This window comes from Panthera uncia (assembly GCF_023721935.1).
Source record: "Panthera uncia isolate 11264 chromosome C1 unlocalized genomic scaffold, Puncia_PCG_1.0 HiC_scaffold_4, whole genome shotgun sequence".
Lineage (NCBI taxonomy): Eukaryota > Metazoa > Chordata > Mammalia > Carnivora > Felidae > Panthera > Panthera uncia.
Window position 1 is genome coordinate 86,687,622 of NW_026057585.1, and position 72,089 is coordinate 86,759,710.

Genomic DNA, 72,089 nt, shown 5'->3' on the forward strand with positions numbered 1-72,089 from the left:
TGTCCAGCTGATGGAGGGACAAACAAAATGTGATATAACCACATAAGGGAATACTATTTGGGAATTAAAGAAATGAAGTCCTGGGGTGCCTGGGTGGCTCCGTTGATTGAACGTCCGACTCTTGATTTTGGTCATGATCTCACAGTTTGTGGAATCGAGCCCCGCGTCCGGCTCTGCGTACTGACAATGCAAAGCCTGTTTGGAGTTCTCGCTCTCTCGAAATAAATAAATAAACTTAAAAAAAAAAAAAAAAAAAAAAGGAAAAGTACCACCATGGTTGAACCTTAAAACATTATGCTAAATTAAAGAAGCCAGATACAAAAGGCCACATCTCGTGTGATTCCAATGAAAGGTCCAGAATAGATGGATCTACAGACGGGGAAGTAGTTGTCAGGGGCTGGGGCTGAGGGGACTGTCAAGAGAATGAGAAGTGAATGCTACTGGGCAGCAGGTTTCTTTTTAGGACAACGAAAATGTTCTGGAATAGACAGTGGCGGTAGCTGCACAACCTCGTGAATATACTAAATACCAATGAGTTGTACACTTTAAAACAGGAAATTTTAGGCTGAGTTACAACAAAAAAGAAGAAAACTGCATTGAATAGGGCTGTGATTGGTTCAAATCTTTTGTAGACGTGTAAACTAAAATTTGCATTACTAAAATGGATCCATGTCCTTAGCTAAAAAGTTGGGAACCTTTCTTCGTGCTATCAGTGGATTATACGTATCAACTAACACATTAAAAAAACCCTGAAACCACTCTGAGGTAGATTCCACCATTATTTCCCTTATAGAAGAGGAAATGGCAGGACTTAGGTCAAGTACAACTTGATCGAGGTTACACAGAAGGCTACGGTAGAAACCTTGGTCTACCAGAGTCTGTACGACGTTCTGTCCACTACGAAGTGTCTGCATGGTTACAGCCCCAGCGGGCAAATACTCCTTGGTGGCAGCAATCGCGGTCTTTTCATTTTCTTTGCCTCAAACCCTAGTTGCACCTGGCAAGTGCAGAGACAAGTCAGTTAAATGCATTCATCCATTTGTCAGATACTTGTGCTTCTACTGCGTAGCAGGCACTGGGAACACGGTCACGAACAAGACCAGAGCTCCTAGGGACCAAAAACCCGATCATTTCAGGTACTAATAATTGCTATATATGAAGACAAAGAAGGGGAGTTCAGGAAGACTGTCTGAGGAGAGCCAAGGAAGGAAATGAGCCACAAGGTCAGGAGCAGTGTCTCCCAGGATGAAGGAACAGTGGGTGTGAAGGTCCTGAAAGAGCAATCGACTTTGATGGGTCACAGGGAGAGCAAGGTAGCAGGTTCGGCGCGAGACTGAAGGATGGAGGAGGTTGCCAAAGCAGATTCAACCCGGTGTGTCGGGTCTGGGAGGCCACGGTAAAAAATGTGGATTTTCCTCAGGGGCAGGAAGCTATCAGAGGGTTTTGAGCAGTACTGTGATCTGACTTAGGACTTGGGAACGGGATGGCCTCTGTGCCTAAGGACTGGAGCGTAGACGACACCGCTCCTAACAGTACTCACTCTGACTCTGAGTAAATGAAGTCGACGTGGACCGAAAGAAGAAGATGGGGAGAAGACCAGAGGGCGGCATCAAAAATACTCTACTTTGGAGACGTTCAGTATCTCTTTTAGACCCCTGAAGCGAGGTAACAAGTAGGTGGCTGGACAGGGTCTAGGTGAGGGGGAAGTTCAGACTAGAAAGTAACTGACAAACTAACAGAAAGAGGACATTTAAAGTCAAGGGATGAGGAATTAAATGTAGGGAAATCCACCAAGGACTAAGACAAACTTCCATCACGTTATGTTTGCGAGAAGCCATTAGACATAAAAGGACCAACTAATGAGACAGGAGGGAAACTAGGGTTGAAACCAGTGGCATCTCCTAGCACCCAAGTGCAGTGTTTCAAAGGAGGCATGAGCGACTGAGCCAAATCCAGCCAAGGGCCAGTAAAGGATCAAGAACCGATCGTTCAGTTTGGCAGAATGGAGGCTACTGCTAACCCTACCGAGCAATCTCAAGTGGAGAATGAAGGCATAACGAATGAACGGGAAAAGTAAATAAATGGACCGACCGAATGAATGACTGGCTAGATAGGTCCAAGTACCCAGTGATGCTCACTGGTTAGCTCACACTGGAAGAGATTAAGTCATCAACGACCATTTTAGAAACTGCACATTCTGCGCTTTCCTTAAATAACAGAATTATAAAATCGAAAGGAAGTCACGTGAAAGATGCTCAGACTTAAGTTACAGCACACACATAAGATTCTGTTATCGATCATAGATTCTAGGTCACTACAGAAGCAGCTTCATTAACCGAGCTTCTGCCTTTTTACAAATTACTCTAAAAACCCACGGTAAAAACAGCCCCTTTATGACCATGTCCTTCAGGTAAAAACCATCCCACCGAGGTTTCCTGAAGTTAAGATGTGTGGGCATTTTCTATGTGTAGGCATATACACAGATACTGCTCCGCTTGAGGTGCCGAGTCGACTCTGCCCTGTCCATTACATATTACCATACACTCGCCCTTCATAGCACGTACCACATCAATTAAAGACGGCAGAATAATTTCACCACCTTTTACTTTCCTTGCTCAATCTTTACTGTGTCAAAGGTGCCAAGAGGGTAAAAATATAGGCTTAACTGTAACATTTTTTTAAAAAAGGTGGGTTCCCACAGTATTGAGACGATTAAGTAAAAGTGAGTGGCAAACGTTTTTAAATTTAGAAATTTATTCTGTTTAATCCACAAGCTTTATATAGCTTTAGTTTAAAAAAAAAAAAAAACAAAAAAACAAAACAAAAACAGTGAAAACAAGACACTATTTCAAAGTCTGGGCCCTTCCAGCCTTCCAAATATGAGAGAGCTCTGAAAGTTGTATATACCAGTTGGAAGAACAAGACAAAATTATGAATGGAGCCGTGACATTTCATAAAACAAACTTTTATGTAACTGAAGGATCCTTCCTGGGACTAGTTAATTGCCTTTACAAAAAAAACACAACAGAATAGAATGAAATTCCAGTGTTCCAAATCAACTTGTTACACATCCATATAAACCCACAGTGTCCTGGCAAACAACATGCTTTCATTTTCCGTCTCATCCTAGAGCTCGAATCTGGATTCATTTCAGCAGAGACTCCACAGGCAACAGGAAAGATTGTGGCATCAAAATGTTCATTTATACTTTTGTGGTAGTTCAACAGTGGTCTTATTTCTGGGCTAGCTTGCAAACCATACGAGGTTGAAAGCATCATAACTTAAATGGGTGCTAAGACTCAAATGAGAAAAAATAAAGGGGAAAAAAAAAAAACAAAAACGAAAAGAAAGGAAAACCTCTGGGAATAGCCAAGGCCTTTAAAGAAACCATAAGAATGCCAACAATATTGAAACCCCCTTTTTTAAAAAGGGGATTTTTTTTGGCTTAAAATATTTCACTCTAAATGAAATTTATGTCAGCTGTCAATGAAAGAATGTCACTAATACACTGTGGACACCTTTTGCAATGTAAATCCATGCCCTTTTTTTTTTTACATGGTGAACTTCAACCTAGCAATTATTACAACAAATGTTATAGTCTAAAGCTCAAACACATTTTAGCAATTTTGAAATTGAATTGCGTACAAACCAAATAAAATGTACATCGTAACACACATTCCCACCTAAGACTGTGGGGACACTTGAGCCTTCCGCATCGACCTCAGCGCCTTTTCACGCAGGTGCTTTTCTAAGTCATCGAGGTTGTCTTCGGGCTCGCTTTCGGTCTCCTAAAACCAGAGGAGTCACACTGGTGAGTCTTGAGAAACTGGCGAAAAGGTGTGGGGTGCAGGGCAGAGCCACATCGTGGCAGCAGCTGCACAACTCTATGAATACACTAAAAACCCCCGAATCATATAGTTTCTTTTTTTTTTTTTTTTTTAAGTTTTATTTTTGGGGCGCCGGGGTGGGTCAGTCGGTTGAGCATCCAACTTCTGCTCGGGTCATGGTCTCGTGGTGAGTTCAAGCCCCGCCTCGGGTTTGCTGCTGTTGGCACGGAACCCACTTCGCATCCTCTCTTCCCCCTTCTCTGTCCCTCCCCTGCTCGCGCTCTCCCTCTCAAAACTAAACTAAAAAAATGTTAAAAGCTTTATTTTTAAGTAATCTCCACCCACAACATGGGGGTCAAACTCATGACCCTCAAGATCAAGAGTTGCATACTCTACCAACTAAGCCAACCAGGTGCTTCTGAATCACGCACTGTCAATGGGTAGATGGCATGTTAATTATACCTTAAAGTTATTTTTTAAATACACATTAAGCTTTTGGTAGCCATTCTACTCTTTTCCTTAGTCTTGGCAAATTCCTGTTCTTGGTAGATCATCAAGGAATAGACCAGAAGACAGCTAACAGCCGAGGAGTCAATTACTGTAAAAAATTACTTAGGACGCCTGGGTGGCTCAGTCAGTTAAGCATCTGACTTCGGCTCAGGTCGTGATCTCACGGTTCGTGAGCTTGAGCCCCACTTCTCTCTCTGTCCCTCGCCCACTTGTGCCCTCTCTCAAAATCAAATATCTGGCCATCCGTATAAACGGCAAGACAGCATCCATACACACCTTCTTAGGCTCGGGCTCCGCTTCTGGTTCCTCCTGTGCTGATGTGGTTGTGGGAGCAGCAATGGCTGCAGGGGTTACAGCAGCCGCAGCGGCTGCAGCCACGGCCTTTTCCTTCTTGTGTTTTTTGTGCTTCTTGTGCTTCTTATCCTTTTTGTGTTTCTTGTCCTTCTTTTTCTTCTTTTTCTTTCCACCTCCTTCGGGGTCTGAGTTCTAAAAATCCAGAAAAGTAACAAAAATAAAATCAACCTAAAATTTTGGCCAACTTAACATTTTATTCCTTCAAGATAATAACTAAATGGACAAATCTCAGGATTTCTTAAGGCCTCGGGGAGTGGAAAAGCCCAAGGCCAATTCCTACCAAGAAAACGATTTCTGGAGAGGAGAACCACAATGAAAGCAAAGATGCTCTTCGTGGATTTTAAGAGTCAGAATGGACCCCGAAGGAACGGATTCTTTATGATTTTCCCCAGCTAACTTCACATTACACCAGGTCTCCAAGCCACAAGCTGCAAGTCAGGGCTCCAGGATCCGGGGGCCACCTCCACATGTAAGGAAAAACAGCACGTGCAAAGGAAAAGATGTCTCTGAACTCAACTGGGTCTGAGGTGAATTCTGGCTCCCGAACCTGTTAATCATCTGACCTCAGACAAATCCCCTTTTTCTGAGCCCCTTTTGTCAACCTAAAATTGGTTCAGCAATCCCTGATAAAGCTGTTAGAAGAATCAAATGGGTATATCTGTAAACCATCCACAATAAGAGCCCAAAAGGTAGCAGGATTTGAAGAAATACAGCTATTATTCTAAACATATGCTTGTATGAATGCCAGGTCTCTAGCCACCGTATGACTTCTCTTATCTCTAGAATGGAGGTAGCGTGCTTGTCAATGCATACGGTTGACCCTTGAACAATGTGGGGGATAAGAGGTAAATCCCCCACATAGTTTTGAAAATCTGCACATAACTTTGGACTCCCCGTCCCCAAACTTAACTACTAACAGCCTATGTAGACCAGACGCCTTACTGGTAAGTTGATTGACACGTATTTTGTATATTAAACATATACCGTATTCTTACAATATAGTGAACTAGAGAAAAATAAATGTTATTAAGAAAAGCCTAAGGAAGAGGAAACACATGCACAGTGCTGTTCTGTACTGATCAAAAAGACTCCACAGAGAAGTGGCCCTGCCCCACGTTGCTCAAGGGTCAGCTGTTTCCCACTTCAGCCAGTAATTCACAGGCTTTAAGACTCATTTTTTGTTAAAGAAGTAAATGTATTTCCTATTGAAGAAAAAAGAAGAGCACTACACGTAAAGAAAAATTAAGATCACTCATCGTTTCTCTTTCTAACATATAACCACTGTTAACATTAGAATTTTTTCCTTTATGACAAAGGAGCCATACTAATACACACGATCTAATTTTGAAAGTTTTACTGATTCTGTGATCTTAAGAGTCCACAAATGTGTCGAACAGCAGAAACACAGTCCAATTTTAACCACCAAGATTACACAATTTAACAGTATTAGACATAATGTCAATCAGTGGGTGGCTAGAATATTAAGCGTGGACTATGATGCAACCACCACCACTTAATCTGTGCTTCCTTGAAGTCCATCGGAACTAAAGAAAATGCTGCTGCTCTGAGCCACAAAAAACAAAAAAAACCTGTCTTTGCTTCCAAGTGACCACATAAAATTATAAAGATACAACAGGGCAGACACATACCCTTGCCGGAGATGGGCTTGGTGTTGGGCTTTTAGCCTTTTTGACCGGTACCGCTGGTGACCAGTTGGTAGAGGGTGACTGAGACTGGACAGGAGACTGAGGTGCTGGGGGTTTTTTAACTGCCGGCTCAGGAGATCCTGAGACAGATCGGGAGGATGAAACCCTCCTTACAGACTGAGGGCTTGGTGAGGCAGCCCTAGAAATAGAGGGGAAGAACAAAACATTTAATATCCAAGAACAAAGGTCTTTCCCAAGAGAAAATAACCCACTTCCATTATATAACCAAGTCACACACTTTTAAATATTTTAGAGTACTTAGTTTGCTAGCTGATTCTACTAACACATATCATCTAAGTCTCCTGGAGAGTAGTTTAAGTCCCATAATCCTCTATCCATTGTTAATACTTCCTATATGAAATTAAGAATGCCCAATTCCTTGTAATCAAGACTGCTTTTATCAGTCATACACAGACGTGTAAGAAATGTTCTATGCATTACTTCAGAGTTCAGTTTTGGAAACACACATCCCTCAATAAACCAGACAACCCCTAAGAACCCAGTAAAATCCTATGGCATTTAGTGTGTGCCAAAAGGAACTATCCTGAAAACAGAAAATGAATCTGCAAATAGTACCTTTAACCTGCCTCACAAGCCTGTATTCCCACCAGCTTATTTTCTGTAATTTCTCAGTAAAGGGAAAAAAGGCTTCCAAACATAAAAGGCTATGCAAATCAGTGTTCCCAACCAAAAAAGCATAAAATATTTTTACTTCTTTGTCTTTTTGGGTTCCGGAGTCCTGGAGACTCTCCTAATGGGCCTAGTACTTGGAGATGGGGACTGCCTTCTTTGGGGTGACGATGATGCTCCTCTTCGAACAGGTGGAGGACTTGAGGAGGTCTGAGGAGCTCGAGGCCGTGGTGAGGGCGAATGCCGTTTGTTTGGTTGTGGCGACCGGGGCTCCCGGGTAGATCGGCTCGGGGAAGACCCTTTCCTATGCTTTGATGATAACGAAGGCGAACGTCTCTTGGTGACCGGGGAGCTTCTCTGTTTGGGAGGTGGAGAATGGGAGACCCGGCGCTTTGGTGGTGGAGATGGCGATGCCCTACGTTTAGGAGGGGGAGGTGGAGAAGCCGTTCTTCTCTTTGGAGGCGGAGAAGGAGAGTATCTCCTCTGTATTGGAGGAGAGTATCTTCTTGGGGAAGGTGAGCGGCGCCGGGGGGGGAGGAGAAGGAGTCCTAGGAAAAACACACCATTAAGTCGGAAGGTCCAGCAGAATAAGGCAACAGAATGCACAGAAAACTAACCAGCAGTTATGGCGCCACTGTAGTTAGCGCCAGGCAGAAAGTGTTTCCAATTAAAAATTGGAATTAAAAATTAATTAATTTAAAAAATATTTAATTGGAAACGCTATGCCTTTATCCTCATTTAAAGGAAAAGAAATCACTTAGTGGGTTTATCCTAGATGACTATAAAAGAGGACATTCTGCTTAATGGAGAAATCTGAAGTTTTTGGAATTAAAGTTTATTATGTCATTTAACGTAATCCATATGGAATCTGAATGTTTTTTTGAGAAGAGAATCTTGCATAAACTGAACATCCTTATCATCATGCAATAGCTAGCCAACTACATTAGCAGGACTCTACTATGGGCAACTTAGGATATCTGTACTTTATTTATTTTATTTTATTTTTTAGTGTTTACTTATTTTTAAGAGAGAGAGAGAGCGAGCGCACGCACGCGGGGGAGGGGCAGAGGGCAGAGACACACAATCCGAAGCAGGCTCCAGGCTCTGAGCTGTCAGCACAGAGCCCAACGCGGGGCTTGAACTCATGAGCTGTGAGAACATGACCTGAGCCAAAGTCAGCCGCCCAACCGACTGAGCCACCTAGGAGCCCCAGGAAATCTGTACTTTAAAGAGCTCTTCTATGTGGTGCTCTCTTGAGCTGGCATTTAGACTTAGTATTAATAACAAGAGTTCACTTGCACAAGTTTTAAAAGATATCTCTACACCCACCCCACCCTGCCAAGGACAGACTTGCATTTTATGTCTCAAAAACCACTTTTCACTGTAAGTCTACCTACTAGAACAATGCATCGCTGAGGAAGTCCAAGCTGGACTTCCTCTTAATGCTTATTTCCTACATAGTCCTCACACGCCGCTTTAAAAATTAGACCTGAATAGAACATTCAGTTCCAACTGCTTAATTTGCTCCTGAAATGTTCAGACCTTGAGCTAAAAATATCTTCAGCTTTACAATAGACCACTTTTCGTTCAACGTGGTAATGGGCACCTCCATTTCCTCACCTGAAAAATGGGAACAATACCACCTAGCAAGCAAGTTCACCTCAAGGACTAGAGATGAAGTATATAAAACACCTACAGCACTTTACCTGGCATATAACGGGCACTCATATTGCTTGGTAACGTATTTGAGTAATATCATTACACATCTTTTCCCCCCTTTATTTTGAAATCATTTCGATTTACGGAAGAGTTACAAAAATAATGGAGAGTTGCCACTTAACCGCTCACGTAACCACAAAAAAATTATCCAAATTATGAAATTAATCCTAGCACTGACTTGGTATTAACTAAAATACAACTCCACAGTTTCCCACTAATGCCTCTTTTCTGTTCCAGGTTCTAAAAATCAGAATTCTACATTATATTTAGTTATCATGCGTCCTTAGTTTCTGCCAATACATAACTATTCCTGTCTTACGTGACTGGTGTTTTTAAAGAGTACTAGTCAGTTACCTTGTAGAATATCCTTCAATTGGGTTTGTCTGATATATCCTAATAAATTTGACTGAGGTTCTGTAGAATTGGTAAGGCTGCTACAGAGGTATCTGGGAATTATATAATACCGCTATGTGTTACCGCTAACTTTGAATCCTTACTTAAGGAGGTATCTGACAGAATTCCAAACTGTAAACTTAGTATTTTTCCCTTTATAATCACTAAATAGAGTGACTTCACCTTTTAATTTAACATCTTTGTTGACATGTGATTCACACACCTTAAAATAGAACCATTTTAGGGGCGCCTGGGTGGCTCAGTCAGGTAAGCATCTGACTTTAGCTCAGGTCATGATGTCATGGCTCATTTGAGCCCTGCGTCAGGCTCTGTGCTGACAGCTCGGAGCCTGGAGCCTGCTTCCGATTCTGTGTCTCCCTCTCTCTGCCCCTCCCCTGCTTGTAGTCTGTCTCTCTTTCTCAAAAATAAACATTAAAAAAAAAAAAAAAAAAAGTTAAGTTGTTCCAATCAGCTACAACTAGCAAATCCGATAAAATACCTTCGTCGAGGTGGTGGTGTGGGAGACCTGCGCCTTCGAGGAGGAGGGGCAGGAGAAGGAGAACGGCGCCTTCTGGTGGGTGGCGGGGAGGGGGTCCTCCTCCGTCTACCACTAAAAAAAAAAAAAAAAAAAAAAAAAAATTACAAGTTATTTGGAGTCAGCATTTACAATTAAGTGATCCAGATGATATAGTTTTAATCATTGTTAACCAAAAGTGCAGTCAACTGTTCCTCTATCCCTCAGAGCAATGTTTTTCATACTAAACAGGATCATTAGCAAGGCTCTGTCTGAGACCCAGCATTTTAGAAAATCATCATTTTACTTGTTAACGGTAAATTTTGTTTTGTAAAATTTTTGTTTCAGTATATACATATGCAGAGTCTGGGTCATGATATAGAAATTCTCAACATGACACAGGGTAAAAAAAAAGTTCGAAAACACTGGCTGAAAGCATTGGAATGCACCTCAGTTACCTAGGAGACTAATCTGAGTCTGTGCTCACCAGGCCCAGACTACGTATGGTCTAGCCAGTATGTGCTAAAAAGGCTCTCTAGGTGATTGTTTCCTTATCAGAAACAGAACAACTGCTTTAAAACCCAGAAAAGTTCAATGTTCTAACTCAGAAATTTTAAATTTGGGGACTTATGGCCCCAGATTTATATGTCACTGTTCCAAGTTCTCGATTTTTAAAAATGTATTTCCACTATTCAAGAGTTGGCTTACTATTAACTAAAAACACTATCTCAAAAACAAAGGATTAAAAATTGAGCACTAAAGCTATCACTGGGAGCAGTGTGGTTGAAACACAATCTTAGGAACCTTAATTCTGAGCTGTTACACACTTAACAAACACAAATGCACACATGAAAAATAAAATTGTATCAACTGGACTAACTCATAGCAATCTCCCCAGATTTATATTAAAATATACACCAAGCCAGTTTGCCATAATCACATAATGTAGTTTTCAACTTCTTGCCCAGCATAGGACTGAGGTTTCCTGTGAATCTGGAAATATTTTCTACAGTTTACTAGTCTTGATCTCCCTTTAAAACTAAAGAGTGCTCTGTTACTAACAGAACAGAAAAAATTCTGAAATTCATTTAAATTTTATTTTCACAATTTAATTTTCAATTTCAATTTGTTTATGCCTCGTGGGGACTAAGACTTCACTTGGAACAGATTTATAATAATAAACTACAAAAGGCAATCTATCTAGACAGAAAAGCTTTGGATGAATGAAATGAAATGAACTACTAATTATACGAAAATACAGTAAAGGAGAAACCACTTTACTAGCGGGGTTAACCTGAGAATTACAGGACCTGGGGAGACAAGATGACCACAGTACTGATTCAACAGGTAAGCAAGATTTCAAATAGGAGAAGACATTTGGGTTTTAACTTAAAAAGAAGAAAGAAAAGTTTACAGGTACAAACTTAGAAAATGAAGTGATATAAAGAACTCCCAGTGTTATCAGTAAATATAATAACCTAAGAGGCTATTACTGTTGATTATGTGACTTCTCTTTAAATCTAACCAGGAACTCTCATTAAAAAATTGGGACTCAGATTAGAATCTATTATGATACACGAATGGCCTGAGATACTTATTTTGTGCCTCATGTTCACTTGTAAAATGAAAGGCTCAGAGGAACCAAAAGGTCCCTTCCAGTGAGGACCTTCAATGTCCTGTTTCTATGTAGGAAAATACCCAAAAAGAACAAATAACACCATAACCAAACTAGCATAACTTAAGGAATGCCAGAAAAATCTAATAATCGCTTAAGACTGGAGTCTTGACACCACACGGCTCTATGATCCGAAGGCTACAGAGTTCTACCTGAGCTGGTAAGGCACACATTTTAAGAGTTAAAACAAAAAGCTGATTTCTTTGAGATCAATCTATTTCAATTTTTCCGTATATGCTAAAAAAAAAAAAAAAGAAAAAAGAAAGAAAATGACATAAATGCCAGGTTTAATATATTTCCAAGATTTGGTCAAGCTTGTTCACTGTATTATTCGAAATTCTGAATCCTTAATAGATTTCATCCACTTAATCTAACAACAGAAAGCTAAGCGTTTTCTAGTGTTACTCTGAATGACGCCAAGCTAAGCTTTCAACTGCATGCAGAAATTGAGTAGGAAAGTGTGCCCTCAAATTGCGTGAGAACCGGTTTCAGTAAGTCTCAGTATGTGATGTCACTAACCCTCAAGTATGCAGGAAGACAGGTTTTATCAGAAGGGGCCAGCATGCTCTCAGAACAACCTCACTTCACTAGCCATGCTGGTAATGAAGACAAGAAATAGAGATGTGATGCCAACCTTTTAACACTAGGATCAATGTACCTCGTTATCCTTTAAGTTGAGGAGTGTTCGATCCCAGAGACACGTGTTTCAAACATGGAAAATGTTACTTTGTCAAAATTTAAACTTAACATAGGAAATAATAAAAAAAAAAAACCAGGCTGTATGTCCCCTCTTAAAAATACAGTAACTACTGAGATGCCTGGCTGGCTCAGTCAGTGGAGCGTGTGACTCTTGATCAAGGGGTTGTGATCAAGCCCCGTGTTGAGTGTAGAGATTACTTAAAAAAATAAAATCTTAAAAATAAACAGAATAAATACTGAAGCATGATTCCAAAGAATTCTTCCTCCATCTTTAAATCCTGGACACCTGATAGCCAATTTCTAACATCACTAAAACTCGAGGCCTTTTTAAAGAGGAAAACCAAAACACCCTGGAGCAGGATAATGAACATCAGTGTTGCGGAGAAATTGCTTTCCAATATAGAAAGTAGTTCCCGAACAGGTGGAAAAAAGAAATCTTACCACTAACCTGACTTTGTAAAGCAACTTTTTAGCTGCTGTACTAGACTTTTCACAGAAGTCAGAGGTAATTATGGCTGGAAACAGAATACCTTAGCATCTAAGTTTATCTTTCTCTTAAAGGTTTTTTATTTTTTATTGTCAAGTATTCTGCAGCACAAATACACTAGTTTGTTCCATCGCAAACATTGCTGACTAGTTCCAAAGAATCTTTCCAAGAGAACTCTTACTAATTGAGACTACCTAAAACAAAACAGTTTCAAAAAGTGAGCCATAAAGAGGACAATGTGATCATTTCAGGAAAGATACTCAGAAATTCAGTGGCAGCTAAGACCCCCCCCCTTCCCCCCAAGCAGAAGACCAGTGAAGACAGTATAATGGTATAATGCCAATAGCACAGGTCGAAGATCTGGCTTTGTCACTTTACTTACTACCCTAACAAACTCATTTTACCACTTCTAGGCCTGTTTTCTTTTTCTCACCTAATGGGATAAGCTACAATTAGAGATTTCTATTTCTATTTATTAAGCTCTAAAAGGTTACGTTTTACAATCCCACAGATACCTGATCAAAAAGGTTCAATAAAAATATGCAACCTACTTTCCTACTGTGGGAAACACTCAACAGAGCCAGAGCCTCACTTTCATCTTTAGTCTTTCTAATCTTTCCCAAATTTTTCTTGTCTACCCTAAAGTCATCACAAAGTCCCTCCCCACTAAATCTAAGGAGCTATTATTATTATCCTATCTCTTGGAAAATATCCAAGTACTGTAACTGCACAAAAATCTAAGCTCAAATGGTACTCTAAAATGAACACTGTGTGTAAGTCTATCATTCATTTGACATGTAAAGAAATATACTTTTAATAAACTTAAACATCTGAGGAACTTCTCCACAACCATACCCACTGTATACCTAGGAATGGCATCAGGTTACCTAAACAGCAAATTAAGTCACTAAAACTTTGACATGTAACCCTAATTTACAAAGTAGCGTCTAACCAACCTTTTAGTCATTGGCGATTGCCATCGCTTTCCCATTTGCATCCTGAGAGCAGTGGAGAAAAACAAAGGTCAAGAATTCCATTCACCAAATTATTTACTTCAATGGAGTTAAGTATCACTAATGAAGATTCATTTTTTTTTTTTTACATGTTCAAAGATATTCAGAAGTTAATGTTATGATTTAACTGATCTAGTCATGCAGACATATGACATGGTGGTACAAAACTTAACATCTCATTACTAGTAGTAACCACCAAATAAAGCAAAGAAAAATTCCAAAACCTCCCAAATCTGACCACCTCCTTCTAGGAGCCCTTGAAATGAAGGAATTAACCAATTTCTAAAATAAACCTGTAGCCCATCCCATAAGTTACAAAGTTTCATCACAACTACACAGAACACCAGTGAAGACTACTGAAGAAAAGACATTACCGAGGGGAAGTCTCTTTCTGGCGCTTTCGAGGTGATGGAGAGGCACTCCGGGAAGGGGAATGTCTCCGCCGCCTGCCTACCTCACCATTCTTCACATGGGACCTTTTGGGTCGCTCATCTTCTGAGGAAGAAGAGGAGCCAGAATCTATAATTACACAATAAAGAAAAAATCACATTACACCTATGCTTAAGAGTCTGCCCACATTTTCTGAATCTAAGTAGACAGGAATGTCCAAATTAGCAAGTTAAGTCCCTAATGTGGCGAGCACGTATATAAGCCATCAGTTCTAAACAAAGGTGACTATCAATATATGGTCAATGACTTGAAAGCCAAGTATAAACATATATTATTATACAGTTATATAAATCATTCCCATAGCACACTCCAACAAGACATAAGCGTCCCTTAAGAATCTAGTGATCTGCCAAATAACTAAGCTTAAAAAGCATTTCAAGTGGGGCACCTGGGTGGCTCAGTCAGTTGAGCATCTGATTCTTGATTTCGGCTCAGGTCATGATCTCATGGTTTGTGGGTTCGGGTTCAAGTCCTGCCATCGGGGATCTCTCTGCTTGGGATTCTCTCTCTCCCTCTCTCTCTGCCCCTTCCCCACTCATGTGCTCTCTCAAAATTGACAAACATTAAAAAAAGCACTTCAAGCAATTACTTGATTCTTTTACTTTAAGCACTTATTTTTAATTTTTAATGTTTATTCATTTTTGAGAGAGAGAGACATAGTGTGAGTGGGGGAGGGGCAGAGAGAGAGGGAGACACAGAATCTGAAACAGGCTCCGGGCTCTGAGTTGTCAGCACAGAACCTGACGCGGGGCTCGAACCCATGAACTGTGAGATCATGACCTGAGCTGATGTCGGCAGCTTAACCGACTGAGCCACCCAGGTGCCCTGAGCACTTATTAAAAAAAAAAAAAAAAAAAAAATTTTTTTAAGGCACTTTTAAAGCTACTGAAAGTCATCTTAGGGTCTGAAGAACTTATTTCCACATCCCTAGCACTTATCATACAAACAAACAAACAAACAAAAAAAATGTATGTAACAAGCCTTTCCTTACAGGCCTGGTAGCAAACGTCCAGGACTGCAAAGAGAAAAACTTCCAACTGTTTGCACAGGGTTTCCTGAACTTAAAATAACAATTATTCCCAAATATCAAAACTTACATTTAAAGTAAAGTCCCAAGCACCAAAAAACACCCAAGGCCTACATGCATTTTAAAACCTTTCTATGATTAACTTCATGTTAAAAGAACTGCAAAAGCTCTATGGCTTTTAACAGACCCAATGCCGCTGTGGGGTGTTTTTGTCTCTATCTTATAATTGAAAAGCAAAAATAGCACATCTAGACTTGGTCACAAAGACCCACTGAGCTAATATAATTTTTATTAATTAAATAATATTATTTACTCAATTATTTACAAAATACACACACACAGAAAAACCCAGAAACAACCTAAATGTCTAAGTAGGTGACTGACTCAATAAATCATAGTATGTTATTACAATAAAAAAAGTTTTGGTGATTTAAAAAATTAGATCTAAGAACAGGGAAAAATATCTCTATTAAGTTAAAAAGGGAGACAACATAATCTGAAGTTTGAGCTTACGTAATTTTTTTGTTGTTTTGCTTTTTGCCTATTTTTTTAAATGTTTATTTATTTTTGAAGAGAGACAGAGTGTGAGTGGGGGAGGGGCAGAGAGAGAGAGGGAGATGCAGAATCCTAAGCAGGCTCTGGGCTCTGACCTGTCAGCCCAGAGCTGATGTGGGGCTTGAACCCACAAACTGTGAGATCATGACCCGAGCTGAAGTTGGGTCGCTTAACCGATTGAGCCACCCAGGTGCCCGTTTTTTGCCAATTTAAACCACAGATCCGCATACGTGGCGCAGAAAATTTCTGAACAAAGACTTTAGGGAGGGGAACCTGGGTGGCTCAGTCAGTTGAGCGTCTGACTCTTAATTTCAGCTCAGGTCGTGATCTCGAGGTTCATGGGTTCGAGCCCTGCCTCACCCTCTGTGCTGACAACGTAGAGCCTACTTTGGATCTTCTGTTGCCCCTCTCTCTGCCCCATTTACGCATGCAGGCGTACTCTCTCTCTCAAAAATAAACAAACATTAAAAAAGAAAAAAAGCTTTAAGGAGTAACACTCACTAGAGATTGGGAAAAGAAATCCACTTTTCCTGGGCACCTGGGTGGCTCAGTTGGTCAAGCATCTGACTTCAGCTCAGGTCATGATCTTACAGTTTGTGGATATGAGCCCCACACTGGGCTCTGTGCTGACAGCTTAAAGCCTGAAGCCTGCTTTGAATTCTGTGTCTCCCTCTCTCTCTGCCCCTTCCTTGCTCATGCTCTGTCTCTCTCAAAAATAAATAAAAATGTTTAAAAACATTAAAAAAAAAATCTACTTTCCCAAATTTTATACCTCTGTTTTTACTTTTGTACTATAAAGGTCTACTATGTTCATAACAACTTAAAAGAAAATTAAACTTTAAGACTGAAAACTAAAAACCAAAAACTAATACTTCCTCCCCTTAAAGAGATCTCCATGTAAGCACATATTTTTCCTAAGTACACTCACTACACTAATGGATATTTCTATTTTAAGTAGTTTTCATCAGGAAATACAGGTAGAAAACAGATGAATCCATGTCCATACCAGATGAAGACTGCTGGTTCTGTCGTCTGTACTGACGTCTCTGCTGCACAGAATCTGCTGCAGCCATTTTGCCACCTTTATCTTCTTCTGAAAGATGGATGCATTTAGAAAAGTGTTTCTTTAGTTACACATACAGAACACGTAACATACTTGAAATGGAAAATGGTCTCTTCAACTTTTATCCGATTGGGTCAAGCAATACAACCACACACACACACACACACACACACACACACACACACACACATTTTTTAACAACAACAACAAAAAGCTTAAAATCCCAATTTAAAATGCTGACTTTAGGGGTGCCTGGGTGGTTGAACATCCAACTTTGGCTCAGGTCATGATCTCATGGCCTGTGGGTTCGAGCCTGTCTGGCTTTGTGCTGACAGCTCAGAGCCTGGAGACTGCTTCGAATTCTGTGTCTCCCCGTCTCTGTCCCTCCCCCACTCACACTCTCTGTCTCTCTCTCTCTCTCTCAAAAATAAACATTAAAAATACAAACAAGTAAGTAAAAATAAATAAAAAGCTGACTTTAGACTATGTTCACTAAATATAATAAAAATAAACTTATTTACTATAGGTCAAGTTAAGCACTAAGAACTTTATAAGCATTATTTCAGTTAATTGTCAAAAGCCTAAAGGATGGTACTGTTACCTGCATTTCAGATTTAAGAAATGAGACTCAAATAAATTAAGTAATTAAACAAAAAAAGTAGTTAAGTAGTGGGGCACCTGGGTGGCTCTGTGGGTTAAGCCTCCGACTTTGGTTCAGGTCATGATCTCACGGTTTGTGAGTTCAAGCCCCACGTCAGGCTCTGTGCTGACAGCTCAGAGCCTGGAGCCTGCTTCGGACTGTGTCTCCTCTCTCTGCCCCTCCCCAACTTGTGCTCTTTCTCTCTCTATCTCTCAAAAAATAAAATAAATGTAAAAAAAAAAAAAAATTAAAAAAAAAAAGTAGTTAAGTAGTGAAGCTGGGGATTCAACCCAGGTTGGTCTGACTTCAGAACCATAGCTCTTAACCACTAAGTCATATTCTATAATTAATCTTTAACCAGAGGGGCTGACCAAATGTGCAAAAAATATAATTCGGCTTAAACAAAAAAACACACGAAAACTTACCCGATTCAGATAACTCTACTTTTCTAGGCTTAGGTGCTGGTGAAGGGGACTCTCTTTTCTCAGTACCTTTGTGTTTTGTCACTAAAAACAATGAGAAAAAAAACCACCTTACATATGAGGAATAGCAAAACAACAAAAAACAAAGCTACCTCACAAGACACTGTCTTAATGGCAGAAAGACTATTCTTATAAAGAATTTATTGCTAATTACATAATTCCACGAGACCTTGTCATTATCTCAACATTACCTGAAGGGAAGCAAGCATTTTTAGACGTTTGGTGAAAAGCTTAAAAGGTTCCATAATGATTTTTGAATCTTAAGATTCTCCCAAGAGAAATGCCAGTTAAGAGAAATCAGGAGTTGCTGTTTCGCAGCAACAAAAGCTCTGCATAGAAGATCTGTGTAACCTTCAACTCAATAAACCTCTGGGTTCCACCCCACAACCTAAATCACATGTGCTCAACTACACAGGCCCCATCAGCACAAGAGCTTTCAAGCATCTGCTATAGGTGGGTTCAGAAAAGTAGTAAAAAATGATACATGGTTAAGAAATAAGATTTGATGAAATCTTCAGAGAAAGAAATTTGTTCCGGAGAAGAGGTAGGAGTTGGCCACCAAGAGACTAAAGACTATGTAGAAATACAACCTTCATAATAGCATGAGGGATTTAAACTACCTATAAAAAAAGTAAGCCCTCACAATAACAAAAATAACTAAACACTATGGCTGAAGGATTCTTGCCAAAGCTTAAAAAGGGGGGAGGGGGCAGGGGCTCTGAAATATACCTAAGGTAGTAAGAGAGCTGTGAGCACCTTATAAGTAACCCAACCTCTCTTTTCCAAGTTGCATGGAAAATTATTATGCAACAATCTTTTGTATGCTTGCTGTATTAGGTAGTTGTTGCTGTTGCTAGTAATACCACCTCCCCCCAACCCCCTGCCCAATTTACAAGAGGAGAAATGTGAGGCTTAAAAAGCAGTAACTTCAACCAGTCACATAGATAATTAAATTAAAGTGAACTAGGATCTGAACCCAAGACTCTATTTCTAGAGCATAGGCTTTAATTTCCACCAATTTATAATTTCCGCCCTATTTATAATATCCATCCACGCCTTCAACTAAAATCAAAAGTATACACAAATATAACCATTAAGCGTACCACAGATGAACCTGAAATATCATTTGAGAGCATCCTGCTAAAAACTAAATTTGAAGACAGATATGATCCCCTAAGGACCCTCATATCTGTTTTGTTTGATTAAAGCAATTACCATGGGATGTTGACCTAGAATGCAAATACATTTCATTTAACACTCTTCTTCAGAATGCTGTAAAGGCTTAGTCTAAGGGGCAGTAACTTAGAGAGCTAGTGATCTAAAACAGAAAGCTCATCTTTGCTAAAGTACTGAAACTGAAGAATTTACCACAATACTTTAAAAATGATCTGCATTTTATTAATTATTCTAACTAGTGTTTTGGACAAACTACTGGATTGGGTAAAAAATGGTTAATATCTAATCAGTTACCATGAAATATAGCAGCAAGGGGTGCTTAGGTGGCTCAGTCAAGGCATCTGACTCTTGATTTCAGTTCATGATCTCATGGTTCGAGGGTTCGAGACCCATGGTCAGGCTCTGTGCTGGCAATGTGGAGCCTGCTTGAGATTCTCTCTCTCCTTCTCTCTCTGCCCCTCCCTGCTCACTCGCTCTCCATCTAAATAAATAAACTTAAAAAAATATTTAAAAAGGGGGTGCCTGGGTGGCTCAGTTGGTTAAGTGTCCCGACTTTGGCTCAGGTCACGATCCTGCCGTTCACAAGTTCGAGCCCCATGTTGGGCTTTGTGATGACAGCTTGGAACCTGGAGCCTGCTCCAAATTCTGTGTCTCTCACTATCTCTGCCCTTCCCCTGCTCGCGCGTGTGTGCATGTGTGCGTGCGTGCTCTCTTGCAAAAATAAACATAAAAAAACTATTAAAAAACACTTTAAAAACCACAGCAGCAAAAGTGCACTCAAAACGTGTATTTTAACAAATTCAAAGACATAAAATACACATGCTTTTAAATAAAACTTTTAAGGACTTGAGGCTATTTTTCTGGTCTGTATTCTCCACTTCAAAGTGTCAGTTAATCTTTAATTCTTGAAAAATTATTAGAGGCATCCAGTTACTTATACCCCCCCCCCCCATGTCTAAGTTACTACCTAAAAGAACTGGGTTCTAAAATGTGTTTAGAAGCTGTCTAAATGTCAGAATGCATTTTCCCCTATGATACACTAAAAATGTGGTTATATCTGCAAGATAGTTGGCAAATGCCAACTGAATAAACACCACTGAACTAGAACATACACATTTTTCCCCCATAGAAATACACATTTGGAGTTTTATCTTGATCCAATCTCTTTAGCTAATGGTTTAAAGTCTATTACCAATATATTCATACCATTAAAATAAGTATCTATTATATATGCCTGCTCTGGCTTAATATGACTGAATCATTGCATTATTAACAATGTTAATGTTTCATCAGAGTTTGTTGATCTAAAGAAGATCTGATAGTTTATTATGTTAATGTTTTATTTTTAGTATTCAAGGGGCAAAATCATTCTAGCATAAAGTCAGAAATCTTCTAAGTCAACTGTAAAACCAGAACTTTAAGTTTACTTCAATAGTCCTATTAATTATTAATCTCCCAGACTTGTCCAAAAGATCACTTGTAAAGTTACTGTTACTAGAACTGGTAAAATAATTTTGTCTGCAGAATACAGTTTATATGGCTAAATGGATCTCATCCTAAAATCACAATAGATATAGAGCCTCTGTAAACAGATTTCGTTAAATATCTCACTGATTTCAACACACTGCTTTATACACTAAGATAATGCCAGTTTAACTAACATGCCACTGATTACAAAATGCTTCCTGAAGACCCTTTCGGATGAGAATGTACAACGTACTCCACAAATTATTCACCTTTAAATTCCCCAAAATACTTTCCCTGCCTCCCTCCCACTCCATTTGCTCAATATTAAAAGTCCCGATTGGTAACTACTACAGTAAAATCTATTATATTTCAATGGTGTCACTGATCTTATAAGGAGTGGAGTGTTGCAAGAAAGGAATTTCTGAAATCATCCTACCAGGTACAGAATCTAAAGTTAAAGTTGCACCTTGCCCTCCATCTCCCCACTCCAGACATCAAAACAAGCTTTTTGAGATAGGAAAGCTGGGCAAAGCATACATTTTTCAACTGGGAACTGAGAACCCAAATTTTAGACCTGGCTGGTTGACTTTGACCAAATCACTTAACCTGAGAACCTGTTTCTTGATGACAATCTCAAAAATCTGTTCTACCTCTGAAATTTCATCACAGGGGACTGGGATCATTTTACCATAAAAAGTTACCTCCAAGTAGTCAGAGCCAAATTCAGCTTAAGGACACGAGGCAGTCTCTGACTCTACTGCCCACAGTGCCTTTCTATGGTTGTGTTTTGTTTGCACATGGAAGACCTGCCCCAGAATCCATAGGAACATAACTAGCTCTTCGTCTTCACCAGGACTCATTTTATTTCTCTCCAACGTGCATATCTACCATGAATTTTTTTTTTTTTTTTTTAAAGTACTGGCCCACTCCCTTGACAAAGTATTAGGACACAAGAGGTTAGTGCCTACGCCCTCTGCAAAAAGTGAACTCTTATCTACTTTAACAAAGACTCGATCCTCCCGTTCAGATACTTTTATTACTCTTTGGCTATATCATACCTTGGTATGTTTTTTGCAAAGGAACAGGTGGGAACTTGTATAATACTTTTTCACTAGAGAGCTTTCTGGCTCCAAAGGAAAGACAAAAAAATATGCAGAAGTACAAATACTTAAACATACTGGACACAGTTGCTAGAAACCACTGAAATTTTCCTATTTGTCATACTTGTCAAAAAGGTACGAACTGAAGGTAATACGGGACATGAGGTTATGAAAATAAGTGATCCTAAGGCCCCCTCCCATACTTAAATTAGGTCTAAACCTGGAAGACTCAAATGTTTTTCTGTTCTTATCCAGGTGTCTGTCTAGGTCTATAGAGCCAAAGCACCAAAACTGACCATAGAATAATTAATTACCCAATTAAGATTCGGAAAATAATCTACACATTACTTGTTACAGGTGACAGCATTACCTGCCAGTCCCCGTCACTCTGCTAGCTTGTCTATACCTCAAAGTCAAAATTTTGCCCATCCCCATTTTCTTTGTTCTAACCTGAAAATTTAGATGTGATCAGAGCGAGCCCAGTATATATTAACCTACGGGCTGCTTCTTAAAAATCAATTACTACAGCAGCTTTTAGGATTTCCCCTGCCCCACTACTCACCCTTCAGGCTATCATCTCAGCCCTCAGCACCAGAGGCCCAATTCAAATAGATCCTACCGCCTTTCTCCATGTGTATTTAACCCAAAGGAACAAACCCCAGTACACCACAACCTTCACTCAGACTAATACGGCATTCTACTTGCCTGGCCAGATCACAGATCATAAATTCCTCAGAAATCAATCTGCAGAATAAAGCAAGGACAACACTCAGAAGAACCCTGCCTGGAGCCTAAATTAAAAAACAAACAGGCTTTTAAGGGGACACCATGTTCTTCCCTAGCGAGCATAATGTGGCCAAGAAAGAACTCAAACAGAATATGGAGTCCTCAAATAAGATATCAAACAAAAAAATCTTCAGGGGAAAAAAATTGACTGGTCTCATAGTAATAAAATGATCCCTTATCACGACAACAGGGACTTTGATAAGCTCCCCCAACTCAGCCCACAGCTGGTAATGAATGTATTTCTCCACCTACTCGATGCCAAAGGCAACTGCTAAAAACAAGTTTACACATAAACTGTTTCAACAGACCCCAAGAACTTAAAGAGGAAAGGGTGAAAAGCAAATTTACAAAGAATATCACATGCAAATATTGGGGCTGGTAATGTATTTCTCCACTTACTCAATGCCAGAGGGCAGCTGCTAAAAACAAGTTTACGCGTAAACTCTGCTTCAACAAACCCCAAGAACTCAAGGGGGAAAGAAAAGGTGAAAAGCAAATTTACCAAGACTATCACCCACAAATATCACCCAGCTCCTTCTTACCGTGAAGGGGGAAGGGGCAGGAGCGACGACTGACTAGGCACTTTGTAGCCAAACAGAGAAAGAACGAGCATACGCTGTTTTTGTGTGTTTGATTTTTACCTTTACCTGAAGTTCTCCCTGGAGAGACAGAAAGCCGACTTTTTCTTGTACGGTTTGACTGCTGGGGTGTTGGGGAACGACGAGTTTTTGGCGGTGGAGTTGCCGGAGGCGATGGCCTATGCCTTCGCCTCGGAGGACTTGCTGAAGGAGATAACCTACGAGTCTTCCGAGGGGGGCTGGATGTCCTCTTAGGAGGCTTCTTTGGCGGTGACCGGGAACGAGACGAAGAAGACGACGAACTACTTCCAGACAAGGACGCTGATGAACGCCTTCTTCTGTGGGATAAAGGATTCACGTTCGTTAACTGCATACTTGTCAAAAACGACCTCGCAGGTATGTACAGTTTACACAACAACAGCTATTTTTATCCAACTTTTGAGTTTATGTAGCTAAGCACATAATTAAGTTTAAAAAAAAACACACGGGAAACAAAACCATGACCTAGGACAGGAAACAGCTAGTTCTGAGACTAAATATGAATAACTTATTCTGATGAATGCTTCTGTTCGAGTTGTCTGTCCAGTCATAAAATATGTCATGTTGAAAGCTATAATACGGTAACTAGCCAGTCTCTTTCTTCCTTAGGAGTGATACCATTGTTTGGAGTTTGCATACAAAATTTGGGTGGCGAAGTAGTTTCCGTTTAAGAGCACAAAGTCAAACGACCTTTAGGCTGCGTTTTTTAAAAAAGATGTGCAGCAGTTAGGAATTCATTTAGCTACATAAACTTAGAAGCAGGGGCCTCTCGAATTCTGCGGCAAAAACTGTGGTAAGTTCTGTTGCAATTATGTGTACCTGCAGAATTCACCTTTGGCAGAAGAATTCCTGAGAACCTGAAAAAAAGAAACCCTACCTTAAGTGTGAGATAAAAGCTGGCTGAAAGGGAATCTTACACAATCTGCAAAATATTTTGACTGCTAAATGGCTCAGTAAGCACAATTAAAACACGCTGTTTGCAAAACTCCAATATAAGAAATAGCTGTTTCCGCTAATCTCGTACTAGAGAGCACCGGCATTAATTTTCTCCTAGAAAAGAATATAACCAATTTTAGAAAAGTGGGATGCCTAATCAACTGACCATTTACATCATCAGTCTCATTTATCAGCAGTAACATCAAGTCTATCATTTTTAGCAGTAGTCATCAAGAGTTCACAACAACCACCTCCTCCCCCCAAATCCTTTCTTTTAAAACAATATGGGACTCTGAAAAACCCGACTACAGAAACAAACAACTGTGGACCTTATCATTTCCCCTTCTTCTCCAAGTGGATTCATTTTCCCGCAAATAACTTAAAGACTCAAACACAAAAAACTTCTGTGCTAACTACGATCTGAAACGCAATCATCATAGCTCTTTCCAAGGAGGTCGAGAAGGCAGAAAACTCTATCGGTGCGCCAAACCTCTACTTTGGGCAGATTCAGCAACAATCTTTTTGTTAAAAGGGATAGACCCAAATGTTCTGCCTTATGCCAATTTTAAAATGACTCTTTAAAAAAGAACATTGGTACTGACAGGGTTAGTTTTCTGACTGATCTCTTCAAAAATGACTAGATGCCAAACTGCTAAAAATGGCTATATCCATGGAATAGGATTATGGGTAATTTTCAACTTATTTGTTTGAAATTTTATAAGCACTCATCTCTGTAATGGGAAAAAAACACTTCAAACAAAAATGTAATGCAAATAGGTTATTCTAATATTGGTGAAAGTAGCTTACTGGCTCTGTAGTTACCTGCTTTTTAGAAGCCAGTGATAATTTAAATCCAAAGAAAGTGGGAGGGCTGCAGATTCCCTCATTGCTAGGAGATCTGGGTGGGGTCTCAAAGGGTAAAAGTTAACGTCAAGTATCAGTAAAATGTGAATTTCTTGTTTCCCACCCCAGCACTGCACTAGCGTGGTTTTTGTGACATAATTAAACCTCAAATGAGAGGCTCTTTAGGCATCACCTCATAACACTCCTGAGCTTTCTTCAGGGGAACACAAATACAAACATGAGCCTAAAACTAACACGTGCTACATTTTCATATACTGACACTTCCAAATAAAAAAAAAAAAAAAAAAAAAAAAGAGGAGGAGAAGGAGGAAAAGAAAATAAAGGAAAAAGTATAAGAAAAAAGAAAACCCTCACCGTCTCACTGGAGATCTACTTCTTCTATGCCTGGGTGGAGGTGGCATTCGTCTTGGTGGAGTTCTTCTTCGAGGAGATGGCCGCCTTCTCGGGCTTGGCCGCCTTCTCGGGGAGTATGATCTGCCATAACAAACAGAATTAGGGCCTGAATAAACAAGAACAAGGAACGAAGTCCCTGAGACAGCTTTCTGAACACCTACATTTTAAAAAACCGACTTCAAAGGATTCGATTTTCCATTTATGTAGAGATTTTTATGGCACAGAGTGTGCACACAAATTTCTACAGCACACAAAAGTGACCTCAAATTCTCTCTGTAGGTCCAAAGAATAACATTTGTACTAATTAAATGCTTTCTACTGCTCTGAAATTATCTACCTAATTCTACTCAGCAGAGGAGCACATAAAACCTAAGATCTATGTCACTCCTACAGCCCTAACTCACCTTGATCGGGATCTATGACGCCGTCTAGGTCGAGTATGAGAAGGAGAGCGAGACCGTGTCCGGGATCTTGATTTGGAACGTGACCGAGATCTTGGTCGGGTCTTCTCCTTCTCCTTTTCTTTTTTGGAATTTTTCTCCGGAGAAGGTTCTTTAGGCTCTGGTACAGGTTCAGGTTTGGGAACTTTCAGGATGTCACTGTAGAAACAAAATGTTGATGCAATATGGTTATTTCTCTTTTTAAGATGGTGCCAAAATCCATGAGGACTTCTCCCTAGCTCCAAAAGATATATACACATCAGTGAAAGCCAAAATGCAACTAACAATTCTAACCACATACATTCTTAAGAGTACAAAGTTGTCCACAATACTGGTGAAAAAAGCAAGTTACGGGATATAAGATATCTGAAACAATACAACCAACCAATAGCAGTGGTCACCTTTGGGGCATTTCACTTTTTAACATTTTTTTGGTGTTTTTATCTTCGAGACACAGAGCTGAGAGCATGAACTGGGGAGGGGCAGACACAGGAAGAAAAGCAGGCTCGGCGATGACAGCACAGAGCCCCAAACGGGGCTCGAACTCACAAACCCTCAAACTGTGAGATCATGACCTGAGCTGAAGTCAGACGCTTAGCCAACTGAGCCACCCAGGTGCCCTTGGGGCATTTTATTTACACTCTCCTACAGAATCTGAATCTGTCAACAAGCTGATCTTATGATTTAAAAAATACAAAAGGGAAATAACCAAGTAATTTTATGTTTGTAACTCAGAATTATACTGGCAGTTAGCAACAGCCTAAAATTGTCTTATTTATAAATAAATTTTTATCTACTTGCCTAGTAGAAGTGGCCTCTTGTACTGAAGGTTCTTTTACTTTCACTGATGGTTCTGGGAGCTCTGGAGTTTTTTCCTTCTTTTCTGGAGCAGGGGAAGGACTCCGGCTCTTGGTTCTGTGGCGGGGAGACCGAGAATGACTGCGCTTTCTCTCTCTCCTGACAGGGGAAGATCGTCTTCTAGGGGAAGGAGATCTGGATTTGCGTCTAGGATAAAAGCAATTTTTTTCAGGTTTGTGTCTAGGATAAAAGCAATTTTTTTCAGGTTTTTGAATAATGTTGGTTGGGGGAGAGGGTCAAGGGCAAAGTGAGAAATTAATCTTTTTAATTATACCACTGGTCTTTACAGGTGAGAGATTCCTTATGAAAATAAGATATCCTGTCATATTTACTTAATATGGGAAGGGCCAAAAGAAAACCAGAAAGGTAAGCAAACAAAAGGTAACAACACTGTCTGGTATACCAGTTACAAGAGGAAAGCATTGACCTGGAACTCTAGATTTAGATTCTTTTTTTTTTTTTTAAATGTTTTTTTATTTATTTTTGAGAGAGAGAGAGACAGAGCACGAATGGGGGAGGGGCAGAGAGAGAGGGAGACACAGAATCGGAAGCAGGCTCCAGGCTCTGAGCCAGCATCAGCACAGAGCCCGACGCGGGGCTCGAACTCACGGACCGTGAGATCGTGACCTGAGCTGAAGTTGGACGCTTAACCGACTGAGCCACCCAGGCGCCCCTAGATTTAGATTCTTAATCATTCCCAGAGATGAAGAGACCAAAGACCAACTTTTCAGAGGAAGAGAATGCTTAAAAGTAAAGAGATATTCCCTAATAACAAATCCAAAAAAACCCAACAAAACAAGAGTTGGGGTGCAGACAGATGCCACCAGAGTTTGTCAGGTAATCTAGGTATTCCAGAAAAATGACTAGTGCAATTAAAGTGCTCTTTGGAAGAAAAAAGAAACATGTCATATTTGCATAGCCTTTTAGGAAAAGGAGAAGTCCCCTTTCCTTTTCAATAATAGTTTCCCTAACGTAAAAGTAAAACAGCAGACCTGGTTCATCAATAGCCTAGTTACCACTGTGATGCGCTTAGCACCAGAAATAAGACTGCTTCCCTAGTAAGGAGGTTTTAATACCAAATACACAAATTAAAATGGATAAAGAAATTACCTCTGCCCTTTAATTCCAGAAGATTTGTGAAAAAATTAGCAGAACTCTAAAAATGAAAACCCTAGTAGAATTCTCACCTTTCACCACAAATACAGTAGAAGCTGAGTCATGGGTTTAAAAATGGAAACCTAACCATAGTCTCATTGGAAGGAAGAAGAAAACAAATAAATGATCTGTTTTGGGTTCAATACAACCATCTAAGAAAAGCAGAACAGGGCATTAGAGAAGTATAACATGAGTGGCTAATGGGTACAGGATTTCTAATTAAAAGGAAAGAAAAAGAACTGGAGAAGATTAAAATAATTAAATGCTACATTTAAAGAAAAGCAATATGGCAAGTCTAGATTCTGATTTAGAAATTGAGAGTTGTACAATTCACCAAGATTTAAGAGACAATTATTATAGTCCAATGATCTGCCTCAAACAAAACTTTAATATTTTGGGCCAGAGACCAGCCTTAGTTCATCATGAAAACTACATGATGGAAGAAATTCTGAAGAGTGCTAGTAGCTTCCTTTTTAACTGTGTAACTTTCTACACACAGAACACTATCTGAAGTATTTGTAAAACATATGCATCCATTGTATTATACCTTCTTGGGCTCCGAGACCTCTCCCTTTTTTCTCTGCTGCTTTCTTTTTCTTCCTTATCCCTCTTATCCTTGTCTTCATCTTGCTTTTTCATAGATGCCAACTTTTCTTGTTCAATCTGCAAAGATCAAGTTTTCAAAGAAACATAGCTGAACATCTGAGATCACTAAACAAATTGAGGAAGACTTTGCACCTCTGATAAACACCAATCCTATATAAATCATCAGCCTCCTGCTTTTCAACAAGACTATTCTCGCTGAAAATTAATCCCTAACAGCTGAATGAAAGAGAATAGTTATTTTCAAGTTTGCTTAAAAAAATAATTTTCATGTTCAACTTATTCTTTTGTGATTTAACATACACTGCCCATATGAAGAAGCCATGCTTACACTTTTACACTGTTACTAAAGTTCAATTTTCTTAAGCTAGAAGTACTCACATTAAAAAAAATGTACACACACACACACACACACACGCGCACACGCGCGCGCGCGCGCACACACACACACACCTGACTCTGGGAAAATGACTTCTTCAACTTCAGTGTTTGGATTAGGGTTGGGGAGAAGGAGTGGAGAACCAAAACTGAATGTCCAAATATATTACAGCAAAGCAAAACAACATGCTAATCCTAGCCAGGTCACATAAGATTTAAAGTGTGTTAGCAGTCTGGATACCATGCCCTCAAATCAACATTACAAAACAGAAAGGCTATTACTTGTCTTTGTTTTATTTCTTCTTTCTTCAGTTCTAGAAAAGCAGAAGGGATTCCAGCGATGTTTTCTTGTGCACTTAAGAGCAGGGGCCACAGTTCTCCCATAAATTCTCTAGCATTTTTTCCATTCAAAAACCCAGTCAGGTTGATTTGCATCATTTTGGAGTCTGGATTCTGCAAAAAGACATGACAGGAAGAGAAACAGGTTACTTCAAAACAGGCCAACCAACCAACCTAAAACTCATATAAATTAGTATTTTTTAAGTCTACCATAGGGGCTTAAATACATATATATATATATTCTTTACTACTTAAAAAATAGTTTTCTCTAATAGCTTCTCAGCAATATAATCTCTAGCACAGATTACCAAATTCTCTCTCACTCTACCAAAAGCATCAGAGCAGCCTGTTAATCCTTTGTGGATTTCGTAAGTATTTTTAGACTATGTGGCTGTTAGTGGGCCTTACATTTATTAACTTTAAAAACCATCATGAACATCCACAAATTCCTGCATTTACTAACAAGGAAAGTGTTTGCTTGCCTGGAAATTTTCCCCCAATGAGAAACTGAAAAAGTACATAAACTATTCACTTCTCTACCACTATAAGATAGCTTTCTATAAAGTATCTACCGTCCAGTTATGAAAACTAACAAGTTATGCATGCACTCTGTAACTTTTGAAGACTAAGCTGAAAGCCTGACTTCTACATAAGGAAAATCTACTATAACAATGCCTCGAATTCTCAACTGTCCACAAAGGGCTAAGAGGTCAAGTTTTCTCAAAAATAACTAGGTTTTTAAATGCTAAATCTGTTGGTCAAGCAACAAGGTCCATATAACAAGCACAGCTCAATAGCACAAAGCAAGTACAGATTCCAGGTGTCTTCAGTTTCTTCTTGGAACCTTGGGGGTTTGGAATCGCCAAGTCCCCTGTAGAGAAAGATGTTCCCTTGGCTTGCTTCCGACTCCCTACTGCAACTCAACCACCTTGAGTTTAATGTTATATCATTTATCTAAATTGCAAAAGACGAACAAGCAATAATGAGTACACAACCACAAAAAAAGAAAAGATTGTTTAAAAAAGTTCTAAACTTTAATCTCATGCTCACTACAAGGGGAATACTACCAGATACTTAGGTTTTAAAAATGCACTAAAATACAAATCAGTAAAGCATTTCTCCAATAAAATCTATCTTTAATCATCATTTTAAAAACGTTTTCCCATGTTCCTGGTTTTCTAAGTAAAATGTATACATTTTAAAAGAAGTGCTTTCTTAACATTAATCTTTAAAAATATTCACAACAAAATGTAATTACCAAATTATTTTTAAAATAGAAATACCTTATCAGCTGAAATGCCAACTGTTCTGTCAAAACACAAGGGCGAACTCTTTGGGAAAAGGATTAATGTAAAGGTAAATTCACATTGGTATATTTGCCAAAAGGTCATATGGTACATCTTACTATCCTTTGGGTTGTTGTGGCAAAATAACAAACTATCTTATGATAAAATCGTTTTTAAACATCAGTTCTATCATCATCTCATATTATCTCACGTATGAAGAAAGGAATGATTATATCAACTCGTTCTAATAATGCTGCCAATTTATTTCAGTCTGAAGTTTAAGCATAATGTAAACAAAAAGTCTGTGCCTAAAATGTTAATCGATGACTAGCTGACATGCAGCTACAACTAAAGACTTCAGTTACTTGATTATTTTAAAAACAATATCCAATCAAATCAGAATTGCCCCTCATGCTTCACATAAACGTCCATCTCATAATAGTATTTTTAAAGAGCAGTGTATAGATTTACCCAATTGCTCTTTCCTGTTTGTGTTTTTGTTGTTGTTGTTGATGTTCGGCCACTTTACACAACTCACCTCCAAACACACACTGCATCATCAAGGGAGTTGGGTCAGAGCGACATTGGGACACTCACTCTGCTGTGACCTAATAAGGTGATGGTGCTATACTTCAGACGCAAGGAATAACTTCCATTTTGGTTCAGGCCTTTTAAATCATAAATCACATTATCATTAGAAAATTGCTGTCAAAGTAACTTAACATGTAACAGCAAAATTACAAACAATAAGTTTGATTTTTCACCTGTGTAGCTTTCAAAACTATGTACCTTCACTAAACTTCCAGCCTTAATAGTTGTTTACAAAGTGAATTCTTTTCACAACAAACATTGTAAAACAACCCTCCTATATTTGCACTCCATAGAAAAATTCAGTTTCCACAGATTCACAAAATTATGTCACATATTCAGAAATAAGAGCCATTTGTGTATTATTACCTTCACTTCCAGCTGGTTGAATATAAACTCAATCACAACATCATCTTCAAACCCAAGGATTTCCGTTACTCGTTTTGTTATCCAAGGCTTTATAACCTCCAAATTTACTTTGCTCATATCCACCTGATAAAGCATACAAGAAATGACTGAGTACAGGGTTCACAATCCTAAAAGAAAGCTCACTGAAGAGTCTTGCCCAACAAAATTCCTTTTAACCGATGAAATTTTTTTGGTGTAACACGCTACAATATGGCTCATTCTTATGTGGCTGTGCTACTCTGTGTCGTTGTTGCTAAAAGGTGGAAAATGTTTAACAGTCCCAAAATGAACCAACTGTGCTATAAAGGTGCAAAAGCAGTTTTATCTAGAAGAATACCTTTTTTTCTAGGCATTCTGCAAATTTCAGCTGCTTCAGTAACTTCTTCTGTTTGTTGCTGAACCGATTATCCTGTTCTGCACTTGTTCCCTGTGGGAAGAGAAACACATTTTAATTAAGAGTTCAAAGTTAAATTCCTGATTTTTGTCAGTTAATCATGGCCATGACCTTTACAGTAGAAATAGGGTAATCAAGTAAATAGAAAACACCACAGCTAATACTCATAGGTGTAGAATGCATACTTTTTTCCCAATGAAGCTGACATTTTAAAAATTTGACTGTATTTAAAAATTACAAAACATAAACTTGTTGTAACAGGTCAATATGGCAATATTGCATAAAGCTAGCACCTCCCCCACAACCAAGTTAAGTTTGATGTGTATCTTTTTACACCTTTTTCTATGTTAAAAGACATTTAAGGCTTTTTTGTGTAAATAAGAACACACTGAAATATTTACTATACTTAATATACTTCCAAACAACACCATTAAATTTCATCCTCTTCTGAAAACCAGTAGCATGCTTGCAAATTACGGTCATGCCTATGAACAAGCGGAAAAGGAAAAAGAAAACACCCTGGGACTGTATGTTGGTTTTCATAACTTTGAGAACATGGAATCTGTTACAGGTCTACCCTAATAATTAACTTAATTTCAGCAATAAATTTGGAAAAATGAGAGCTTACAAATACTACAGGAGATTATCAAGTGATCACTAGTTAATCTGCATTTTCTCATTCCAAGTGGACCAAATAAAAAAATAACTGGCTATGTGATGTGAAATCTACTGATGGGTTCACGGAGTTGGCCACCGTCCCTTGGAAAGTGATTGGGAAAATTTTGTCTAGGAAGGTAAAGAACCTGGATTAGAATCCCAATTCTGCCACTACTTAAGCCACATGACTCAAAGCCCATTACTTAACCTTTTTTACAATGCTTTCTTACTTGCTAAAATCTACTTTGCAGGGCCGAAAAACTCAAAATAATATATGTAAAGTAACTGGCATGTGCCAGAAGTTCAACAAATGAAAGCCATCCTTTTGATCTTAAATGAAAAATTCAGTTTACTATCTTGTTGGCAGTGTACTAAAAAGTAATTGCCCTAAATTCTTGCAACTCAGTTTAAATCCAGTCAACTCCTTGAAGAAATTATAGGTAGTATATAACTCCCCCTCCTTTCGTCCAGGTTTTTAGTAACACCAAAAGCAAACTTTGTTTTAAAATTTATCAACCACTGGGGTGCCTGGGTGGTTAAGCGTCCGACTTTGGCTCAGGTAGTGACGGTCCATGAGCTCAAGCCTGGGGGGGGGGGGGGGGGGGGGGGGGGGGCTGTGCTGTCAGTTTGGAGCCTGGAGGCTGCTTTGGATTGTGTCTCCCTCTCTCTTTGCCCCTCCCCCACTCAGGCTCGCTCTCTCAAAAAACGGGCAAACGTTAAAAAATTTTTTTTTTGATTTATGAACCACCTTGTTCTTTTTCTGTTGTAACTCCTTTCCACTAAAGGTCATAACAACAAGAAAAGAAAAATCAAAATAGGCTTTTGTGTCAAAATATTACACTGGATCACAGGAAATACTGAGTACTTACTACAAAATACTTTTATGAAAATTAGAAAATAGAGTTCATTAACAGCATGAAAATGTGGTAAGTACTCTCAATTCAAACTATCATTATGGAAATAACTACAGTTATCCTTCGCACAACCTAAGAAATCGAATAACTGGCTGGGAATAATACTGCAACTTTTGATGAAAAACTCATTGGCACATTTAAAGCCAATTCAAGAATTTCAACGTCGGCTTCAGAGTGTCCAGAGTGACGTTCTCTCAAGTCCTGGTCCTCCCCCTCTTTCAACTTTCCTTTTAAAAACATGCAAACTGCATTATTAATACGCCCCAGGGAGCAGAGAGGCGCAACGTATGTTACACCAAGTATGGATTTTGACCCAAACCACCGGTCTCTATAGGGTCGGTTCTGCACTGAAAGCATTTGCAAACTCTAGTCCTATCAGTGTCACTTCCCATCCATCTAGATCTCTCCTAGGTACCCGTTTCCTACAGAAGCGGAATACGGGGCAAACGGGCCCTGCAGTACCAGCCGGATAAAGTCTGGGCCCCGAGCACCAACTTCGACGAGGTGGCTCCCCCGCCCGCAGGTGCTGGGAGTGTGGCCCCGGGACAATCTAGGTAGGTAAGGGGCCCCTTTTCTCCAGCGGACTTCAAAAGAAAGAAACAAACGGGGGTGGGGGGTGGGGGGTGGGGAGCGGCGTGCGGGAGGGAGAGGGGCTCTACCCCGTGCCCCTGCCTCCATACACGTGCACACTTTTTGTTGCACCCGCTGCCCTCAGAGTCTCAGATTCAAACGTTCCAACGACGTATTATCTGAGTTCCCCTCCCTAAAGGGATATCAAATTGGGCGGGAGTTCCCGCGAACTCTGACCCCGCGCCTTCGCGAAGACTTAGGACCAGGAGGGACGACGGGGGAGGGGGTGGTTGGCGCCGCTCTCGAGGGAGAAGCCGCTGAACGCCGTTTCCTGTGCTCTCCTCTCCCTAACACGCTCTCCTGGGGCGGTACCCCTAGCCCGTACTCTCCAGAATCCTCCCGCCGCCAGTCACCTCAGGGCTTCCCTCCGGCCTCCCCCCAGGGACTTCCTCCTCGCGGCCCAACTAGGCCCCAGGACCCGGCGGCGCGCGCGGCTCGGCCTGCAGGCCCCACTAGGCAGGCGAGCGCCGAGGTACGGCTCTGGCCCATTCCCGCCGCCATTTTCCGGCGACCGTCGCTGCCGCGTAGGGGGGACGATCCCGGAGGAGGAGACTGCGCAGGGGCGCACCGGTCTCCGCCGCAGGGCAGGGGGGAGCGTCCGCCGGCACGGAGGGCCGCCAGGATCTTCGAAGCCTCCCCTCGGTGGCCACACCGTCCCGAGCTTAGGCCTCCTGTCGGGCCTCACCGATGAGGCCCTCACCTCACCCCAGATCCCCGCGCTTCTACTTACGCGGAAGAATCCCGCGTCCATCTTGCTGCCTCGCTCGGAGATCGCTCCCTATCCCAAGATACACCGCGCCGCCGCGACGGAGGGCGGGACCGGCAGGGAAAGCCGAGCGCCGGGACGCAGCGCGCGCCGTTCCACCCGCCCCTTCGGCCGACACGAGGCCGCGCCTGCTCAGTGCGGGGAGCACCCGCCACGCGTGCGCATGCGCGCCCAAGGGGGCGAGCCGCTGCCGGACTCCGAGACTCCCGAGTAGCCAGGCCGGGAGGAGAGTCTCGCGACCGCAGCCAATAAGAACGAGAGAAAGAGAGAGAGAGAGAGAGAGAGAGAGAGAGAGAGAGAGAGAGAGTTGGGTAGCCCCGCCCTGCGAATCCTTTTGTGGCACTGGAGCAGCCTTGTTCGCGCAGCGCCGCTTGACCCATCGTTCGACCCGTAGTGGAGGAGGCCTCCCGCCCTGGGGGCTCCATGGAGCGATTGAAGAGAAAGGCTGTTACCTCAGAGTGACGCGGGCGGCGCGGCCCGCGCGCGGAAGAGAAGCCTGCCGGCCTCTCCTGTCATCCTGGAAGTTGTGACTGTGTTGGTTTTACGAGTCCACGGGTGACTAAGATCGGCTCCCGCCCCGTGGCCCCGGTCTCCTGGGCTTCCTCCCCCGGTCGGCGCACAGCTGCCTCGTTTGGGGAGCTGGCCGAAAACGCAAACGCCCGTCGGAGGAGTTTCGGCTCCGGCCGCCCGGTCACCACGCCGACGGGCAGGAAGCGGACGAGAGCGCCCGGGCCCGGGGCTGCGGGTCGGGCGGGGCTCCGCCGGCTCGCCGCCCAGCGCGGGAAGGCGCGTGTCCCTCTGGCCATATTTTATAAAGTTAGCTCTCCCTGCGCGCTCACGCCCTCCTTGCCCGTCCTGCCCTGGCCCGCATCACGCCCCGCACCGTGTGGATGGCGTTCCCGCGGCTCTGAATACGAGTGCTGTGCTAACAGAGTCGAGCTCAGGCTCCTCTCCCGATCTTCCAGCTGGTACAGGCAGCTTCCTGCTTGGCATTTCCACTTGGAGAGACATCCCCAACTTAACGCGTCCCGGAACCGAACCCCTGATGCCCACCCTTCTCTTCCCCCTCACTCCTCACGCACCCCCAGAAGACCGACCTGCCCCTCCCAAGGTCCCCCCGCCTCCGTCGATGGCAACATCTTTCCTGTGTTGAGGCCACGAGCCTTGGTGTTACTCCCGGACTTCTCTTTCTCTTTCACCCCGCTTCCAGACTACCCACTCAGCTAGGATCCTGGCTCGAGGCGCCGTCATCTTTTGCCCGAACCTCCGCACCGGCTTCCTAACTGGTCTCCCTTCTTCTACCCTTGTCACTGAGCATCTTTTCTAAATGCAGCAGTCAGAGTGATCCTATTAGAAACCCTTAGTCATGTCGCTCTTAAGCCCCAAACCTCCCCAAAGTCCCTCATTTTTCTCAGAACAAAGGTTAAAATCCTACCTGATGGCTCCCCTGTTTCTGTGATCCTCTTCCTGGGGCCCTGACACTGCTCACTGCTTGAACCTTCTAAGCTTGCTATTGCCTCACAACCTTTGCACTGGTTGTGACTTCTGCCTAGAACGCTCTACCATCAGATATCCACTTGGTAAATTTCAGGGTTTTACTCAAGGATCACCTAGTCAATGAGGTCTACCTTGACTATCCTCCTGGAAATTGCTTACACACTCTCTAGAACCCTGATGCCTCTAATCTACTTTGCTTTTTCCCATAGCTTTTACCACCCTGTAATATTTATTTGCCTATCTTTAATGTTGATTGTGTGTTCCCCACACTAGAACGTAAACTCCTTAAAGTCAGGGCGTTTGTCTTTCTTGCTCACTGATGCGTCCCTAGCACCTAGGACAATGTCTGGCAGGTCGTAGAGGCTCAGTAAGATTTATTTTTTAAACTTTTTGTTAATGTTTATTTATTTTTGAGAGGAGGAGACAGACCACGAGCAGAATAGGGCAGAGAGAGACAGAGACACAGAATCGGATGCAGGCTCTGAGCTCTCAGCACAGAGCCGGATGTGGGGGCTGGAACCCATGAGTCATTAAATCATGACCTGAGCCAAAGTCAGATGCTTAACCCACTGAGCAGCCCAGGCACCCCTGCATAAAATTTATTGAATGAATGACAGCATTGTCAAAGCATCAAAGATGGGGAGCTAACCGGCTTCCACAGAACCAGCCAGTAGACCAGGTGGAACTATGAAATCTCACTGTGATCTGTGGTTCTGATCGGTCATTGTGTTTTATCTTTACTCTCTCTGCTCTTGTGCTGCCAATCCCATAAATGTTGCTTTCTTGCAGTCCTGCCATTGACCCTTTTTACTTTTTACTCAGCAAAGATGACCTATCTGTCTTCTCTTGGTTCCATGACCATTTCATCTTCCAAGCCTATATATTTCAGACAAATTTCTGCCCCAGACCCATATGTGCAACTTCTTGTTGACATTCACTTGGGATGTCCTATAGGTACCTCACACTCAACAAGTCCCAAAATGTCTTCATCTTCTTTCACTTGCCTCAACCCTTTTTTTCCCATTTTTCAATGAATGAGCCTACCTTTCTATCTGTCATCATTCATACTCTTCAGACTCCTGCCTTTTCATTTCTGTTGCTTTCCTTCTTGCCCCATTGCCTCTTTAATTTGGATTACTGTCTGGGCCATTGCAGCCACAACCTATTAAGATTTCCCCTCCCTTCAGAGTTGATGTCTCCACCCTATATTGAGAGTGATTTTCTAAGGTAATAGTCTTAATCCTTTCACCCTTCAATTTGAAAACCTTTCTGTGGCTCCCTATTGTCCTCTAGATAAAGCCCAAGCTAGTTATTGTGGCCTACAAAACGCTTTATGATTTGTTTATTGCTCCCTTCTTCAGACTCATCACATGGACCAATCCTCTTCCTGGCCACATCCTTCACTTCTAAGCTGCAGCCACACTGAACTACAGATGTGGCCTAATTACGAACAGGTTAGGTTTCAAAAGTCAGTTTCTTGTCTGTATGTTGGTAAATCTAAAATTACTAGGAGGTGACTCATATCACTTCCTCAAACAAGCCTTTTCTGACCAGCCTTCTGAAAATAGCTGAACCCTCTCCCCACTCACTCTATCATACCTGGCTTTATTTTTTCTTCATAGCAATTAATAGTATCTGACATTGTTATCTATTTTGTTTACATGCTTACCGTTTTGCCCCCATTAAAAAAAAAAAGAAACTATGAGTTTCTTGTTCACCATTAAAGCCTTAGTGTCTAGAAGAGTATCTGCCACATTCTTAGAGCTCAGTAAATATTTGGTGAATAAATGCGTGAGTAAGAGTCAGGACCAGTAATGACAGGCATTTCTACCAATGAGTGAGTCTGTTCTTTGAAATAGTAACCTTTGATTCTATAAGGGGAGTCCACATTGAAAACTCTGCTGAGGCAAATAAGCCTTCTCCCAGCAGGTGCAGTGTAGAAGTACTTGGCAGTGAAGGTATTTGCAGACGCTATCTCCTGCTCACTTTGATGCTGTGCAGATCAAAATGGGTCTTAAAGCCAAGAAGCCATCCCCAGTGAGCCTCTGGTGGTTCTTTGCTAGGTCTGGTCTTTAAGTCCTCAAATATGTTCTGAGCCTCTAAAAGCTAATGGGCAGCCAACCTGAGTGTTGATCCTCTAGGCCCAGAGTCCAAGACTTCTTCATTTCATCAACCACTTTTCCTCATTGTTCATTGATTGCTGTTCCTGATAGAAGTGTTTCACCTGGTCCCTATCCCCTCTGTCCTTTAAAGCCACTGGTCCTGAAGATAACCATCCCTCCAGGAGGTGCATCTTGTGTGATTTTCTCACCCCTTTCAGCTTTTGTTCTCATCTCTACATCTGTCTCTGTCATTTGCTTCTTTCTTTCAGCTCTGCATTTGTGTTTCCTAGATAAAACAGATGAACAGTCTTCACAAAATATCTCAAAAACCAAGTGCAAATTTAGCAAACAAGCCACGGACTAAAATAATCCCATAACTGAAATGAAAATGCCTGATGGATAAAAGCTGATGCGTTTTGCTCTGGAAGGTGTCTTTGAGCACATCAGTGAGTGTATTAGTTACCTATTGCCGAATAACTCCCCAAATTTAGCAACTTGAAACATTAAATATTTGTTATCTATCATGCACTATTTCTGTGCATCAGGAATCCGGAGTGGCTTCTTTGGATGGTTCTGGCTCAAGGTCTTTCAAGAGAATGTAGTCAAGATATTGGCCTAGGTTACAGTCAACTGGGCCTGGAAAATGTGTTTCCAAGAAGGTTCACTCACACGGCTATTGGCATGAGGCCCCAGTTCGTTGCCACAATGACTTCTCCATAGGCTGTTTGGGTGTCTTCATGACCTGGTAGCATCCCCCAGAGCAAATGATCCAAAAGAGAGCAAGACAGAAGCCATGGTGTCTTTTAATGCCTAACTTCAAAAGACACACACCATAGTTTCCACACTATCCTATTGGTGACACAGGTTACTCGTAATCAGTTTTGGAGGGGACAGCACAAGAGTGTGGATACTAGCAGCTGCGGATCATTGGGGGCCATCTTGGAGGCTGGCTACTGGGATAAGTATTTGTAAGTTGCAAACGTAGGGGCACCTGGGTGGCTCAGTCAGAAGAGCATGCGACTCTTGATCTCAGGGTTATGAGTTTGAGCCCCACGTTGGGTGTAAAGATTACTTAAATAAATAAAATAAAAATAAAAAAGAATATGTAAGCACAAGAGTTTGTATACTTCTAGATTTAGAAAAGATTGCATTCTTTCTCTCTCCTCAGAAACCTTTGCACATATTCTGTTCCCTTGATCCAGAATCACTGTTCCCTCCCTTCCAGGCTTTGCCTTGCTCTCCCCACCTTGTCCCTCTACCTTTAAACCTTTTTAACTAGCCAGCTCTAATTCTTCCTCTAGGGTTTAATTAATTAATTTTAATGTTTATTTTTGAGAGAGAGAGAGAGAGACAGCATGAGTGGGGGAGGGGCAGAGAGAGAGAGGGAGACCCAGAATCTGAAGCAGGCTCCAGGCTCTGAGCTGTCAGCACAGAGCCTGGCAGGGAGCTTGAACCCACAAACCACGAGATCATGACCTGAGCCAAAGTCAGATGCTTAACTGTCTGAGTCACCCAGGCGCCCTTCTAATTTAGATGTAATCTCTTCCAGGAAGCATTTCTGGTAGTGGGACTTAGTACTTGCCATCTGAGTTGTTTTGTTTTGTTTTTTTCCATCTAAGTATCTTTTAGGGGGTTGCTGAGCCCCCAAAACCCCAATGGTAGACCTTCCCAAACAGATTCCTCATATTCTACCTATTAGCATATTTTCCATTATATTCTAATCATGTATGTGTTCATCTCTACTCCTACCCCATCGACCCCCTACCACCACACAAAACTCTTTGAAGGTGGGAACTATGTCTCCTCTCTTTATCATCAGTGCCCAAAACAGAGTTTGACAAATAATAGGTTCTAAGTATATGTGCATCAAATACACACTTTGGCCATATGCACAATAGTTGAGTATTAAAAACAATATTCTGCTAAAGCTGAAGATTGCCATCATAGAGCAAACTTTTGGATACAGAATAAACTTGTATCAGGAAAGTATAAAATTTTAACAACAGCTGTAATTACAACTTTATTGTTAAAGTCTTTAGTAGTCAAATTAAGTCTGGCATTACAGTACAGGCAGGAATAATAGCTTCTTGGCACCATAGTGTTCCTGCACTCACTATAATGCACATTAAAAAAAAAAACAAAAAACAACTCTACACCCAACGTGGGACTCAAACTCATGAACCTGAGAACAAGAGTTGAATGCTCCACTGACGGAGCCAGTCGGGTGCCCCTATGCTGCACATTTTTAATACTAAATGGACACTTTATGATTGCTGAATTTCTCATGGCCGTCTCCATTTTATTTTATTGTCATTCATAGTTGCATGACACTTTTATTTATGGCATTTCCATTCTATAACTAATCAGATTCACTATGAGGTTAACTCTACGAAAGCCAGAAATCTCTTGGCAATAAAGGAAAATAAAAGCTTACTTGAATTTGTCATTAATATATCAAGCTGTCAATAATAATATGAAAACAGGGAGGGGGACAAACCATAACAGACTCTTAAATACAGAGAACAAACTGAGGGTTGCTGGAGGGGTTGTGGGTGGGGGGATGGGCTAAATGGCCAAGGGGCATTCCAACACTTGTTGGGATGAGCACTGGGTGTTACATGTGAGTGATGAATCACTAAATTCTATTCCTGAAATCATTATTGCACTATATGTTAACTAATTTGGATGTAAATTTTAAGAAACTAATAAATGAAAAAATATCAAGCTCAAACTATAAGAGATTTCTAGTTGCTTTTGCATATATAAATATCGGCTATGTAAGACATGGACCAACAGTCTGGGATTTTCCGAATCTCACTTTCTGAGTCTAATACAAGATTCACTAGATGGCGTTCTATCCTCTCAGAAGGAAGTAAGCTATCATAAAGACAACTGTGGTTTGGTTGGTTTTTACTGAGCCCTGACTATGTGCTCACCATGTAGTTCGTGGGTATAACAAGGGGAGTTTTAAGATAGTCCTCCGGGAGCTTATAATATAGCCAGAAAGATAACAGCAACAGGCACATGTAATAACAACAGTGTAACTGCCTGCTTTGCTTTCCATCACGTAGAAAGTTCCCCCACAGATGTTATATTCAGGCACTGTGTTGGCATATTAAAAAAAAAAAAATTGTTTAATGTTTATATATTTTTTGAGAGGGAGAGAGAGAGATAGGAGAGAATGAGCGGGGGAGGTGCAGAAAGAGAGAGGGAGACACAGAATCCGAAGCAGACTCCAGGCTCGGAGCTGTCAGCACAGAGCCCGAGGTGGGGCTCGAACTCAAGAACTGTGAGATCATGACCTGAGCCGAAGCTGGACACTTAACCGACTGAGCCACCCAGGTGCCCCTGTGTTGGCATATTTTTTTAATTTTAATTTTAATTTTTACTTTTATTTTTATTTTTTTATTTAAACATTTTTTTTAATGTTTATTTTTGAGAGAGACAGACATGAGTGGGTGAGGGTCAAAGAGGAAGACACAGAATCTGAAGCAGGCTCCAAGCTCCGAGCTGTCAGCACAGAGCCCGACTCGGGGCCCGAACTCATGAACCGTGAGGTCATGACCTGAGCCGAAGTTGGACTGAGCCACCCAGTGCCCCTGTGTTGGCATGTTTTTAAAAGAGTCAGTCAACCATTTACTTTCTTTCCTTTCCCCTGTCCTTGGGCAGCCAGGAGTGTCTGAGGAATATCACATGTATCCCACCTGGTGTTGGCGGGGAGGTGCTCTTAGCCTGTACTTTGCCCTCAGCTTGCCCCACGATCCCGCGTCAGAGATCACAGTCACGCAGGACAGAAGTCTCCTTCAGTTTACGGATAACTTAGTAAACGGCAAGAAAAGGACAATCTTATCCATAGCCTATTCTCCAGAAACCTGTAGACTCTGTTTCCCGGAGGCCTCATATCACCCTCATCAAGATGGAAGGGGGTTTAGGTGCTTGCCACGGTGATGGGAGAAACAAAGGCAAATGAAAAATTAAGTTCCCTTACTGCCTACAGCCCATCGAGGAGTCCTTGAAACAGGCAGAGTGACCTCCCTCTAGGAGCTCAGCTGCCTCGATGATGACACCTTGCTAGGGGCAAAAGGGAATCTTGGCTTAACATTATCCTGATGCCCCCAGGATCCCGTGAGTGTCCCTAAACACATAAAAATTCCTTTGCAAACCTCCTTTATCATTAGCCCCCAAGTATATATTGGCAATTATACTCCAGGCATATGGCCCCTGATATACATCTGAAGGGTCTCATGACTGAGGTTTCACTAAACAGTAATAAATGACATTTTCCTAACAACACCTACCCCCTCAAGGTCCTGGAAACCTTGTTTCCAAAATTCCTTTGAGACTTATGCTATCCCTAACCGCCTCCCAACCTGAAGGTGTGTAATCAGTCACCCTTCACAGCCTTGGTGCAGCTCTTTCTGTCCTGTCCCCCGTGCTTTTCTTTTTTTTTTTTTTTATTTATTTTTAATGTTTATTTTTGACAGAGAGAGAGACAGAGCATGAGTGGGGGAGGGGCAGAGAGAGAGGGAGACACAGAATCCAAAGCAGGCTCCAGGCTCTGAGCTGTCAGCACAAAGCCCGACGCGGGGCTCGAACTCAAAGACTGCGAAATCATGATCTGAGCCGAAGTCGGACGCTCAACGGACTGAGCCACCCAGGCGCCCCAATCCCCCGTGCTTTAATAAAATCACCCTTTTGCACCAAAGACGTCTTCAAGAATTCTTTCTTGGCCGTCAGCTCCGAACCCCCACCATCACCCCAAAAACCCCATCATTAGTGCTTTAAACGCATTAGCTAACTCAGTCCTAACAATAATACCTCGTAGGCTGTTGCGGGCTGAATTGTGTCCCCCTACCCCACATTCACATGTTGAAGTCCTCACCCCTTGGTACATCATAATGTGACTGTATTTGGAGATAGAGTCTTTAGAGAGGTAATTAAGTTAAAGTGAGGTCACTAGGTGGGCCTTCATCCAATACAACTGGGTCCTTACGTGAGGAAATCAGGACACAGACACACGACAGGAACACCATTCAAAGGTGCAGGGAGAACGCGGCCAACTACAAGCCAAGGAGACAGGCTTCGGAATAAACCAACCCCGCTAACACCTTGACCTTGTACTTCTAGCCTCCAGAATTGTGAGAAAATAAATTTCTGTGGTTCAAATCGCCCAGTCTGTGGTCATCTGTTCCAGCAGCTCTTGAAAATTAATACATCGCTATCCCAATTGTAGAAATGAGCAGAAGGAGGCCCAGGAAGGAGAAGCGCGTTGCCTAAAATCACACAGCCCGCATACGACAGAACTCACTTTTAGGGTTTGGTCTGTCTGCTGAGAGTTGGGACCACGACATCACTAATGGCTTATCTATAGGCGTTTAAGCAAATAGCTGGAGGAGGGAATGTAGCCGGTCATCAAATGCCTCCCAGTCTGCCCCCAAACCGGGTGAAAGAAAGGGAAAGCCAGAGGGGCTTGGGTGAATTTTCTTTGTGTCAGGCCCTGGACCATCAGGGCAGTAGTCGCCCTAAGCGATCAGTGATTCAAATCATTCTTGACTTCATTTAAAATGAGCAACAACTTGGAGTGCCTGGGTGGCTGACTCAGTTAAGCGTCCGACTTCGGCTCAGGTCATGATCTCATGGCCCGTGAGTTCAAGCCCCGCATCGGACTCTGTGCTGACAGCCCAGACCCTGGAGCCCGGCTGCTTTGGATTCTGTGTCTCCCTCTCCCTCTCTCTCTCTGCTCCTCTCCCTCTCACGCTCTGTCTCTTCTCTTTCTCTGAAAAATAAACAAGCATTTACAAAAAAATTAAAAGCCAACTTTTTGTTCTTAAATTCTTAAAATGTCCATTGACTTTAAAGCATGTTTGCTTGTCCAAAGATACCACAGAGTAAAAAAGACAAGTTGCAAACCGGGAGAAGACATTTGTGACAATGTCACTGTAGCTGAAAAAAGATTCGTAGGTAGAATACGCTCTTTCAAAACGGTCACACGCCAGTAAGAAAAAAGCAGACAACCCAATGGAAAGATGGGCAAAGTCTTGAACCGGCCAGCATTCCACAGAAGAGTCTATCAACCTCTTTAGCGATCTGGGAAATGCAAATCAAGATCACACGATGCCAATTGATATGGACTGGACTACTTCTTCCACGTTAAGAAGTCTGGTGCAGTATGTTTTTAAAATGGAATTTCAAAGGAAATGGAATGGAGTACAGGTGCATGGCACAAAATAGGTAAAACTTTAAAATTGACTGGAAAGGGACACCTAGGTGGCTCAGTCGGTCGCGTGTCCGTCTTCGGCTAGGCCCGTGTCTGGCTTCAGATCCTCTGTTCCCTTCTCTCCCTGCCCCTCCCCTGCTTGTTCTCTCTCTCTCTCTCTCTCTCGCTCTCTCTCTCTCTCTCAAAAATAAATAGACATTAAAAAAATTAAATTGAGACTGAAAAAAACAAAACAAGTTGCAAAAGACTATGCACAGTGTGAGCTCATTTATCAAAAAATGAAAAGAAAAAGCTAGCAAAACTCAACAACGTATTGTTTTAGGGAAGCATGCCCTTACGACAAAATTATTTTTAAGGTGAGGAACGTTCAGGAAAGTGGTTCCCCCCGGGGTCAGAATGGAGGAGGAGATAGGGAAAGAACACAGAAGTAAATTATTAAACAGTATTGGTAATGCTCCAACTCTGGAGTTGAGTGGAGTGTGTTCAGAGCCATTTTTTTTTTTTTAATGTTACATATTTTATTTGGTATTTTACAAATATAACACAGTATGGCGGGGGTGGGGGAAACTCCTGGCAATACGGTTAGATTGTTGACAGAAGGACTTCTTAAGAGCTGCTATGCAAAAAGACAATGGAGTAATATTCCAAAGTAATGGAGGAAAAGAACTCTGAAACTAGAATTTTATCTCTAGTTATACTGTCATTTAAATACTCGAGTAAAATAAATATTTACTCAGGGCCTCAGAAATGTTGCCACATAAAAATCTTCTTTGAAATCACTCCTAAAAAAGAGAACTGAATGCAGAAGAAAGCAATGACATATAGGGGGGGGGTGGTAAAGGCGAATAAATGACTTAAACAATTTTATTAGTGTCTAAAAACTTGAACCCCTCCCCACCCCACCCCCCCAAAAAATCTAAAATATCACAGATTCTAGAACTAAAACTCTAAGTGCCCTTTCTTGGTAATCAGAGAAATTCAAACAAAAGCAGCAATTAGATAATATTTTATAACCATAATATTGCCAAAAAATTAGAAACCCAAGATAATTCAAAGGGCCCATAAGGATATGGAGGAAACAGGGTATTTTCCACTAATTGCTGATGGAGGTAGAAACTGTGTGTGCTTTTGCCCAGTTTATACCTGGAGGTAGAAACTGTGTGCCTTTCTAAAAGGCAGGCCTTCTGGCTGTACTTAGTCAAATTAAATATAATGTGTGTTCTATGACTCAGCAATTCTACGCCAAGGCATAAAAATGTTCCCCCTTCTCCACCCCCATACCAAAAAGACCTCACATACAGATGAGTAAGGGTGTATATTTGAGAATGTTTCTCTTATTTTGTGTGTGTAGTTGGATCTGGAGGCAAACTGTGTAGATGATGGATGAGAAGGGGCGCCTGGGTGGCTCAGTGGGTTAAGCGTCCGACTTCAGCTCAGGTCATGATCTCCCCGTCCGTGAGTTCGGCTTAGGTCACGATCTCACAGTCCGTGAGTTCGAGCCCTGTGTCAGGCTCTGTGCTGACAGCTCAGAGCCTGGAACCTGCTTCAGATCTTCTGTCCCCTGTCTCTCTGCCCTTCTCCTGCTCACTCTCTCTGTCTCTCTTAAAAAATAAATACATACAACTTAAAAAAAAAAAAAAGAACACTGTATTTTTTTAAGGCACATTCATTCATTCAATTATGGATTCGTTAAGTATTTTTTCATTATTTGTTATGTGAGGGACCACCCTTGACATTGGGAATACAGCAGCAAACAACAAAATTCTGGTTTTTATGGTGCTTCTATTGCAAGAAGACAGATAATCAGGAAAAATTAATGAGGTACACGAGACGGACACTGTTGATGAACAAGATGTACTGTTTTGACAAAGGGTGGCCATGAAAGTCCTCTCTGATAAAGTGACCTTTGAGTCTGCTTTGAGAGGAGGAGCCACACTGTGGCTTTGTGGAGGAGGAGAATTCCAGGCAAAGAGAACAGTAGGTGCAAAGGTCCTGAGATGGGCGTGTGTTTGACATGTTTTAGAAGCATTAAGGAGATCAGTGTGTGGCTGGAGTGGAGTGAGGGAGGGAGCTACAGGAAGTGAGAGAGGTTACGGTGGCCGGGATTTTGCTTGGAATGAAATGAGAATCCCTTAGAGGCTTTTTAGCAGGGGACTGAAGCGATCCAGCTTAGATCATCGTGGTTACTGTACAGAGGCAAGACTAGAGGCCAGAAGAGCAGGGAGGAGGCTATTACAGTGACCCAGGACAGAGGTGATGGTGATTTAGAGTAGGGTTATGGAAAAGATGTCAAAGGTGAAAGGAAAAGAAAAGAGAAGAAAAGAAAAGAAAGAGAAGAAGAGAAAAAAAGAGAAGAGAAAAAAGAAAAAGAAGAAAAGAAAGAGAAAAAAAGAAGAGAAAAGAAAAAAAAGCTTCAGGAGAGTATCTTTAAGGACTAGGGATAGGGAATACCTCTTGAAACAAGATGGTTTTAAAAGTGCTAGCCATAAAAAAAAAAGACATTGATAAATATGACTACAGTCTGTTCATCAAAAGATACCACAAAGAGGAAAAAGACAAGTTGCAAAGTGGGAAAAGATACACAATTTAAAAATAGAGCAGATGATTTACTAATGGGTGGGTGTGAGAGAAAGAAAAGAATCAGGGATGTGGCTGAGGGTTTGGGCCTGAACAACTGGGAGAACCGAGTTGCTCTTCACAGGATGGGAAAGACTGGGGAGAAGTAGCTTTAGGTGGAAAAGCAAGAGTTTGCTTTGGGCTGTTTGAGATACGCGTTAGATATCCAAGTGGCGCTATTACGTGGTTCGTTGGCCATTTATGTCTAGAATCTGGGGAGAGGTCCGATGATGCTCAGTTGAGAGTTGCGGCATATAGATGGTACTTACATCACGGGATCAGAGGAAGTCACCAAGAGAGTGAGGACAGACGGCAAAGAAGTCTGAGACCAAGCCCTGAGGCGCTCGTCATTCAGAAGTTAGGAAGGTGGGGGCACCTGGGTGGCTCAGTCAGTTGGGCGCCTGACTTCAGATCAGGTCATGATCTCACGGTTTGTGGGTTCAAGCCCTGCATCGGGCTCTGTGCTGATGGCTCAGAGCCTGGGGCCTGCTCGGACTCTGTGTGTCCCTCTCTCTCTGCCCCTCCCCTACTTGTGCTGTCTCTGTGTGTGTGTGTGTCTCTCTCTCAAGAATAAATAAACATTAAAAGAAGAAGAAGAAGAAGAAGAAGAAGAAGAAGAAGAAGAAGAAGAAAGGAAGGAAGGAAGGAAGGAAGGAAGGAAGGAAGTGAGGAGCCAGCACGGGAGATGGGGAAGGAATGGTCGCTGAGGGCAGAACTAAGAGAGGGAAGGGTCCTGGGGGCCAAGTGAGAAAGTATTTCCAGCAGGAAGGAGCGATAGGCCATCCCTCATCCTGCTGTGAGTAGAGGAGATGAACAAGGAGTAGATCTGGCAAGGATAATTTCTGTTTTTATTAAAACATTTTTTTTTAATGTTTATTTATTTTTGAGAGAGAGAGAGCACGGGCGGGGAAGGGGCAGATAAAGAGGGAGGCACAGAATCTGAAGTGGGCTTCAGGCTCTGTGCCGACAGCTCGGAGCCTGGAGCCTGCCTCGGATTCTGCATCTCCCTCTCTCTCTCTCTGCCCCTCCCCTGCTTGTGCTCTGTCTCTCTCTGTCTCTCAGAAATAAATAAATGTGTAAAATATTTTTTGTAAATCTCTTTCACTTTCAAGTGACTACCAAGGCAAGAACTGGAAAGCTGCCAAGAAGGAATAAGTTGGTAATTACATTTCTTGGAGATCAATTAAGGCATCACAGCATTCTTGAAGGGGCCCCACTAAAATTCATTCAAGAGGAGATTTTGAGCAGGGAGGGAACGCTCTCTGACAGTGCCTGGGCTGTCCCCAGACCGAGGGGTTCATATCACTAGAGATCTGAAGGTCAGTCATGTTTCTACCTGCTTCACCCAAACGTGGGCTGACTGTCAGAGTCCAGGACAGTACTATCTGTTCAACCACAGCAGTTTTCTTCTTTGCCAGGAAATTTTCTGTGCAGGGAATGGGTGTCTTGGGACAAAAGGCTACAGAGCTGACACAATGCCCCTGCTGTGTGCTCCCATCCAGTGGGCCCCAGGCCATTCCTGGAGACATTTTTGTTGGGTTACTGCACACCCACGAAGAGCTACTTGAAAAAGGGAAAAGCACAAAGCTTTACAATTAGAGGGCTATTTGGAAAAAGCATTTAAAAACTAACAGATACACAGATGCGCCTGTTACTTCTTGCAATGGACTCGAAATTGTTCTCCCGGCCTCCAGTCTCTCCCACGCCAACCCATTCTGCACACTATAGCAGGATTAGTCTCCCGAAAGCACAGATCTGATCTTGTCACTCCAATGCTCAAGCACCTTCAATGGCTCCCCGCTGCCTTTAAAATAACCACGCATTGAAGATCCTTCATACTGGAACCTCTCTTCTCTTCCCCGCCCATCTCCCACTGCTCGCTTGGACCTGTGCTAGGCTAAAGCTTCTCTGCAGCAGGGTTCTCGCTCTCTCTTTCTAAATTTCCACTCTTCCCTGGACTCACTCCAGTTCAATCTTTTGCTCTTAGTTTACATGTTATTTCTTCTGGGGAGCTCCGCTCCCTACCTATCAAACTCCGAGTTGAACTAGGTACTCCAGCGAGAGGCTTCTATAAAACCCTGAAATTCCTCCTGTCGCAAAACTGGTGGTTCCAAATTGTATTCGTCTGCTTAATTGTTGGTCTTCCCTGCTACACGGTAAGTTCTGCGAGGTCAGGGACCATATCCATCTTGCTTACCGCTGGATCTCCAGGCTCTGCTATGGACTCATGAATGCAAGCAATCAAGAAAGAGCAAGTGAACTGAACAGTCTTCCTTGACGCCCAAGTTTTTCTTTCCCCTACCTGACCATTCCTGTCCATAAAATTCCTACCCAAACCACATGTACTCAGTCCCTTGATTCATGAGAAAGTTCATGCTGCAGTAAAGCACCGGAAGAATGGTGTTCTCAAAAAACATTTCTGGGTCAATAGGACGTCTATATGGAAGAAATGAATCTTGACTTTGCCTTGCACACACACCAAAAACAATTTCAGGTGGACTGTATATTTAAATAGGAAAAGTAAAGTACTAAGACTTTTGGAAGAAAACGTATGGGAAAAAAAAAATCTTCAAAACCTTTAGGTAGGCAACGATTTCTGAAACAGGATACAAAAAGTCCTTAAACAGGATACAAAAAAGGAAAACACTGGTAAATTATCATTCACGTTAAAAACTTATTTTCATTAGGGGCGCCTGGGTGGCACAGTTGTTTAGGCGACCAACTTCGGCTCAGGTCATGATCTCGCGGTTTGTGAGTTCGAGCCCCGGGTCGGGCTCTGTGCTGACAGCTCAGAGCCTGGAGCCTGTTTCAGGTTCTGTGTCTCCCCGTCTCTCTACCCTTCCCCTGCTCATGCTCTGCGTCTCTCTGTCTCTCAATAATAAACGTTAACATTTTTTTTTTAAACTTATTTTCATTAAAACACACCAGTAAGCGAATTAGCAAGGCAGACACAATAGAGAAATAACAATCAACAGAACCAAAAGTCAGTTCTTTATAACAATAAAATTGACAAACCTTTAGATGAACTAAGAAAAAAAAAAGGCTCAAATTACTAAAATCAGAAATGAAAGAGGAAACATCACTATTGATCTTTCAGAAATGAAAAGAATTAGAATACTATAAAAAATTGTATGCCAACAAACTAGCTACCTGGAGGGAATGGACAAATTCCTAAAAAGACATGAATTACCAAACTGAAGAAGATATAGAAAATCTGAATAAATCTACAAGTAAAGTGATTGAATTATAATAGTAATTAAAAAACGACAGCAACAACTTCCAACAAAGAAAAGCCCAGACCCAAATAATCAGATGTCCTCACTGGTAAATTCTACCAAATGTCTAAATAATTAACATCAACCCTTTCAAAAAACAGAAGAGGAAACACCTGCCAACTCACTCTATGAGGACAGTATTATTCTGGTCCCAAAACAAAGACACCAGAAGAAAATTATAGACAACATCTCTTAGAATACAGATGCAAAAATTCTTAACAAAATACTGCAAAAAGGATCTAGCAACAAACATATAAAAAGGATCTTACACCACGATTGAAATTTATTCCAGGAATGGGAGTTTGGTTTAACATATGAAAATCCATCAATGTAGTATATACGCCATATTAATAAAGGACAAAAACAATATAGTCATCTTACAGATACAGAAAATCATTTGACAAAATTCAACTCCCTTTCCTGATAAAAATACTTAAGCTAGGAATACGAGTAAACTTCCTCAATGTAACGACGGCCATCTATGAACACAGCTAACGTCATACTTAATGGTGAAAGACTGGCTGTTTTCCCCCTGAGACCAGGAAGAAGACAAAGATGTCTGCTCCCAATCCCTACATTCAAAATAGTACTGGAAGTTTTAACCAGAGCAGTTAGGCAAGAACAAGAGATGAAAAGCGTCCAAACTGTAAAGGAAGAGGTAAAATGATCTCTATTCACAACGGCATGATCTTATATGTAGAAACCCTAAAGATGTTACACAAAACACTATCAGAGCTAATAAACAAATTCAGCAAAGTTGCAGGATATGAAATCAACACACAAAAAATCAGTTGGATTTCTACACACTGGCAATTAACAACCTAAAAAGGAAATTAAGAAAACAATTTCATTTATAAGAGCATCAAAAACAATCAAACACTGGGATAAATTTAACAAAATGAGTGTAAGACTTACACAACGAAAACTATAAATTTCATTGAAAAAATTTAAAGAAGACCAAAATAAATGGAAAAGCATCCCATATTTATGGATCAGAAGGTTTAATAGTATTAAGATGGCAATACTCCCCAAAATGATCTACAAGCTCAATGCAGTCCCTATCAAAATCTCAGCTGCCATTTTTGAAAAATTGACAAGCTAATACTAAAATTCATGTAGACATGTAAGGGACCCAGAATAGCCAAAATATCTTGGGCAAGAAAAAAAAAAGTTGGAGGACTCACCCTTCCAGATTCCAACACTTGCTACATATCAAGACAGTATGGTACTGGCATAAGAATGGAAATATAGATCAATGAAATAGAATTCAGAGTCCAGAAATAAACCCTTGTATTTATGGTCAATTAATTTTTGACAAGGATACCAAGTCAATTAAATGGGGCTAAAATAGTCTTTTCTTTTTTTTTTCTTTTTTTTTTTAACGTTTTTTTTAAATTTATTTTTGAGACGGAGAGAGACAGAGCATGAACGGGGGAGGGGCAGAGAGAGAGGGAGACACAGAATCGGAAGCGGGCTCCAGGCTCTGAGCCATCAGCCCAGAGCCCGACGCGGGGCTCGAACTCACGGACCGCGAGATCGTGACCTGGCTGAAGTCGGCCGCTTAACCGACTGAGCCACCCAGGCGCCCCTAAAATAGTCTTTTCAACAAATGGCGTTGGAACAGTTGTGTATCCATGTGCAAAAGATGAAACTGAATACCTGTCTCACACCATATACAAAACTTAATTCAAATTGGGTCATATCATTAATTTAAGAACTAAAACCATAAAAGTCTTCTAAGAAAACAGAGGAGTAAATATTCATGACCTTGGATTAGGCAGTGGTTTCTTAAATACGATACCAAAAGCACAAGTGACAACAGGAAAAAAAGATAAATTGAGTTTTATCAAAATGAAAAACTTTTGTGCTACAAACGTGAAAGTTAAAGAAAGTGAAAAGGCAACCCACAAAATGGCAGAAAACGATCGCAGATCATAAATCTGGTAAGGGATTTGTAACCAGAATATATAAAGATTTCTTAAAGGTCAACAATATTCATTTAAAAACCCCAAATAACCCAATTTAAAAATGGGCAAAGGATCTGAATAGGCATTTCTTCAAAAGTGACATAAAATGGCCAATGTGCATATGAAAAGACACCATTAATCTAAACTAAGACATCATTAGTCATTAGGGAACATTCAGGTTGAAATCATAATGAGATACCATTCCATAACCACAAGTACGGCTGCAGTAAAATAAAAAAAAAGATGGACAATAAAATGTTGGCAAGGATGTGGAGCTGTTGGAACCCTCATAGGGCTGGTGGAAACATACTTCGGAAACCAAGTTTGGCATTCTCTTAAAAGAGTAAACAGAGTTATCCCATAATGCAGCGATTCTACCGCTAAGGTAAATGCCCGAGGGAAGTGAAACGTCTGCACCAAACTTGTAAATGAATGTCCACGGCAGCATTATTCACAATAGCAAAAAAAGTAGAAACAATCCAAATGTCCGTCACCTGGAGAATGGATAAACAAACTGTGGGATAGCCGTATAATGGCATAAAATTCATCCACCACAAGGAATGGAGTCCTGTTTCATGCCACAACATGGATGGATCTCGAAAACATTAAGCTGAGTGAAAGAAGCCAGTCATAAAAGGGCACGTATTATATGACTCCATTTATAGGAAATGTCCAGAATAGGAAAGTCCATAGAGACAAAACGTAGATTAGTGGTTGTCAGGGTCTGGGGAGAGGGGACAATGGGAAGTATTTGCTAATGGGTATGGAGTTTGTGATGAAAGTTTTCTGGAATTTGATTCGTGGTGATGGCGGCACAAGCTCCGTGAATACACTCACAACCACCCACTTGTATATATATATATATATTTTTTTTTTTTAATTTTTGGGACAGAGAGAGACAGAGCATGAACGGGGGAGGGGCAGAGAGAGAGAGGGAGACACAGAATCGGAAACAGGCTCCAGGCTCCGAGCCATCAGCCCAGAGCCCGACGCGGGGCTCGAACTCACGGACCGCGAGATCGTGACCTGGCTGAAGTCGGACGCTTAACCGACTGCGCCACCCAGGCGCCCCAAACCCACTTGTATATTTTTAAAGGGTAAGCCTGATGGCATGCAAATTATATCTCAATAAAGCTGTTATTTGAAAAATGGTAACGGAGGCACCTGGGTGGCTCAGGCAGGTAAGCGTCCAACTTTGGCTCAGGTCACCATCTCACGGCTCACGGGTTGGGCTCTGGGCTGACAGCCCAGAGCCTGGAGCCTGCTTCCGATTCTGTGTCTCTCTGCCTCTCCCCATGCTCCAGCTCTCTCTCCCCCTCTCTCAACAATAAATAAACATTAAAAAATTTTTTTTAAAAATCCTACCCATTCTTCCAGGTCCTTTTAAATACTTCCTCGTTGACAGTCACAAAGTCTCCGAGATACATGCGATCGGAGGCAACTCTACCTTGTCTACATAGCACTCTGTGGACCCCTTGATCACTTAGCCTCAGCCGGAAGCATGTGTAAGGAAAGAGCGAGAGCTTTGAAGACCCGGGTCCTCGTGCCAGCCACTTCCGAGGTGGGTGGCCATGAGCAAGCCACACAGTACTTAGGTACAAGCAGCAGGAAGGGAGTGCTGATGTAAGCAGAGGAGGGAATGAGCAAGTTGCTGGAATTTCCAGAAGGCTAGAACCTTCACTGGTATGTCAGGTATGGTGCCTAAAGTCATACTAAAGAACCAGTTTGGTACAGACACCGTGGCTGCTGTGGTCAAACTAAGCTCACGTGGCCAACTCCGTGGACACTGGCCTGGACTCAAGAATGAGGCTGCCGTTGCCGCCAGAACCCCTGATGTGGCGGCCTCTCGCAAGGCCACGTGCCAACACACCAGCCCAGAGCATATGTCGCACGAGGCGTATCCCTGGATGTCACCAACTTCTCGATTCAAAGTCCATGGCGGGAGTGCCCCCGATCGGCAAGGCCTGGGCGCTGTGCCCTCACCCTAGCAGCGGGGGACTCCAGGAAAATGAGTGTCTGTCCTCTACAGCTTTAGCAGGAGGTGTTCTTGCCTCTTAAAGTAGTGGACGCTCCAAACGCAAGAATGGCCACCAAAAGAGTGACAAACGTCCACGGCATCACCCAATGACAAGCTACCTCCCTGAGCCCGTTTCCTTATCCAAAAAAAATAGAAATAATGATGGCTCCTACGCATGGGAGTTGTGTTTAGAGGAGCTGGTGGGTATAAAATGCCTATATATATATGTATATATATAGGCACGCACACACACACACACACACACACACACACACACACACACTTATATACCTGGTACACATTAGGGAGGAGCTCAGTTAACGGTAAACATCATTATTAGATAGGACTTAGATTGCATTCTAATATGTCTACTTCTCTCTCAGCGGTCCCCAAACTTTGACACCTTAGTTCGTCTCGTGTTTAACAGCAGGCTTTCAAATGAGATTCCTTTTCTAATAGTTAATCAAATTAACGAGTTTCCTAACTCACGGAAGGCCTGGCAGCCCACCCTTTCCATCGGCCTTTAGGAGCGACGGCACAGTTTCAAAACAGCTCAGGCTTCCCTGCAGAACCCTATTTACAGTGTCAGGGAAAGGGAGTTCCTAGGAAAGGTATTTGTTAACTCTAAATGAAATCGAAGTCAACTCAAGGAATGTTTGGTTTGAACCTCTTTATTTTTAGACATTTTTCTTTAGATGTTTAGTATCTTTTATTGACTCAGTGGCCCAATAAGGCAGCATCTGCGCTGTTAGGAAATGCACCTGTCAGAAATGAAATAACTCTGCGGTGTTGCAAGATCCCTGTCTCGGGAGACCGGCTGCAGACTCTTTGAGAACGGGGACCATGACTTAATGTGTTTAGTGGCACCTCAACTTCCACACAGGGGCCCATAAAGGATTACTGGGTTATCTCCATTAGTTAAAAACAAAACACTAAAACCCTTTTCTTGGCCTTCCTCTTTCCTCTTTCCCTCTCCCCCCTCCTTCACTTCCAAGCTTTCATTTAGCAGAACAACATAGACCAGAGGATAATTCCTCTGGTCGGAATTACTAGATTTCACTATGGGCAGAAGAGTTTGGTTTTAGGGCTGGAACATTCCCAACGTCTTTTTTTTTTTTTTAAAGCAGAATATCTCTGGGAAACGTATCTATTTGGGGTTTGAGCCCTTAAGGAAATGGCTTTGCCCTGGTTGGATGCCATTCTACCCCTTGCTCCTTGGGGAAAATGTTAGGGGAAATGAGATGAGAATCTTTAGGGCTTCCATGGGCTTAGAAAGGGGTCCTTTGGCTCCAATCATGGAAGCCCAAAGGAGGCTACCAGAATGGCTTTGTCCCCGCTGTTAGTTTGGAAGCTAGATTCCTGACTTCGGCTCAGACACATGGACCCCTGTCCTCCTTTTGTTTGGCTCACACTCTTGTGTTTTGAGCCAGGAGGTTAGGGAATAATTTGGTACAACAGAGAGAGAGGGACTTCGGAGTCGAAGAGACGTGAGTTTGAGTCCTGTCTTTGCAACTTAATAGCTGTGGGACTTTGGGCAAGTACCTTTCTCCTTGAGTTTGCAATTCTCAGCTGCAAACAGAAAAAAATAATACCTCCCAGGATTATTAGGAAAAATAAATCCTATGGGACAATTTATGTGAAAGCATCTTGCCAAGGACCTGGTACTTGATGGATATTTAAACACAGTAGGGACAAATGTTGTCTGGGGAGGAAGAATTTGCAAGCATTTTTCCAGACATATTCAAGCGAGCATTTTTATCGTGGGATGGCAGGACTCTGTGACCCTGGGTCAGTCTTCTTACCTTCCTGACCCTCGATTTCCCCTCAAAGGAGATTTCTGACTCCAAGAGGGAGACACTCCTAGAATGTGAGGTTAAAGGGCAGCGTGTGTTACTTTCTAGAACAGGATAAGGATTTATTACCTTGCTTCCAAGATGCCTTCAACGGTAAGATGCACAACTGGTTAAAAACCAGCTTTTTGAGAGAGAAAAAGTACAACTACGTTAACGGACCCATCGATTTTAAGACATATTCTGACTGCAATAAACAATGCTGGCTGTCATTTATTAAGCATCTGTTGGGTGCTGTGCACTACCCCAGGTGCTTCACTATGTCCGTAGCTGATTATAGTAACCCCGGGGGGGCAGATGTCATCATTCCCACTTTGGGGTTAGCAAACCGACTATGGAGCGCTCAAGTCACTCTTCCAAGGCCACACGACCAGGGGGCAGGTCTTGGGAGACAAGTCTTCTTAATCTCAAAAATGCTTTCCCCTCTCAACAGATTGTTCTCCAGGCTAAAGAGTCGAAAAGATCAGCTCTGTGCAGAGACACGGTGTGCGAATGTGGTGCTGAGAACGTGCCCTGAATCTCTGCAAGGTGACCGGGAAGGGCGCAGGTAACATACACGGGGCTGTAATCTTATCAGTCTCTAATACTGCTCCTTGGAAGGAAGGTTTACCCGGACAGAGAGGATTGCTGGGAATCCAAATAGAGGAGAGCCAGGAAATGAGGCTGAGTCAGGCTAAACGCAGCCCCAAAGGGAGAAGAGGGGCTCTGACTAGCCCCAGACTCATTCAAGGCCCAGCGACACAGCAATAAGCTTTTGCCCTAGAGGCCATCATTCCTGGAGTTCACCCTAGTCCCTCTCGGACTCTTTACAAATGAAGTAGAAACCTTTCAAGAAGAATTTAGTTTCTCCCATAGCGTTTCTTAAAGAGGGTGAAACGTGCCGACCGGTTGTCATGAGCTAGCTAGCGGTCATCCAGTACTGGAACAAGTTATAAATTAACAAGCTGGTTTTCTGGTTAGTTAGCCCAAGTTAGTTCCCCTGTGCCTGATTAATGGGACTGAATACTTTGCTCTGCAAAGCCGTGGATATAGATGGCACTCATTCTGATCTGACCCCAGTGGCAGACCCTGTTGTACACTCGGGGGCATGCCCTAACCCCTGCCTCCTGACCAGAAGACTCCTGGGCTATCCGTCTGTCTGTCTGTCTGTCTGTCTAGCAACTGTGTTTGGGGAAGACAGCCACATCCATTTCAGTGGATTCCCAACCTGGTTCTACCTCATCAGATCACAAAAGAATGTTCCATAGCTTTTTGTAAGGGGGCGGGGGCAATAGGGATATGGACATAGCCAGGGTGGTGCGGGGCGGGACAGGGTTAGGGGTTGCCTGAAGCATCAGGAATTGAATAAGAGACGCCCCTGTCGACCAGAAGGAACTCATAATGGAGCTGCCAGAGGAGAAATGTGCTTCTGGGTCTTGACGGGAGAAGGCTCTTTGGATGGTGGCCAAGATAGCACCAGGGTGGGGGTCACCGAGTCTCCATGTGGACGTCAACAGGGCTGAAGGTCACAGTTGCAGGGTGTTGGCTGCTGTTGCTGTTTGGGCCCAAGGCAGAAGGGGAGGATGGCCTGGGCCCCTTGGGTTCCAGTTCCCGCCTTGTCCTCATTTTCCTGGAACGAGATACGCATGCATGTTGGAGTCTTCTGCCCCGTGGACTCAATGATTTTGGCTCTGACGGGATTAACGTGGGTCATCGTTAAATCACATTGCTTGATGGCCAACTACAGAATTTTGCAAGTGGGAGGGACCTTAGACTTCAGCTCGTCTGACCCTTCCATTTTTTGTGTAACCTAGATTAGATATTTAATTGTATTTTTTCCCCCTGTTAACGAATGGTGTCAGATAGGTGACTATTCTTAGAGACGAAATGAAGACGTTATGGGTTTTTTTCTGTCCAAAGTCGTAGCGAGTTACATTTTGCAGTTTCATTGTGCTTCCTAAGTTTATTGCTAGAAATATTTGAGAACTTTTTACGTAGTTGAAAAGAGAATGGACTCAAAACGTATATCCAGTCTTTCATTTTATATGCCAGAAAATGCAGTGACTGGCAACAATCATTAAGTCTAATGTCTGCATGAAATTTCATCTTGTTGACTTAACATAATTCTTTTTTTTTTTTTTAATTTCAAATGCTCAGAAAAGTTGCACAAACAGTACAATTAGTATCTGAATATCCTTCATGGAACAATTTTCTGATGGCTAGCGGTTTGCCACATTTGCCTTCTCTCTCTCCTGCCCCCCTCTCTCCATTCACACACACACACACACACACACACACGCACGCACGCACGCACGCGCGCGCGCACGGTTGTTTTTTTTAAATCATGAACCATTTGAGTTAGTTGCAAAGGTCGTGCCACTTCACCCCTAAATATTCCTCAAAACAATGGCATTCTCGATGTAATCATCACTCAGTTATCACACTTGGAGAGCCTTCCACTTTAAAGATGACATAATCAGGGCACCTGGATGGCTCAGTCGGACAAGCACCAGACTCCTGATTTCGGCTCAGGTCATGATCTCACAGTTCATGAGATGGAGCCCCGCATCAGGATCCTCGATGAAAGTGCGGAGCTTGGGGCGCCTGGGTGGCGCAGTCGGTTAAGCGTCCGACTTCAGCCAGGTCACGATCTCGAGGTCCGTGAGTTCGAGCCCCGCGTCAGGCTCTGGGCTGATGGCTCGGAGCCTGGAGCCTGTTTCCGATTCTGTGTCTCCCTCTCTCTCTGCCCCTCCCCCGTTCATGCTCTGTCTCTCTCTGCCCCAAAAAAAAAAAAAAAAAAAAAAAAAAAAAAAAAAAGAAAGTGCGGAGCCTGCTTGGGATTCTTTTTCTCTCCCTCTTTCTTCCCCTCCCCTGCTGCTTGTGTGTTCTCTCTCTCTCTCTCTCTCTCTCTCTCTTACCCCCGCTCTCTCTCAGAATAAATAAATAAACTTTAAAAAATAAAGATGACAAAATTGAGGCACACAGAGGTTAAATGCCTTGGCTGCCTTTAAGAGACCAAAGACTGAACCCTGGTCTCTCCATTTCAGCCCAGGCATCACTGTAAACTGGTGAGTAGAGTCTCCATCCAAATCACACTCCAGAAAACAGACTCAGAGCGCCAGCAATGATGGACAAGAATGAAGGGCAGACATTGTGGTTTGATACCACTTCCTGGTCTGGGATGGATCCAAATTGCAATACCCACCCCCCCAAATATTAATAATAACTCTTTAAGTGTTATTATTACATGTAATGGTGGGAGCATTTTCTTTGAAACCACATGTACTGGCTTTGAATCCCAACTCTGTCACGGAGGGCTGAGTAGTTAGCTCATTTCCTGGTGCCTGTTTCACACCTACAAAATTGGGGGGTATAAAATTACCCCCTTGTGGGGTTGTTGTGGGGGATTAAATGAGTTAATACATACAAGGAGCTTGGAATCATGCCTGGCACATATTAAGAGATCAATATATGTTATATAATATATATGAGATATATATTATACAAAATATATACATAATATATAATATAAAACATATAATACATGTTTTATAAATAACATTAACATTATTATAAAAACAATGCATCTTGGGGCACCTGGGTGGCTCAGTCGGTTAAGCGACTGACTTCAGCTCAGGTCATGATCTCGTGGTTTGTGGGTTCAAACCCCACATCAGGCTCTGCGCTGATAGCTCAGAGCCTGAAGCCTGCTTCGGATTCTGTGTCTCCCTCTCTCTCTGCCCCTCCCCTGCTCACGCTCTCTCTTTCCTTCAAAAATAAGTAAACATTTAAAAATAAATAAATAAAAACAATGCATGTTTACACCTCCTCGAAAATAAATACATATATGCACCTCTGCAAAAACCAACCAACGAACCAAATAGCAATCCCATTGTGTAGACACACTGGTTGTCAATACTTTGCTGTGTATCGTTTGAATGTTTCTTGAGTGTGTGTGTGTAATCCACATGTATAGTCATAACGTATACATTATTTTTGTAAACTGACGATATACTGTAAATGGTTGTCCTCATCAATAAAACTGTTCTATGATATCTTTTTTTTTTTAACGGCTTCCAAGTCTGCTATGATGTGGTTGTGTTTATAGTCTCTTTATTTTAATTTCTTGCCTGGAAAGAATACCTTCTAGCAAAGTTGCGACTTAGAGGTGCTAACACATACGGTGATAACACAACATTTATTCTTTATTTAAAAACATTTTTTTAATGTTTGTTTGTTCTTAAGAGAGAGAATGACAGAGCCTGAGCAGGGGAGGGGCAGAGAGAGAGGGAGACAGAGAATCTGAAGCAGACTCCAGGCTCTGAGCTGTCAGCACAGAGCCCGACGCGGGGCTTGAACCCGTGAACCGTGAGATCATGACCTGAGCTGAAGTTGGATGCGTAACCGACGGAGTCACCCGGGCGCCCCAACATTTATTCTTTATGAAATCAAATTATATTTTGTCTTATTTGGTCCCAGAAAGTGGAGCTGGGGGTACAGGCATGCCAGTATTTGAAACCTCAGCTACTTACGTAGTCTGCTCAACACAACCTAGCAGAAGGCTCCCTGAGAGAAAAGGATTGAAATATTCCTCTATTACTGTAAGTTACATACGAGGGCTTCCCACAGTGCTCAAGGCCATTATCATTGTCATTTTGATTATTATATGTAAAAAATATTTCTCCAGATGCAAAAATATTACCATGAGGTTCCTACAGCGGAACAGATGTCAAAAAAGGACACCCAAAGGGTTAGAGCGCTTGACGACGGACTTAGGGATACCGCTGGGCACGCGACTGGCACTCACAGTGTCAGTTCCCATTCATTCTGACATCACCGACGGGACAAGACCATCTAGAGCCCAGGGCGTCCCGTACCTGTTGTACATCTTCAGCAGGATCAGAATCACGGTGAAGATGATAATGACAACCACGACAATGGCAGCAACGATGGCTCCGGAACCTACAAAGAGAGGGGTGGAAATGGCAAACGTGTGAACTGAAATAAAGAGAAGTGTTCAGAGACTGGCAGGGGGGCTTACACAGGGCATCCTGCATCCTCATTGGATCAAGGGGGGCAGAGAATGTGATGTCCTGGGACCCTGACTGCTGACCCCAGGACAGAGACATGCATATCTACAGGGGCAGAGTACCCCTACCCCCAATGGGGCTTGAGGGCAGGGTCCTCAGCACATCACCTGCCAAAATTCTGTCTCAGGCCATCCTGTTGTTATCAGTCCTAACATAGCATCAAGCTTCCTGTGTCAACAGGCAAGCAAAGCGCCTGTCCCTCTTCTTGATGGCACAAAAGTAATATGTGATTTTTGTAGTTATATTTTGAAAATATAAATACAAGCAAAAAAAAGGGTGGGGGAGGATAAAGAACTCTTCGCCCCAGGAACTGTTGATCATCTACACATATGGACGTTCTCCAGTGTGATCATGTATATGCATGTATGCATATTAAATACCTATCTACCTGGTCTTTTTTGAATAAAGGTATTAATCCTATGTCTGAAAATCCACCTCAAGGAAGTAGTCATAAAAGTGGGAAAATGTGCACTTGATAAAAATGGAACAATGTTCCATACACAGTTTTACAACACTATCCTAATCATCTTTCCACGCAGTTGCATTTTTTCCATGACTTTTGATGGTTATGTAGCACTCCATTGTTTGGACTCGTTTACCAATTCTCTATTAAGCATGTTTATATTGTTTTCAATTTTACCCTATTAAAAACAAGGCTATGGTGAATGTCCTTGTAGCTTAATATCTCAGATTCTAATTTCAATATCAATGCCCACGCCCAATGTCCACCTCTAAGTCCATGGTCAAGATCAACATGCTTGTCAGAATTGATATTGAAAATACAAAAAAAAAAAAAAAAAAAAAAACCCACAAAGGGGGAGTCATACTTTAGGCCAATCTATTTGATTCTGGGGAGTTTATCTTAGGGGATAATCCTAAATACAGAAAAAGCTAGATGAATGACGATGTTAGTTACGATACTATTTATATTCCGGATATAGGACTGCTGTGAGAGGTCAGAACAGCAGATTCCCTTGAGCAGGTGGGGATCGTGTGGCAAGGGGTGCTGGGACTTCTGGGAAACTGGTGGTGGTTCGTTTCTTGATCTGGGGGCTGGCTACACAAGCGTGTTCACTTTGTGAAAATTCATCCAGCTGTGCACTTAGGATTCATGCATTTTTTGGGAAGGTATGCAATGCTCTTATAAAAGGTTTACCAAACAAAAACAAAAACAAAACTACGTGCAAATATTGACAGGAAGTAAGACTGGAAGGAAAGAAAGAGGGGGTAGGGTGGGGGATCCATCATAGAATAGCTTGGTTTTTTTTCCTTCCTGTGGAGCCCAGCGATAATACTTTTAGTTCATGGTTTTTCAACCTTGTCTGGATAATCCTTTGTTGTGGGGACTGTCCTGTGCATGGTAGGATATTTAGCACCATCTCTGCCCTCACTAGATGTCAATGACACTTCTCCCTCCCCACCAGCTGTGACAGGCAAGTGTCCAAACATCGTCAAATGTCCCCTGGTAGTCGAGTGGCCAGATGAAGTATGGAATACCTATTTAAATGAGAATTTCTGACAAATCATGAATTATTTTTTTGGCGTGTCCCAAATATTGCTTGGCACATCCTTATACTCAACAAATATTGGGTATCTTAAATTCAAATTTAACTGGGTGTCCTGTATTTTATTTTCTAAATCTGGCAATTTTATCTAGGGGGCAAAATTGCCTAGCTGAGAGTCATCACTTTTAGTTAAATGAAAGCAGAATTATTCCCATCTTGCTGACGAAAATTCTAGCTCCCCTACATTTCCCTTGAGAACTGTTGTGAAATACTTCAGCAGGTTTCTGAAGGTCCCCCCACCTGGCATGAAGCAGGCTAATGTGGGACCGTGTCCCGAGAGTGATGTTTTCTGGGTCTCCATGGAAGAGACACATCCTGCCACTACCATGGTCTGGAGCTGTTCTTACCGGGGAAACACTTCAGTGTTGGGAGGCCCGTTCCATGTGCAGAGACATCGACAGAAATGACAGAAATGGGCCCAACTTCCCCTAATACAATTCAGTGGTGTTCTGGAGAGCGGTCATCAAGTTTTTCTTTCTGGGGACCTCTCGTTCCTGGCAGGTGTCTCCCCAGACTACTCCCAGCTTTACTCATTTACTCCTTTGTGAATTGATGGGATGTTTTCGCCTTACAAAAGTGGGATGAAAGTAGTTACATTTTAAGGTGACTCATTTAAAGACATCTCACGTGAGAGTCAAATGTCCATTGCCCTCTAGACCCCCAAACTCCCTGATGATAATAACAGTAATGACAGTAATGATAATGATAATACTCATCAGGTACTTTGTGTGCCTCGAGACTATTCCAAGCTCTTGACATGGATTATATTGTTTCGTCTTCCCATCTACCTCATGCGGTAGCTTCCGTGATATCCCCATCTTACTGACAAAAACTCAGACACAAAGCGGTGAGGTCATGTGCTCGGGGTCACGCAGTGGTCATGTCGGGCATCTGGTCGAACGGAGACTGAGACCCAGGCAGTCCCATCTCCAGAGCCCATGCTCTTGACCTCTACACCATGAGCTGCCCCTGGTCCTCTTCCCGCCATTCCCTCCCCCGGTCGCCAAGCCAAGTTGACCTTACTCTTGTACAGAAAGTCCTGTTCTCTGGTGGTCACGTTCAGTGAGAAGAAGGTAGTCCCCCCCAACGGGGTGGCCGTGGTCATCTCGATCCTGGTAAGAACAAAGATGGCATTTTGTTTAAAACCAGAGTGAGCTTTGTAATCCCTGTACAACGCCTGTTTCGTTCTTCACCTGGATGACGGGAGAATATTCAAGCACACGGTTTCTCCTCGCAGCAAGTGAATAAAAGGCCTTTCGCTACCTCCTAGGGAGAATTAAAACTAATGCCTGACATTTGTGAAGAACTTTATGTTTCGAAGCAGTTTAAATTAATTCAACAATATCTATTAAATGTCTCCTGGGTTTCACACAGAACGTCTAAATTGGTCTTCTAGAAACTCTGTGAGGGAGGCTATTATTGCCATCTTCCGGATGAAAGTGAAGCCCCCAAAGCTTCATGGAGCCCCAAGTTAGAACGTAACCCAGGGTGCCCGCCTCCCATGCCGGTGGGACTGTCAGAAACCCCCTACAACGCTCGAAATGATGTTCCTGTTTTCGGAAGTTTTCCAATCTAAGGAGGCGAACATAAACAAGTAAATAAGCAGAGGGAAACCTTGACTACTATTGTTAAACAGCCAGTGACATGAGCCATCATTGGGTCGTGACCGACGATTTCGAGGAAAAGCTAAATTGGAATGGGCCTTGAGGGACGGGCCCGGTTTGGGAGGAGAGGAGAGAGGACGAAGGCCAGGTGGCACAAAGCCCTCGGCAGGAGGACAGATGATGCGTGTTGAGCGACCACCAGGCTCTGTCACAGGCACCTTCACACGCTCTATCAGCTCACTCATTAATCTTCTCAAGCATCATCGCATTTTGCTGCTGAGCAAACTGAGGCTCAGGGCGGTTGAGTGACTCGACGAAAGTCCCACAGCGAGGAAGACGTGGAGCTTGGGCTCAAACATACTCGCCGAGTGCACGCTCTTATCCCCTCGCCCCGAAAGCAGCAGGAATCCAAACTCACACCCCCGTGGTCTTACACTTGAGGAGTGAGCCAGGAGGTACGCGGCTAGTACCTCACACCCCCCAGAAACAAGCGTCCGGACCCTCCCGCCAGATCCCTCCGGAATCGAACCCCTACTCAGTGACCGACGCTGTGCTAGGCGCTGGGAACAACACTACGAGACACGAGACAGACTCCCTGCCTCCAGAAGCTCACAGTCTAGTGAGAGAGGCCGTAGGTTTGATCACGGCATTCTTGGGCTCAAACACAATTGTCTCTCAGCGCCCACACTTGCGTATCTGGCAGGACAAACCCTTCCCTGGCTGTTTCCATGCCCTCTTCCTAGCCTCTTGCCTCCTCATACCAAGCTCTGCCCAACCTCTGTGACAACGGACCGCTCCATCCTCCCCCGTCGTTCCTGGTCTTTGCGGTCGGCGGACTGGCTGCCCCAGGCTTTGGCCTCCCCAGGTCCCCCCAGTGGGCCTCTCCTGAGAGCAGCTCCCCAGGCCCCCAGCTCCTGATGGAAAAGGGTCAGTGTCCCTCCATTTGGCGGGGGGGGCGGGGGGGGGACAGGTCACTGCACCCAGGCTGGGGCTCTGGAGGCTGTGGCTTGCCCCGCCCCGTGGGGGCCTCAGACTCAGAAAGACCCCCTCTGCCTTCACTTTCTCTGCCCTCCTTTAAGCCATGGGGCCCTGCCTAAAACCCCCAGTTCTTGTCTGTCTCTTCCTACCAAAGACCCTAGGGCCTTAGGACCCACGCAGCTCGGGCTCTCCCGAGGAGCCCTGCAGGGCTCTGCCTGACCTTCCCGCAAGGGCCAACCTTTCTTCCTGGCTGGGCTTCCTGTCTCCTGAGTGTCTGAAACAGGCCCGCGGGCCATGTTCCACTGCCTGCTCCCCCTCCAAAATGAACACATCCTTCAAGATTGAGCCCAGCCACCCCTAGGCGGACTCCCCGTCCCCCAGCCGGAATCAGCCATCTGTCCTCTGTCCCCACGGCAGCGCCCTGCCAAGAAGCCACCACGGCATGTGTCTCAGTCGCTGTGTCTGCTGGTTAACCTTCCGTGTTCACTGTCGGGGCCCTGAAGGTAGAGGCTACTCGGGGTCTTTTTCATATCCTTCTACCTCTCCCAGATAGAGCGCCTGGCTCTTCTCACCGCTGCCAGTTAGAAGTTCTGGAGCGAGTGACTGGACTTCTCCCAGCTTGGTTTGCTGCACATTTGTAAAACGAGGTAGCTTTTCCCAAGGGAGCTGAGGGTTCGAGGTTAAGTACGGAAAGTGCTTTCAGTGCTCAATAAATGGTAGCTCTCAGGATTGTAGTGGGTATTAGCAAACATTTGCCGAACTCAATGAGAAACAGGTGGATCTGGAGGTCAAAGCAAGAAAAAATTCTTTTTCCAAAAATACACAGGGACCCGTAGGGGAACATGGGATGAAAGTCTTCCCCCCCCCCCCGCCCCCCCCCTCCCACTCCCAGTGAGAGGCACCTGCCCCCGCCTCCCCCACTCCCCGTCCCATCGGAAAGAGTTTTATTATGCTTTGCCTAAACCTTCTGCTTCTATCCCTACCAATATCAAGCTGAGAAGATTCACCAATAATCCTTTCTTTGAATTCCTTTTAAAAACAGAAGAGAAGCAAATAGGTGGCCACAGATCAAGGATCGCTTAGTGACAGAGACATGGCGTAATCCCTGGACAAGCTAACCCCTGCCTGTGGACACATCTGCCATTGAAACAACATGCACAAAAATGACAGAAGCCATTATCCAAGTGCCTGCTATGTGCCAAGACCTTTTGCCAGGTTTTTGTTTGTTTGTTTTTTAATCCATGCCTTGATTCAATTAGCAAATGCATTGCAAAACAGGTTTTCCTCTTGCCTTGATCAAATGAGGGCCCCAAGGCTTGGGGATATCAAGCTCTCTCTCCCTGCTTATACAGCCTGGAAGATACAGACCTGGCATTTGCACCTGGCCCTGCAAACTTCAAAGCCTGTGTAATTCCCACGGCATCAACCTGCTCTTGGCACCTGGGCATCTAGAGGGGGTCATGACAGGTAACTACAGAAATATGCACACGTGCACATGTACACACACACACACACACACACACTGACCAGTAGTGCAGCTGCCTAAGGCCACCAGGACACAGATTCCTCTGCAGGCCCTTCAAGGTGACCTCGGGGGTGCCCAGTGCTGGGTGCAGACCTCCTTACGGATGGGCCGGCTACTCTTCCTTCTGAGGGAACAGTGAGTAATCTCAGGGCATTTCTTGCCTTATGTCCGGACCGGAGGCTCTGAATGACATCTCTGTTCCTGCCACATCAGAGAAGGTGGGAGGGAGGGTGGTGGAACACTGATGGCCAAGGATGTGGGTGTTTTCATGTGTGGGACCCAGTGATTCTTGTTAACCAAGTGAGGTCCAGCAGGGGGATTTCAGTGTCAAATGTGTCTGTGACCAGGTTCACGGCCATAGAAAAGCAAAGAGGGTGCAGGGAGGGGGAGAATGGTTTTCACAGACAGAGGTTAATTTAATAATAATAATAATAACAATAATAATAATAAATCGTGTGCCAGGCATGGTGCTCAGTGCCTTATGAAGGGAGGTCTCATTCAGTCCCCATACCTATCAGGTAAGGAGGGCGCAATTACTGCCCTTTCTACAGATGAAGAAACTGACACTCACAGTAGAGAAGCAATTAACCTAAACCCACAAGGCTAATATGTAGCCAGGCTCAGAGTCAAGCCAGGGGCTGTCCTATTCTGCACCCCCTTCTCCATAAACCCGCACTGGACTGCCTCCGAGGGAACGCACAGGACACAAATGGCCCAATACCCAGGGCCTAAATCAGCGTAACGCTTTGATGAGAAAACTCACACAGGCTGCAGCTCAGCCCTTGCCCCAGACCCCAGACCCCTGACTGGTCCTATCTCCTGGCCCCTGCCCTTGGGCACACTCTGAACCTCTGTCTTCAGCAGAACCTTAATCACATTTACAGAATCTACAAGGAACTGTTGTTCCCTTGGGTTGTTTACAAACGGTCCTGTGTGGGAGGTTGGTTTGGGAAGTGACGGAAGGTCAGGACCATTTACTCTCTGAGTCATTCCTCTCTCCCCAGCCCTTGGTCAAGTGTTAGAGCCATATCTGGAAGATAAACATTGCCAGATCCCACCGGTCCCAAATATTTCCCCTACTCCTCTGCCTCAGTGGTACCCTCTTTCCCTCCGGCCTGGCCTAAAAGCTCCCTCCTGGATAAGATGACAAAGACACGACCAACACTGGCAGACCGCTATGCAACTGGCCAATGGTAACTCAGAGTAGGTCACCCATGAATGTCCTACACCCACCAAAACACTGGGATCGATTTCTCCCCACCTCCTGAACCATGGAAAACTCGGCATGACGTGGTTTCTTGCACAGACTTGAGCCCCACTACTTCCAAGTAGCCTCTTGAGTTTGCGGGATGTTTTTTTCAGAAAATTAACCTTCATGTTGAAACCAAAATATCCCACCTTGTAATTTTCACCCATCGGTCCTAATTCTCTTCCCACGAAGGTAAATGTGCTACCTCTTACACATGACACCCTGATGGGTTTAAAAGCACCTCTATGGGGGTTCCTGGTGGCTCAGTCAGTTCAGCACCCAACTTTAGCTCAGGTCATGATCTCACGGTTTGTGAGTTTGAACCCCACGTCAGGCTCTGTGCTGACGGCTCGGAGCCTGCTTCAGATTCTGTGTCTCCCTCTCTCTCTCCCCCCACCTTGGCTCGCGCTCTGTCTGTCTCTGTCTCTCCCTTAAAAATAAATAAACATTTAAAAAAATAATAATAATAAAAGCACCTCTACGTATGAACGGTGAAACGCAAAACTTCAAGGATAGAACAATGACAGCAGCCGGTATCAGCACAGCAATTTTGCCTCCCACCAATAGGTGGCGATAGCAGTTGGCTACAGTATACCCTGTTTAACCCCACCCAAAAACGGTTGGTAAAAGTCCTGCGAACCCAATCTGTTTTTAAAGGAGCCTTCTGCCCTTGGACACGGCAGTGATATGTTCTCTGGTTATTTTTTTCCAGGATAAATATTCTAAGCTCCTTCAAACAATCTTTATAATGACAGTTTCCTTCATGGTTTCCTCATTTCGCTGTGTGTCAATGTCTCCCTTAGACAGAGCACCCCAAACGGGACACATAACTCCAGAGGGGGCCTGAAATGTCCAGAATGACATTTGTCTTGATACTTATCAGACCTGAGTGTGAATTCTAGCTATGTGGCCTTGGCCGACTTTCTTTACCTCTTGGTCTTCTGATCTGTAAAACAGGAGTTGCAAGCTCCACGGGGTCCGTTGTGAGAATCAACAGAGATAAAACATGTAATATATTTGGCACAGTGGCTGTGCACAAAGTCTGTTGAGATTACCCTGGGTTAATGCAAACAAATAGCTCATCATCGGCAATCACCGCATACTGTTCACACACCCCCCTACTGATACAACCCCAAACTTTTTTCGGACTTAGTCTTATGCTCGTTTCCAGTCAGTCAAAGCCCTGAGGTTGGTAAGTGGAAAGGCTTTCTAAACTGCAAAGTGCTTTGGAAATAGAAGGCAAGAGCAGCTGCGTTGCGATGCGGACGATATTATGATCTGCTGCTGCCCAATAGCCAGGTCTCCACTACGCTCTTGTGCAAATGTCATTTTGAGCTCAAATACAAGACTTTGCATTGGCCCCTGGTAACCTTGATCTTGTTGATGTGGGCCCTCAGCTCCTTCTGGGTGGCTCTTGAGAACTTGTGGTGCCCTGTCATAACAGCGCACATTGTCTAGGAGCTCATGACCTGGAGAGGGCTTTGGGGTCAGGTAGATCTGGGTTTTGATCTTGGCCTCATCGCTGACCAGCTCTATAAGCCAAGGCAGTTTTATGGGCCTTGGTGTTTCCATTTGTAAGACAGGGATGACACCCTTTATCCTGTAAGGTTGTGAGAATCAGTGAGATATAATTACCCAGCAGGGTGCCTGGTGGATGGTGGGTGAGCGGTAAATGTCAGTTCCTGGCCCCCCTTCTTTTTTTCTTCTGACATCAGTCTGTGTTCTCCCTGCTCTCCTTGGCCCTTGAGCCCCGAGTCCTCCACCTGGTCAAGTGTTTGCTGCATTTGGCCAAACTGAAGTATGAACAGGGAGGTCAGAGAATCAAACCATGAATATGGTGTCCCAGGGAGGGGAATGGAAGAGGGATTCACTAGACTTCTGGAGGGTTTGACCTGCTCTTGCATTTCCACTGAGGAACAGTAAAACCTCTGCCAGGAAGGCAAAATCCTAAAGGGACTGGTAGAGCATGAGGGTTGCCAGATGGGGTGGGGAAGCATGTGCCACAGATTCGTAACTTGGGGTGAGAACCAGGAGACCAGGGCTTCCGTTGCCACTGACTGGCCATGTGACTCTGGAAAGTCCTCTCCCTTCTCTGGACCTTGGTTTTCCTGTCTATAAAATGACCCAGTGATCATTGGGTCCTTTTCCTGTCTATAAAATGACCCCCCTTAGTGATCACTAAGGGATTTTCAAATCTGTGGTTCTATTTATTACACTGCAGCCATTCATGGCTTATCTTAAGAACCAGTGTTTTCCAAAAGCCCGTTCTTCTTTGCAGATATTGACTCTGGAGATGTTAGGAGAGAGAGGAGAGTGGGTGCAGTTCAGGCTGGAAGGCAGGAATCCTTCCTCGAAGGCAGCTGAGACTGGGAACAAACCGAGGAGAACACAGAGGCGTTCTGACTTGTCAGCAGCATTGCATACAGGATGCTTAGGAATGAGCCTTCAAACATTCTGTTGACCCAAGTCTAGCTGAACCCTAAATGGCCACCACCTAGACTCTCCATTCCTGTTAGGTTTTGCATCATCTCCCCGACCCCGCCTGCCCTATCTGCGTGACTCTGTCCCATTGTGTGTCACAGCTCCCAAAGGTGGGGTCTGAATTGGCTTAACGCTCTCCTGAATTTGGGGTCATACACAATTACATGCTGAATCCTTCTGGTTGGTTCCCTGAAACTAGGAAGCAAATTTCTTATGTCGTGTATTTATCCATTCTTTTACCCACTCATCCACTCATATACCCGGCCACCCACCCTCTACTATAAACACATTCATCCTTCCACCTGTTCGTCTGTCCATTTTCCCTGTCATTCATCCAACCAGGCCCACCGCGTACATCGCGCTACGAGGATTCAAAGAAAAACCATGGGGATCACGTCTCCAGAGCTCAGACACAGAGGATGAGAATTAAGTCTTTTTTACCCATCCTGCCACATTCTGGCTCGAACCCCCTTCCTTTTTGATTTTTGTGGCCCACACCGGAAAGAAAGGTGTCCCAAGAGCTTCCAACCAAGACCTACAAGCCTGGGAAGTTCCATGTACGAAAAAGTTATAAATAGAAATCCCAGAGGAAAGGGGTCACAAGGCGGATTTTTGCCTCGGGCCAGAAGGGCAGCACGGGCCGTGCCAGGAGTCAGCAGGAGGGAGACCTGTGGGCGTTGCGGTGGAGACCGACCTAGAGCTGGAATGTGACCCATGGCTTCCATTTGCCCCTCGGTCTTGGGGCCCAAGCCAAGGGCCAGCTCCCAAAAGCCCTCAAACCACGTCCGAGCCCTCATGTAAGTCTCCGTGTGTCCCACTGTCCCGAAGGGGGAAGAAGTTTAAAAGGTTAGAAAGTTTATGCCCCTACATGAATACGTCAGAGGGAAGTAATTAATTCCCCCTTGACCTTCTAGTCAGGGAGGGAAGGGAACGACCATTTAAGGGGACACCGACAAAGCGCGAGGCACCGGGCTTCCACGCGTTTTCTCATCTGATCGGTACAAGGCAGGCCTTCTCGTCTCCACTTTGCTGACAGGAAACGGAGGCTCAGAGACGTGAAGCGACTCGCCCGAAGTCTTACAGCGAGCGAGTGGAGAAGCTGTGTCTCAAACCCACACCTTCCACCTTGAGGCTGCCCATGGCCGCCAAGCGTCGCAGGAGGTAAGCAATATTCCTGGGGACACTCTGAGGGGCACCTGCCCTGTGCTCACTCTTCTTTCTACTCGTTAATAGTTGGGCCCAAGAGCCACAACGAACTTTCAGCAGATGGCAGGGCTCCTCCACCGTGGCACGGTTTACATTCGACAACTCTTTGTTGCGGGGGCTACCCGGGTCTTTGGCCGGCATCCCCGGCCTCTACCCACTAAGATGCCAGCAGCACCCTTGGGGTGTGAGAGCCAAAAATGTCTCTAGGGGCACCCGGGTGGCTCAGTCGGTTGAGCGTCCGACTTCAGCTCAGGTCATGATCTCGAGGTTTGTGAGTTCGAGCCCCGCGTCGGGCTCTGGGCTGACGGCTCGGAGCCTGGAGCCTGCTTCCGATTCTGTGTCTCCCTCTCTCTGACCCTCCCCCACTCATGC

General features: G+C 43.1%; 2 protein-coding genes and 2 long non-coding RNA genes across 4 annotated transcripts; 1 reads left to right on the plus strand and 3 right to left on the minus strand.

Moving 5' to 3' along the window:
• Positions 1–2,734: 2,734 nt before the first annotated feature.
• On the minus strand, positions 2,735–34,569 carry SRRM1 (serine and arginine repetitive matrix 1). The gene is given in 19 exon segments (XM_049617784.1): positions 2,735–3,788; positions 4,614–4,823; positions 6,341–6,536; positions 7,110–7,561; positions 7,563–7,575; positions 9,639–9,749; positions 13,471–13,512; positions 13,902–14,046; positions 16,566–16,652; positions 17,688–17,768; positions 22,921–23,189; positions 25,045–25,164; positions 25,488–25,682; positions 26,325–26,438; positions 28,084–28,199; positions 28,800–28,970; positions 31,100–31,222; positions 31,476–31,565; positions 34,464–34,569. Coding segments are annotated over 19 exon segments (2,661 nt in total). The 5' UTR covers positions 34,485–34,569; the 3' UTR covers positions 2,735–3,683.
• Positions 26,422–26,749, plus strand: LOC125912949 (uncharacterized). Its single transcript, XR_007454881.1, has 2 exons — positions 26,422–26,553; positions 26,671–26,749. It is a non-coding gene; the product is annotated as an uncharacterized LOC125912949 (long non-coding RNA).
• On the minus strand, positions 29,185–31,093 carry LOC125912948 (uncharacterized). The gene is made up of 2 exons (XR_007454880.1): positions 30,681–31,093; positions 29,185–29,810 (listed from the first exon to the last, which is right to left on the minus strand). It is a non-coding gene; the product is annotated as an uncharacterized LOC125912948 (long non-coding RNA).
• A 20,276-nt stretch (positions 34,570–54,845) lies between the features above and the next one.
• NCMAP (non-compact myelin associated protein) lies at positions 54,846–64,075 on the minus strand. Its single transcript, XM_049617785.1, has 3 exons — positions 63,698–64,075; positions 60,897–60,981; positions 54,846–57,649 (listed from the first exon to the last, which is right to left on the minus strand). The coding sequence occupies exons 1-3, from the start codon at positions 63,777–63,779 to the stop codon at positions 57,508–57,510; spliced, it is 309 nt and encodes a 102-aa protein (XP_049473742.1). The 5' UTR covers positions 63,780–64,075; the 3' UTR covers positions 54,846–57,507.
• Positions 64,076–72,089: the final 8,014 nt, after the last annotated feature.

Coding starts and splice junctions, on each gene's coding strand:
- NCMAP (XM_049617785.1), bottom strand. CDS start 63,779: ATGACCACGGCCACCCCGTTGGGGGGGACTACCTTCTTCTCACTGAAC. Junction 60,982..63,697: donor ACAGGACTTTCTGTACAAGA/GTAAGGTCAACT, acceptor CTCTCTTTGTAG/GTTCCGGAGCCATCGTTGCT. Junction 57,650..60,896: donor CTGCTGAAGATGTACAACAG/GTACGGGACGCC, acceptor ATCTCGTTCCAG/GAAAATGAGGACAAGGCGGG.